This window comes from Bidens hawaiensis, unplaced genomic scaffold, assembly GCF_021521415.1.
Source record: "Bidens hawaiensis isolate Kalapana, Puna unplaced genomic scaffold, B.hawaiensis_p1.1 tig00002866_1, whole genome shotgun sequence".
Classification (NCBI taxonomy): domain Eukaryota; kingdom Viridiplantae; phylum Streptophyta; class Magnoliopsida; order Asterales; family Asteraceae; genus Bidens; species Bidens hawaiensis.
Window position 1 is genome coordinate 1,244,137 of NW_027491154.1, and position 72,089 is coordinate 1,316,225.

The following is a 72,089-nucleotide window of genomic DNA, read 5'->3' on the forward strand; positions in this document are numbered from 1 at the left end:
AAATGCAACCTCCTCTAGGTTTCACACAAAACTCATTTGACACCACATACACATGGTGTTGGAAATTCGGTTAATTAAGTAATCAAAAACAGATCTTTGTCATCAGATCTTTTATAATTCAATTACTTTATTTACTTGTATGAATCAAACTACTCTATGTCACCCAACACGCTACCAGGTTTTGTCATCAAATGAAACAAGTTGTAAAGTAATGATTACTAACACATGCAAATAGTTTAAATAACCAACACATCAAATTGTTTATACAACGTTGTAAATGTCAAAAACAAATCAAAACATGAATAAAACAAACTTTAATGTTTAACCTAAACGAACCGTTCACCCGGAGGATGTTATAAATGTTTTAGCCTTGCATCTTCACCTTGATAAGCTTGATTATGGAGTGGAAGGATGAAACCATGGATGATTTGGTGATTGAGAGGTGTTAAGATGGTGAAGAATTGCCCCAAAGTCGTCCTTGGTGACTAGGGTATGAAGAATAAACGCTTTAGGGTTTAATTGGGTTTTAATATGGAAGAAAAAACAAGAAAAACGATTTTCCATCACATCCTGCCGTAGCTTACGGCATGGCCAACGTAGCTTACGGCCTGGGCGTAAGCTACGGCCTCTGGTCACTGCCTTACGGCTGCTACAGCACCAAAACACCGTTTTCTTCATAAAATATTCATTTAAACTCCGTTTTCTTTCCCGTTTGCGGCCACGTCTTCATATTTCAATTCTCTGTCATATCATATATTATTACTTTCATTTCCAATCTATCATGAATGCTCCAAATTCTCTCCTTTAAGCTTCTTTAAGCTCGATCACCTGTAAACATAAAACCAATCAAAGTACTTGTGTTTGATACATATAAACAAGTAAAACACACAATACAAAACACTTAAAGCACGTTCTTTCATCCTTACACCACATCCGCACACTTACCATTCTCTTGCCCTCAAGCAAACTATCATGAAACACATATACCTCGATCGATGGTTCATCAATTATCAGTATTAATACTAGTGAGGTATAATGTCATACCCAATTCCCAAGAACTGACATTGTCAAGGTTGATAACCCACCAAACAATTTAATGATACGTTTTTTAAAACTATGAAGCCGCCCAAACGAGTGTACTTTGTTTCCGGTTAAGGCACATATGTTCATACCCCTCATAATATAACATTTCTCCTCTCGGTTTAAAATCTGGACCAGCAAAAGATGTGCTAGTATCTCTCTGCCCTCAATACCAAGTATGAACACAATGTAATAAGCTTGGAAGAAAGTCATATATCCACCCATTACACACCGATTGCATAGAGAATAGAACTAAGGGTTTTGCTGTGGCTTAGGTTAGGGTGTGGAAGCGGATTTATTTAGTGACTTATGGTGGATGAAACCCAATTTATTCAAAAAAATAAACAGACAACTCACTGACTATTATTTGCAAACGAAACTGACTCAAAATTGACTCTTTTTAAGCCTTTTTCTTTGATTTTTCACTTTTTCTTTCTTTCTTTCTTTCTTTTTTTCCCTTTTTTTTATTTTTTCACAAATACTAACATCAATATATACAAACAAATGACTCGAGACATACGTGCATTGTGTCTATGCTCGACAAACAACTTATATACAACTCTTGACATACCGAATTTCATCCACAAGGTTAAAACAAAAGGCCAAGGCTAACACGGCTTGTAATGTAGGTTTAAACAAACGAAAGGGAAAAGGCACAAACTTAGCTCCTAAGTGATAATGTAAGGTAGGGAGTTTTTTATTTTTTTGTTTATGTAAAGGCCATTTTAATGTGCGGTTTCTACAGTCCTATTTCTTCATATATGTGGTGGTATTAAGATCTCGAAATGCATGAGACAACCAAGTTCTAGATATCATGGACATACTGTTACTCTCTATAATGACACTCATATGACATGTGTATATACTATATATTATATGTGTATTATATATAAGGCAAATCTTACACACGTACCGGAGGAATTAGGCTGCCGACATGAAACATGTGTACCTGTCCCCATGACTCGTTATCCCCATTTAAACGGTCCATTTTAATTTTCTATTTTTGAAAAACATTTGCATGGGAAGACTTTCGAGAAACTTAAAAATTGACCATGACCAAAGACCTCTACTTGGCATTAATACTAACAATTAACAAGTTACAATTCCGGCTTTTGCGCACAATCAAGGTGCTCTAAGGCACAATTTTAATTTTACCCCCATCCCCACACTTGAAGTTGACATTGTACTCAATGTTTAAAATTTAGCAATAACAATATATTATTGAGGACGAGGTTAAAATTGACTGAGTAAATATGTGATTAATAACAACTTTGAACTAATATAGGGTGCATGATTAGAAGCATGAATTAGTTAACACCTTGGTTAAAATAGACAACAACTTACTAAATAAGGAAACTTTGTTGAATGATAATAACGAAATTGGGTAGAACACTTAGGATGCATGAAACCCTATCAAACTAATTGAATGAATTAAAATTAGAATTGTACTTAATCAAAGTGGGAAGATTGAATTAGATAGAATTATCATAAATTAAAAGTTACTATAATAGGAAACTTTATTAGTTAAACACTTAGAAAATTCATAATTTGATTGGTTAATGAACTACTTGAACTTATACAAAAATTATATGATGATTTGAACCTGGAAATTTAGGTATTAATATGTTAACAAGCTCAACTAGTAACATTATTAAACTTAGAATATGAACTAGAAACTTGAAAATTGGGTTAAACGTGTCTTGTGAAATGATTTGAAAAAACTGAAATTTATGGTGAATTATATGTTATTATATGTGTGTTTAGTTCATAAAATTATTAGTATAGACTTGTGTAAATTATTTGACTCATCGGTAACTTAAACGGTCGAAAAATCGGCTTTTTAAGCAAAACCGACACAACTATTAGGGACTACTTTAGAACAGCCCCTAAAGTGGTCAAATACTCATGTATAACATAAAACTTGGTCCTAAAACGGTTCGTCTCGCGAAAACTGACACGAAAACGTTAAAAAGTTGCTATTTTAAGAAAATATTAACAAAAATGAAAATAATATATCTTCACAAGTAAACTTATAAAACTTGATTAATATATATGTAACAAGTATATTTTTCATAATTTATAAGTTACTTTTAAAAGAAAAACCGAATTAACGCATTTTAAGCATAAAACCGACAAAACCGATAAGAATTATGAAAAATAAAAGATTAATATTTTCTTAAATCTTTCTAGCAACTGAAACTTAAAATATATTATATATTTTAGTTGTTTATTAATTGGCTTTGTTATTTAATAGTTAACGAGAAACCGAAATACGTGTACTCGTTAACATTATAAGAACTTAATCGCTTATGTGCTTATGTGAATACTAGAATAAGACTTATAAAATAAAAATGAGCTTTGTATAAAAACTAAAATCAAGGTTTTATTAACAAAACGTGTTCTAATATAGGACACGAAATTTTTGGAAAAACTACAAGACAGTGAGTATCTCTATTGAACCCCCTCGATTTTTAACTGGAAATGTTTTCAAAACGATATTTAATTGTGTTTTGGGGAAAAGCATATTCTTTATTACATATTGATTTCGTTTTTGTTTTATAAAGGCATTTTATTTTACAAATTGGTGTATAATGCGGGATGAATCTAGTTGGCTAAATAATTGTTAACCGAATTAGTAATGGCACAGAAATATGGGTAGATCTATCGGGGTGACGCCCCCCACTTCCAATCGCGTTGGGTTAAAAGTGGGTATATTTTGAGTATGGTATGTTTCGAGTTATCAACTGAGATAGTCATACGTAATGTTGTATTCTTTGCTCGTCTACAACAACTCAATTTGTTAAAGAAATAAAATGCCTGCTGTTTTGTGATGTAATGACGGTAGATCATTACACACGGATTTGTGATATAATGGCGGTAGACCATTATACACGAAATATTTTGATATAATTCGGGGTGTAGTGATGATTACACACGAATTGATATCGGATTTGATTATTAAATAGATTGTGTTTTCGACTCATATATATATATATATATATATATATATATATATATGGACTATTTTGTTATAAAAAGGAAACTCACCAACACATTGTGTTGATCGATATTTTAATATGCTTTTCAGGTAATAAATGAAGTATTGAAGCTTCGCGAAGAGAGCGGGAAAATAGTGGTGTGTGTTTGAATGAAAAATTTTGACTTTATATTGAACTTGTAATCCGAATAAAAATCATGTAATATGACACGTGTAATAACTCTGATGGTTAAATAAAGTTCAACTTTCATTTTAAATCTATTATTGAATGTGATTGGCTGAAACGGCGTCTGTCACCACCCGAATGACTTGGTCAAAGTCTTTAGCTGTTTAAATTAAGATTATCGGGGTGTGACACCGGTAGCCTGGGTGGACGAGTGAGGTCTCGTGAGGGTTTATAGGAAACTACACCCATAAAGTTTTGAATTCAACTTAATATACACGTACCTGAATACAAGGCCGGGTTGCCTCCCAGTCAGCGCTAAATTTTTGTTAAGGTCATCAGCCAGACCATACCTTATGTGCCATTCATGGTGGTCTCGTAGGGTGCTTGCCTCCTTCCACTCCTAAACTTGTTCCATTCTCATCATTAGTTTTTTCCCAGACCTGATCATAAAATTTGCAAGTTTCTCTGTAATAGTCATACTCCAACGATTTCTTGATCTTTTTTCTTCTTCTCCTTCTTGACTTCTTCTTCACTTTCTCTTCATTTAACATGTCAATCATAAAACATTCTTTCTTTTCTATTTGATTCTCCTTCTCAGAAGATTCACACATGTCAGTTTTATGACCAGATAAATTAGAAAACAACTTTAAACTCATTTTGTTTTTCCCGAACCTCATTCTAACCGTTACTTCGACACAATTAATAATAGCCTTTGTTGTAGCTAAGAATGGCTACCCATAAAAACAGTCGGTTGTGTATTCTTTACGCAATCAAGCACGAGGAAATCCACAGGATAATAGAACTCACCAACTTCTACAATCACATCCTTTACAATCCCCCTAGGACATGTAGGGGTTTGATCAGCCAACACCACTGTGGTTTTAACTTTTTGTAGTGGCCCAAACTCATATTGATCATATAAACTCCCTGGTAAAATACTTACGCAAGCTCCAAGATCCAACAAAGCCCTGTCTAATTTAATATCACCTATTTGTATTGAAATAATGGGTGTTCATGGATCTCTTAAAGTTTCGGGGGAAGGGTACCCATCAGAACGGCGTTCACACTAGCAGTTAAATCAAGTTGTTTAGGAAACTTGTGACGTCGTTTTTGGGTACTTAACTCTTCTAAACACTCAACATGATCAGGACTCTCTTTAATTTGTTCAAGAAATGGTTTATTTATTTTCACTTTTTCAAAACTCTCCCACCTTTCGCCCTTAGGTAGTTCCAGTTTATTTAAATTTTTTTGTGCAAGTAAAGCAATTGGAAATAGAACTTTCACATTCAAATTACTAATTTCAGAAAAAATGTTATTTGAATCATTTTTAGACTTTGTAAAACTTTTAACTTCCTGATCATGTACACTCTCACCCTTTGACTCAGTTATATCATTCACCCCACCCTTAACACATTGTGGTGAATGAGTTTCAACAACAGAAATTTCAGAAAGAGGATGAGTACTTACCTCATTTATGTGGACACTCGTTGTGTTAGAGGATTTGTGAGCTGGATATATCTGAGTATCACTACAAAGCTTACCTTGATCTCTTCGGATGACTGTCACTTCTTCAGTTAATTGTCCAAGCTGCTGTGACAATGTCTTGATTTCCTTATCTCTGATCGCGTTGCCTTTCTGAATACCCATCATTAAATAAGTAATTGTATCCAATTTTTAATTGATGGAGTTATCATTCGACCCATGCTGAATCGCTTGCCTATTCCCTTGATTCTACAAGTGGCTTTGATAGTTACTTTGACTTTCTTCATAGCAATTCTGAATTGGTGTCTCAAAAGCTCTTGCATTCTGATGTGGTGGCTCGAACAATGAGGCATTCTTTGGTACTATAGGCACAAAATGGCTGGCAATTCCTCTAACTGGGGCTCTGTGATTCGCCCTAGGCACTCCATCCATATACTCATCATGACCTTGTTTTCCTTCATAATCATTCTGTTGATCACCTTTGTACCTTTGCCGACCCAACTTGACCCAATCCTGACCTCTTTGATTAAATTGTTGCAATGAAGGTGCAAACTCAATAAACTCTTCGTACCTAAACTGATCATAATGCCCATCTTTGTTGCAATCTCCATCCCAGTTTCCAACTCTCCTATTTACTGTACCAACTCTCCTGTAATCAATACCAAATGACCTTTCCTCTTCATTTACAATATATCTGGCATGTCGGTTTTGAAGTGTTGATTGTCTGTTTTGAGGGATCATTTGTTGTGCTTTTCGGAGGTTGTGTTGTGAAAGTTCAAAATCATCAAACTCATGATATTCAGGTTGATTTTGTGTTTGAGGATGTGGTAGGTCAAAGTTTGAGAATTCTTGTGTGAATGGTGGGTCTGGCGGGCCACCCGGTGAACTTTGATTACTCAAATAACTCATAATCGAACTATACTTATGTTGTCGACACTATAATAAGTTCATGCACAAGCAAAAACAAGCAATACCAAGCGTAATACCGAACTTAAACAAAAAGAAATAAAAAGAAAAATATTTTTAGATTTTTTTATTTATTTTAATCAAACAAGAAACGCAACCCTAAGCGACTAGCTCCCCAGCAACGACGCCATTTTGATAACGTCGTTTTAGTCATTCAAAAACCTTATTAAACTATATAGATAGAGTAAGTAGGATTTCGTATCCACGAGGAGCATGTGGTCAATGTTACAAAATTTGTTTGATTATTTAATCTAATTTTAACCAACTAAGATGGACAAACGATGTCAAGCAGAAATTGAAAGATTGATTTTAAAACAATTTAAGTAAAATGCAACCTCCTCAAGGTTTCAGGTTCTAGGTTTCACACAAAACTCATTTTATTAGTTGGACACCACATAGACATGGTGTTGGAAAGTCGGTTAATTACGTAATCAAAAACAGATCTTTGTCATCAGATCTTTTATAATTCAATTACTTTATTTACTTGTATGAATCAAACTACTCTATATCACCCAACAAGCTACCAGGTTTTGTCATCAACCGAACAAGTTGTAAAGTAATGATTACTAACACATGCAAATAGTTTAAATAACCAACACATCAAATTGTTTATACAACGATGTAAATGTCAAAAACAAATCCAAACATGAATAAAACAAAGTTTAATGTTTAACCTAAACGAACCGTTCACTCGGAGGATGTTACAAATGTTTTAGCCTTGCATCATCACCTTGATAAGCTTGATTATGGAGTGGAAGGATGAAAACATGGATGATTTGGTGATTGAGAGGTGTTAAGATGGTGAAGAATTGCCCCAAAGTCGTCCTTGGTGGCTAGGGTATGAAGAATAATCGCTTTAGGGTTTAATTGGGCTTAAATATGGAAGAAAAAACATGAAAAACAATTTTCCATCACATCCTGCAGTAGCTTACGGCATGGCCACCGTAGCTTATGGCCTGGGCGTAAGCTACGGCTTCTGGTCACTGCCTTACGGCTGCTACAGCACCAAAACACCGTTTTCTTCATAAAATCTTCCTTTCAACTCCGTTTTCCTCCCCGTTTGCGGCCACGTCTTCATATTTCAATTCTCTATCATATCATATATCATTACTTTCATTTCCGATCCATAATTAATGCTCCAAATTCGCTCCTTTAAGCTTCTTAAAGCTTCGATCACCTGTAAACATAAAACCAATCAAAGTACTTTTGTTTAATACATATAAACAAGTAAAACACACAATACAACACTTTAAGCATGTTATTTCATCCTTACATCATTTGATTGGGTATGGTCTGAGTTGCTTTTATTTTATACTTTGTATTATAACGTTTTAGAGATCACGTAATCTCATGTAAACGTTGACTGACTCTTTAAGACAAACACACGTTCATCTTATAGAGTATAAATGTTTTGTCTGATTTGTAAAGGTTAACGTATTCACCTGTACCGTTGTTGTGCATTTGAAACCTTGATTGAATGAGAATGATATTAACATATACATAAATAGGTTTGTATTAATATTTGAATGGTGTATCTTGATTAAGCTATAACCCTTAAGCTTAACCTTGAAATCGTTTATCTTTGTTTGTGAATGGAATACTTTGTTTTTATGTGAAATTTGATATAGCATTCTTTGGTTTAATAGGTTATAACACGTTGGTGAGTTTCTCCAGGTAAGTGAACGGGTCCCTCGGTTGATTGGGATTTGTACGAATTACTTTTCCTTAGGCAAGAAACTCACTACTAGTGATATCACCCTTATAGTTCACTATATGCCCGCCAAAATATATCTTTTGTTAACATTACTTCATTTGGAAGTAACGTTTTATGAAAACTCATTTGTGAATGTTTATAAAATACTTTCAAGGTTAAATGTCATACCCTCGATTGATGTTTAAGCTATAACATAAATAAATTAAACGTAACTCCTACCTTAGCACATATACTTGGAATGATAATACTAAGAAAAAGGTGATGACTTGTCGATGGATCTTGATATACTCGCTTATATGATTGCTAACTTGATTTTAGCTCCTAAACTTGCACAAACTTCGAGTAAACGGAATGTCGGCTTGTCACGGCAATCGGGATCGTTCTCCTAAGTTAACTATGTGAAAGTAGAGTGTGTTTTGGGATGATAATGCCTCATACCCGTCAACCCCTTTTATAGGCGAATTCAGTTACCCATCGCGATACACGATGGGTTTCTCTTTACCCTGTCGCGTATGGCGGCGGCGCAATATACACCGCCTTGTCACGTGGTGACATGTGGCATGTCATATCGTTCCACGTGTTGACACGTGGTTTGTAACACCCCGGCTAAAGCGGAAACGCCTTAGTGTGACGTACAGATTGCTCAAAACACATGTGACACTATTAAGTGACAATATTATCATTAATTAATTTGAACATCAAGTACACAAGTTTGTAACAAGAAATACACTGAAAATACAAGAACAATTAACAACTTGTCCATTTATCAATATAACCTAAGTTCTAGTATCTTCTTGTGTCAACTTCGAGTAGATGTACCTGTAGCATATATATAAAATAATGTCACCTAAATGAATAGTTGGTCAGTTCACACAAGTTTGATATAAGTACATAAAAATCATACAATTCTATGAACAAGTGCAAATGAGCAAGTAAAGTCCTTTCCGGTTGGGATTGTGCACCAACGTACTCAGATAAGCGCAAGTAAGGTCCTTTCTAGTTGGGATTATGCACCAACGTACTTGGATAATGAGGCCCTTTTCCACTCATAAAAATAAATGTCTTGAGCGCAAAGGGGGGCGTATGATCATACTTAATGAAGAAACCATGAGCACGTAATCTTTGAGCAAGTAAGCAAATAAACACACAAGTCCATGAAACGAATTGTAGTTTGCAAATAATGAATAAACGAAATTGTAATGTTGATAGGATATATATGTTACCGCCAAAATGTGTGAAATCGTTAAAAAGGGAGTGTGAGAAACTCACCTTTGAGATTAAAGTCAAACTTGAAATGACAATCGAAAGCGCGTTAAAGAACATGCACGATTGAACTTCACGAACTATAAATAAAGAAAATATAATAATTGAAGAATAACTAATGGGATTGTAAATTTTAAAGAATACTAAATCAAATGTAAAAAAAACTAAGATTAAAAAAAACAAGGAAAAGATAAAAAGGAAGATGAAATACAAAATCAGTTTTTGGACAGGAAACTATTCTGCTTTGTTTAAGGTATTTAAAATATCAAACAATTTTATTATAAATCAAGACTTTTCAGTCTACTAAATTAGAACGTTTTGAACAACTTTCATTTAGAAATGTTTCACAAATTCGTAACCTAAATAGGCCAAAACAGCAGTGTAAATCAGATGGTACGAATCTGTGCACTGTTTATAAAATATTTATTGCGAATTCATACTAATGAATTAAAATGCGTAAAAATAGTTTTTAGAACCGTATTTCAATGAAGTATATCAAATAATTTGGTATTGTACTTTTTCAGTTTGTTATGAACAAGATATGCCTCTTTCGTTGACGGATATATCTAATTTCAAAACTGAAATATTGCAAAAAGCAATATTTTAACGATTTCAAAAAGGATTTTGAAGAAATAGAATTATGGACTTTTTTGGATATGATTATATAACATTTATTAGCATATATCATCAAAAATCCTTAGGTCCGTTGAATAAAAATAACGATTCATAACAGAAAAATAAAGATGTAAGAACGATTCAAGTTTGACCTTCGTGTAATCGATCATCTCATTGTGTTCTTTGTCTCATCCACCGTATACACCATGGTGTATGGATTTTGTGGATTCCTAGACATGATTGCGTTATGGTCATATGACCATTTGATTAACTAGTATGAACAAGAATTAAAATAAATAGAAATAAGATGAAGAAGACTTGAATAATTAAAACCCTACCTTTAAAATGGAAAAAATAATCTCTTGAACATGTCAAAGAGTGGTGCAAGAAAGAAAAGGGTGGAAGTAGGTTCTATTTATACTAAAATAAGGTGGTTATTCTTTAAAAAAATTTTAAACCGGAAAATTGATTAGGAGAGTGCTTTGGGGAAGGAGTTTTGACCAAAATTTAAATGGTAAAGGAAGATATTTTTCATCTTTTTAAAAATAAATAACTTTAGGTAAAAATAAATGTGGCATAACTAGATTTTAAATCGTAAAAATATGAATATATATAAAGAAAATATGAAATTCGAAGTTTCAATTTTAAATCATAATAATAAATGAATATATATAAAGAAAATAATCAAATTTAAACTCGACAATTCATGTATCACCATGACTTTTCGAAGTTTCAATTTTAAATCATATTAATAAATGAATATTTAAAGAAAATAATCAATTTGAAACTCGACAATTCATGTATCACCATGACTTTTCGAAGTTTCAATTTTAAACCGTAATAATAAATAATGAAAACGAGTTGAAATTCGACTAATTCAACACAAAACAATATCAAAATACGTAATCAGATCGAACGAAAAGTTGGTTATACGTGTATCACCACGACTTGACAGTCTTTCATTTAAAACACATTGTAAAACATCGGAATTACACGTCGCAAGAACCACCATGACTTGTGTGACATCCTTAGGAGTGTAACCATATTCCTATTCACAAAGAGGACATGGTCACGTTTGTACTAAAATAAGGAGGTTATTCTTTAAGAATGTTTTAATGGGAAAATTGATTAGAAGAGTGCTTTGGGGAAGGAGGTTTGACCAAAATATAAATGGTGAAGGAAGATATTTTTTATCTTTTTAAAAATAAATAACTTTAGGTAAAAATAAATGTGACAAAAATAAATATGACATAACTAGATTAAAAGGATATACTTTGGTTATGCATCAATAATGTTATTTATGTGATATTTGAATAAAGAAAAATCATGAGTGTTATAATTTAATATATATATATATATATATATATATATATATATATATATAGTAATGATTAATATTATTAAATAACTTTAGGAAAGAAAAACTATTACATACGAAATATGTAACATATGAGTATATGTATAATTAACCGAATCACATCGAAAATTTAAAAATGGGTCGGGTTTTTGGTTTTGAAAATTAGCGAATGTTACATGGTTGGACACGTGTCCCAGTTACATAACGTGGTCATCGCGATATGCGATGATCCTATGAGTTTAGGCCATCGCGTATAGCGAACCGCCCAAACTTTGACTTTTGTGCAAGTCAATAGGGCTACGTGTGGGCTTGATGCTTATCCCATCGCGTATCGCGATGGATAATGTTTTCAGAATTTTCAAGTTTAGTACATATACTTTATAAGTTAGTTATTTTTTGGTTAAATCCTATGAGGGTATTTTACGTGGTGTTACACATGTCACAAGTTTTATCTCGTTACTTATGTGCTTATTTATAAACCGATTCACAATTAGCGTACATGTTAATATTATTCTTGCATATTGTTTATGATTATACGTGAACTTGCTTGCAACGTGTTTACTATTCTTATGGTGGAAGTTATGCAAACGCATACACTTAGTGGTAGGGTCCGACGGGACGTTTCTGTCTAACGTTATGACTTCGGTTGTTCGTAAGGTGGTTCTCATTCCTCTATTACTACGGCCTCGGCTAAAGGAACGGGAGGACGGCATTAATTGATTTCATTTATTTTACGCTTGAATATTTATTGCATACGAAAGTTGAGTCGCGCCTTTTATATATATATATGTATACGCAAAAAGTTATGAAAACTCACAAACTTAGTTGTTCACAAATATATTATTTTCAACGTGCTACAGGTTGAATCGATGGCGTGCTAAGGATGAAGATCATTAGTGTACCTTAGGTTACTTGAATAAAGAACTTATTTATTGTTTTGATGAAGTGTTTTCATGTTATTTTTATTTATGAATAATTGTGTACTTGTTACGTTACGTTACGAAATGAAATAAATATAATTATTGTTGCTTTAATAGTGTTACGAGCTATGAGTGATCTGTACTTTACACCCGGGCGTATTCCGCTTAAAGCTGGGGTGTTACAATTAGAACATATATACATTAATTAATTAATAAATAATAAATGAGTCGAGCTCGAGCTTGAGATTAAAAAAACAACTCGTGAATCAAGGTCAAGCTTTAGAGAAAAAGCTCGAAACTAGCTGGGCTCGAGTCTATTCAAGCTTGGACTCGGCTTGACTCGTACACACCTACTTTCTCCAAAATTTCTTGGACATTTGAGCTTAGGGATGAGCATTTTGTCCCAAATACATGTACTCGTGCCCGTACACGTACTCGTACCCGTACTGATTTAGCCTATTCGGTACGGGTATTGGTGCCCAATTTTGTTGAATTTCGTTACAAGTACAATAGGGTACAAGCAAGGGAATGGTATGGGTACGTTTGGTATTTTGTACATGTTTGGAATATATAGGAGTTTAATTGAGTTTTTTCATATTTAATATATAAAATAAATTCTCCAACCATGTTATTATTGAACAAGTACAAAACGTTTCTTCAATACTAAATAATATAGCATCCAAGACTCGAACCAACAAATAAATCACTTAAAGCGGTGACCGAATATCTTATCATTAAATCAGCAACAATTAGGTACTTGTACTAATTTGGTACCCGTCACGTACCTGTGCAAGTACCGATACCCGGACTAATTCAGGTTGTTTGTTACTCGTACCGGTTTCAAGATCATCGAAGATTTAGAAATAAAAAAACAAGTGGTATAAAAATGAATACTGTATCAAAATACTCTATTTTGGTACGAGTATTGGTACATATTTTTATTGATTTTTGATACTATATATAATCGGGTACATGTATCGGCTACAAATACAGGTACTCAAGCTCATCCCTATTTGAGCTTAAGTTGGGATCTGGATTATGTGTAACAGTTTCAGTTGGACGGTGACACAGGTTGCATCCGCCTCTAAATTTTATATTGTTAATTTAATATTACGTGTAGCTATTTTTCTTATGTGTCTAGCGTGTTGGACTTTTTGGTATAGCATTTATTTTAATGAAATCTTGCCATTAAACATTGTTGTAGCAGTACACGATTTCATGCAAGTTAATGAAAGAAACAATTTTAAATGACTAACGCTTTATTCTTGAGTTTTTTAACCAAGGAAAGAAAAAGAAGGGAGAGGGAAGGATAAGAAAGGGAAGGGAACGGAATGAAATTTTTTTTAATTAGGTGTGTTCTTGAGTTGGAAGGAAATTAAAGGAAAGGAAAGGATAACTATGTTAAAAAATAGTTATCCTTAGTAATCATCATCCCATTTTTTGGAGGATAACTTATTGGGAAAATACATTAATTTAATCCATCCTAACTCCTCATACTCATTTCCTTTTCATCCTAAAAAAAACTCAAGAACACTCATTTTTTAGCTATTCTTAGTTTTCCTTTCATTTTCCTCCTTTAAAAAAACTCAAGAACATAACGTAAATAATGAACGAATTTGAACTCCGGTATAGTTGTTGTCTTTGTAACAAGCAACTTGTGAGCGTGATCATACCATACATAGCCATATAATAAGTTGTTACAACAATTCCGTACATTAAAACAGTCGTACATTAGCTGTGATCAACATTGGAAAGGGATATGTTGGATATGGAAACCAATTACTCTACTTTATCCAGCTACATCAAGCTAACATATCGGTTTTAGAAATTCATTTAATGTCTACCAAAGTTGAAATAAAATAACACTCCGTAACTTCTTTTTAACAACTAATAGTTTTTACTTATTTTATCTCCATGTCTAAAAAGTGATTAGAACTTATCACTATTTGATTAAAGATCAAAATCAGATAAAGAATTAATTTAAAGCTTTTAAATTTTAAAAATATATATATTAACTAGTTTTTACCCCATGTATTACAGGGTTTGTTTTATTATTCGTTTGTAATATTTACATATTTTTTTGGATTTCAATTTAATTTATTGTAGTAAACTAAATAATATACTTTGGGTTTAATATTGAAAGGGTTTCACAAATAAATTAAATGTTATAACCCGGTTTAGAAGCTATTTGGGTTTGGCGAAATCCATGACCCGCTTATTTTTTTTTCTATAAATTTGTTTCTTAATTATAAATAATATTTAAAAAAAAAATCGGATATTAATTTTTAGTGTATCCCTATTTTATAGGGTTTTCATATCAAAATCAAATATTTTGTGAAATTAATTTTTTATTTAATGAGATGTTATAACCCGCTTAAGGGCTATCTGGGTTTGGTGTGACCCATACCCGTGAATTATGGTTAAATACATGAGAAATCTTCATTTACAAATAGAGTAATCTGGTGACTTAAGAGAATATAAGAATGTTTCATTTATATATATACTAGTTTTTATCCCCCGTATTACGGGGGCTGTTTTACATTACCCGTTTTCAATATTATATATTTGTTTGGGTTTAATTTTATTTAGTGTAATGAAATTTATAATATACTTAGAGTTTGATAATAAAAACGTTGCACAAATAACTAAGATGTTATAACCCGGTTTAAAAGTTATCTAGGTTTGGTAAGACCCAAGACCCGCTTATTTTTTTTACTATAAAATTGTTTCTTAATTAAAAATAATATTTTTTAAAAAAAAATCATATAATAATTTTTAGTATATCCTATTTTATAGGATTTTCACATCAATAATTTGGTGAGAATAATTTTTAATTTAATGAGATATAACCCTTTTAAGAAATATATGGGTTTGGTAAGACCCAAACCCGTGAATTCGGGTCAAATGCATGAGAAGCCTCCATTTAAAAATCAACCAAATTTGATGACTCTAAAAATGGGGGGAGCGACTACATCGCGACACGTATGATTTTTATGCTTTCGTTTATATATATTATAGATTTAAGATCGGAGATAACAAGGAATATGTTAAAGACTTAAGATTGAATATAAGGTTCAACAACTTTTGTTATTCTTTCATTTTTTTAAGATAACTAATGAGCGTTAAATAATTCTTTTAACATTGTATTAAAACAGAAAATAAATGTGTAATAAGTTGCGTTGCTTCCTTTTTTAAATTGCAAGGCTCAATGTTTTTAAAAATACACTAATCTTGGAGCCATAAAATTATTATATATAACCGTTAAACTCGGCTAAGTAACGCCACATCTAAATTTCATTATGTTTATAAAAATCAAACTTAGATGTTTTCAAAACAAGTGTTTTAAGGTTGATTTTAAAACCTTCTGGGAAGCGCCACATGCCACCTCATCATCTTTTGTTTGCAAACTTTATCATATTTTGTTTGCAAACTTCCACCATGGGCATGGAGCGCCTTAGGGCGCTACCCTGTTAATGGACAATGGGGCTAGTTCAATAGGTAGGGGTCACAATTTCAATTCAATCAATCACATTTACTCTCTCGTATTTTTATTAGACAGAATTATAGAAATTGTTTTTTATGTTTACCACAAATTTCACTGATGGTCATTTATCTTTCAAATTGATGATTATTGTCCTTTACGTTTAAAAATGTTACACTTTTTGTCCTTTAGGTCTAACCCCGTTAAAAAATCTCGTTAAGTTGTGTCATGTGCTGCTCACGTGGGGGTATTACTGTAATTTTACCCTATTAAAAAAACATTTTAGTTTTATCCTAAACCCTTCTTCTTCATAATACCCATTCTTCTAACCTACCTGCAACTAAACACCTGAGATTCACGTACTTGCAACTAATACCCCTATGAATTCATCCACTGCCACCATAGCTTCACATCCGGCAAGCCACCACCACCGTCTTCTCCGGTAAGCCACCGACACTGCCACCGGAATCACCATACACCATTTTCTCTCTCTCTCTCTCTCTCTCTCTCTCACACACACACACACACACACAAATCCACCAACACTACCACCACCACCACTGTCGTCCGACCAAAATGAAACCCAAATCAAAATTCATTAGCATATTCCGGGAAATCGGAACCTAACATAAGCCACCACCTCCTACCCCATCGCCACAACCCTTTTAACTCCAGACGCTTAAGTTTGAACAAAGGAAGGCAACCATAGTTAAATCGAAGGCCGTTCATTGTCTTCCGGTCAAATCGAAACCCTAATCGAAACCCGTTCATCGTCTTCGGGCCAAATTGAAACCATACTCAAAGTCTGTTCATCGTCTTCCGGCCAAATCGGGACCATAATCGAAGTAAATTCATTCTATTCCGCCCAAATCGGACTCCGTTCATCTTATTTCGGCCAAATCGGAACCCTGATCAAAGCTCGTTCATAGTCTTTCAATCAAATCGAAGACAGAAAGATGCAACTGAGTAAGAAAGAGAGTGAATCTCCGTTCTTGTAGAGCTTCCAATGGCTATGGTAGCGGTCGTTATGCTGAAGCTTCTAGAATTACAGCCCATACATAGTATTATGGTGGAGCTATGGTGACATGGGGGAGGAGATAATGGTGGTTTCAGGTCGCGGTGGTAGTCGCCGGAGGTTGGATGGTGTTGGTGGTGTAGGGACGGGGTGGTGATGTTAAACGAGAGAGAGAGAGAGAGATATTATGTTTTGTTATTTTTGTTTATTAATGATAATTAAAGTATTTTTATTTTGTAGTTGAAATGACAGATTTACCCTCATGTGTAATGCAGATTACTTATTTTAACGAGATTTTTTAACAGGGTTAGGCCTAAAGGACAAAAGGTGTAACATTTTTAAACGTAAAGGACAATAATCATCAACTTGAAAGATAAAGGACCGTCAGTGAAATTTGAGGTAAACATAAATGTAATTCTATCTTTTTATTAAAAAAGGATTGAATAGTAATTGTGTTTTAGTTAAATCATTACGTGTTAATGAGTGAAATGTTAGTTAGAACTTCATGCCTACTTCACATGTTTTTTAGATTTTAGTCACGGGTGAAGGGAAATCGGCTTATCTGAAACTACGCAAGAACCGGACTGATAATAAGCCGAAACATAACCGATATCCACCTTTTATGACCAATTCTTTTATTGACTGAACGAAGAGAGTAGTTTAGAAAATGATCGCTATATATAATATTACACAAATCATACAAAGATAGAGAAGCGACACATCAATTAAAAAATTACACACAAATACAATGATTTTCTTGTCACGCATTTCATTGAATTGCTATGCATTAAACACTTTAAATATGTGAAATTCAATTAGCTGGTGATTGTAGCAACGATTAAGAAAATCATCAGATTTATTACTTATGGGTTGCATCTTCGGTCTCGGTACTTCAACCTATACCCGAATAGTAGAGATCATGTTTAACCAATGACTGAAATAAACCTTTGTGTCCGGTCTTCAATTCTTTATATTCCACATCACCGGGTTCGGTCAGGATTGGGTCAGCCATACCAAAACGCCCAACACTCTTGCTTAGTTAACCATTACACATCCTATAAAGTTGTATCAAGGTGTTGAATTTTATTGAATACATCTAATAATTAACATCATTGAATGTGAACGTCAACATTGAGAGGTAAAGCCGTAGAGGCCTATCAAGTAGCAAGTAGCAAAGGGTGGAGAGTTATTTATCACTTGTAAATATGTAGGGAAAGGGCATAATCGCCATTTCACATACCCATGATCAAAATCACCAATAAAGTGGAAAAATATGAAGAAAATAATGCGTTGTAGGGCAGGTATAAGATTAGACAGCTTTGTAGACATAAAAGATCTACCTCTCTCTCTCAACACACACACATTCTCTTTCTCTTTCTCTCTCTCTCACACACTACACACGCATTCACGTATGGAGATGAATCAGTGGTACAAGTTTTGCTTTTTGGTTGAGAGCTGAACACGATACCTCCTTTTCTTTTCATCTTTCTCTTCTGCTGCTGGTGATCATCATCTTTTCTATATTTGCCTTGCTTCCAGTTTAACCTTAACCTCTTCTTCTACTTCTATTATTATTATTATTATTATTATTATTATTATTATTATTATTATGTTCTTCAGTTCATTAATCCTTCATGGGTTTGTTTTCTTTTGCTAATTTGGGTCAATCTTTTCTATAAAGATTCAAGTTTTCATTGTCAATATTGAATCTTTATGTTTCTTGAATTTGGGTTCAATTTGAAGCTTGCTTTTATGTCCATGATTTTATGATCTCTTGATAAAGATTTTTGGGGTTTTTTCCTCCAGTGATTTGTACTGTTTCAATCATAAACTTACTGTTGTTTTCGATGATTTACACTGTTTCTTCTACCGTGCATCAAAATATCCAAATATCTGCCTTTAATTTCTATCTAATTCTTTATTATCTTTTATTATCTCCTCAATCCTCATCACATCCAATTGAAATTGAAATCACATCTTGATTCTTTAAACAAATCTTGGTTAAAGTTATTGCCTTTGTTTGTTTTGTATGGGATTCTTGAAACAAGTTCACATCTTGAATCTTGAACCTTCAACCCACCCCCAAATCTTGATCTGAGTTCAAGATTTTGTTTGTTATGTTTAAGGATGATGTTAATGCTAATGGGTTTTGGTTATGAAGGTTTAGTTTTTAGATTTGGGTAGTTTATTTTGTCTGGTTAAAAACATGAACACTCACATAAAATGACAGATTTTGAACTTCTTTTTCATCTTAAAGTTCAGTCTTTCACTTATGGATTCTGGATCTTTCTCAACTATTCTGGTTCTTGTTCTGGTTCTTTCCTTGTTCAATCAGTCTTGCATAAATAAATAAATTAAAAACAGTTTTTTTTTTGTTTCTTCAAGATCACATAAAATATGGTCTTATCTACATCTTCTAGAATCTACTACTAGTGTACCTTTGGTAGTCAAAGCACACCTATCTCTAATCTTATTCATGATCTTTACATGTTTTGCAATTTGCAGGCTACCTCTATCTACATGATGACAAAAACTGTTTCTAAAACTTGGAGTTATCTGATGATCATCTCTCACTAAGGATGCTTTTAATTATCAGGTAATTTGGATGCTTAGTTTGAAGTTTTAGAGAGAGAAAGAAAGATCAGTTCTTGTGACTGTTGTACACAGCACAAGAAGACAGAAGATAAACTGTAGCAGATGATATCCATTGATTAACATCCACCACCAGATCCTTCATCATCTGATAATCAAATTCATCATCTTCAACAACAGCTCTCTCATGAAGCTTTTGCTTCTGTTTCTGACATAGATCTGCTGCTAAAGCCTTCTGATAGGAATCTTGATGACACCAACAACAACAGCCCACTTCCCAATTTCTCAATAAGGTGAAGAACAGATTGATTATATTTTATTATTAATAGTATCAAGACATCTTTTTTACTGTATCAAATCTTTGTTGATTGGTGATTTGTGTGATTCAGGCTTTCTTTGACCAGTAGCCCAGATTTCTTGAAAACATATTGATTTTATTCCAATCAAGATGGGATTTTTTGTTTGACAATTTTGCCCAATCTATTCTAATAAATTAAATTTCTTTCTTGCCCATCTCTAGTTATAGGGTCAATATATTTTTGGATCATCCACTTTTATAGATGTGTGATTTTATGTCCTACCATGGTAAACTTTATTTTGGTTTTCATGATTTTGTTTCTTATAGCCTGCATATGATATAGGGGTTCATTCATTATTTTTTAATTGGTTTAATCTTGTCATATATTGTTGGATTATAGTTAATATATTTAGTTATTTTGTTGAAAACCCTTTGCAGAGATTATGTTTTTAAGTCAAGATGCAAGGATATAGCATGTAATTGGCCGTTTTCGGATAAAAGTTTGCAGCTTTGCTTGAATTATGGTGTGAAAGATCTGTTGCCACCTTTCCAGTCTCTTGATTCAGTGAGGAATTATTCATCTGTTAGCGTATGCGCGGTCGAAAATCATTCACCAAATGAAGAAACTATAAGCAATTTTGATAGTAAAAGAAAAGATAATTCTTTAGCTCAAACAAAGTCAAATAGTCAACCCATAGTTAAGAAGTACTCCAAGTTGGTTACGAAACTGAATTCGGGTGTTGAACTGATTGAAGAGACGGTGGCTTCCAAAGTTTGGCCGGTTTGCAAGACATTTTCGTCGTCTTCAAACACAACGTTAAACGCGCACATTGACAGCTGTCTATCCGAGGAATCCGGTATGAAACAGGCGGAAGATCTTAAGTTGAAAACCATTAAACAATATAGGATTAAGCCTAGGAAAACAAGGTTAATGGTGGATGTCTATAAAACGGCTCGTCATTGTACAATTGAAGAGCTTGATAGAAGGAACGGTACAAACTGGGCCACTAATTCGAGTTTTCCTGATCAAGAGATTGAGTTTCAAGCAGAAGAAAAGGAAAATGATCAGCCACAAGAACCGGTTTTTACTCCTGAGGTTGCTGATCATGAAGGTGCTGTTTATATTGACAAAAATGGCAAAAAAGTTAGGATCTTGTCAATGCCAAAACTCAATAAAGTGTTGATCAAGAAGAAGAAGAAAAAAAAGAAAGCTTACATGCAGAAAAATTTCAAGAAAATTCTCAAGCTTAGTCCTAACAGCAAAAAGTTGAGCAAAAAAGTAAGATTCTTTACTCTTATAAGTCATAATCTTTTTTACATCTAATTCAATGTAAAGTTAGTTGAAATATGACAATTAGATTGTTAATAAACAGGTGGAAAGTGTCCAAAAAGAAAATGTTGCCATTAAAGAAAGTGCAAATCCCATAAAAGCTCAAGTTAATAAGCAGATGGATGATTTAGCCATCACTAGGACACCATGGGCTTGGTCTAAGAGAACAGGTGGTGCAAAGAATCGGGTCCCGGTGCATAAGAGACTAAAAGAAGACACACGTGTGGATGATAGTTCCGATAGTTCTATAAGGTCAAAGGGGACCAGGTTCTCAAATGTGAAAAGGAGTTTATCGGTGCCAGCAAACCGGAAACTTGATCAAGAACCGAAGCTAATTAATTTGAAAAGTAAGTTTTCTGCTCTACAGAAATCTCAAGATTCTTTAAAACCAAGATCAATGACAGAAGAAGATACAAGCAATGAAATGTCTTTTGAGATGACGAATGCTCGAGAAGTCAAAAAGAAGAAATCCATCACTTCCAAGAGTTCAAATGATGATGATTCTTTATCCGGAGGACTTGATATTACTTCAGAATCTGCTAGAACTGAAGATTGCGTTGGTATTGAGCCAAGTTTTACGGGCTTGAAGAACTCATTTGATAATGAGTTTTCAAAGATGATAAGTCAACTGGATAATAAGTTTGACTCGCAGCAGCGCACTCTAGATGACATTATTATGGATCATAACAATGAAAAGCAAGGAGATTACTATGATGAGGTGGATCCAATACCTATTCCCGGGCCACCCGGGTCCTTCCTGCCACCTAGCCCGGGTGCAGATATGGGTTCTGAAGAAGGCCCGCAAGACAATTCGTCATTGACCACAATGAGCCGGGTTCAATCAAGTGAAGACCGCCATGGTTATGAGATCATGAACCAAGACTTCATTTCAGGATCATCAATTTCAACCGTCTCAAGTCCTGCATTTGATAAGAATTCCGCGAATAATAATATTATTATTAATAATAATACAAGTGATTCAAGATCAGTTGATGCAATCTTTAAAGAAAAGAGTGTGACTCCTTGCTGCTGCTCTAGAAAGGAAGGGGCTTTCTTTAACAATGTTACTTCATATCCCCATGAACCTAATATTTCAAAGGAGCGAGTTACTGAGTCGAACGGGTTAAGAAGACCCGAGTCATTCCCTCTGGCCAACAACCTAACACTACCACCACCCGGGATGATCAAATCGCCTGCTGTAAGTCCTACTACACTTAGGCTGATGGGGAAAAACTTGACTGTGGTCAACACAGATGACCAACAAGTCAAACCTTCGTTCTCGAGTCCCATGGATCAATATTAACCTATTCAGAAATTTCCAAATGAAAACCATGGTTCATTCTTTTACGATTATCCTCAGAATCAAAATGGCAGCTCCATGAGTCAGTGTTTTAATCTCTACCCACTGAATAACTCGAGAAGTCAGTCTGATATTTTAAGATCTGCAAACATGAATAATACTGCTACTGCCAGTGCCACCAAGGAGATAATCGTCATTGATGATTCATCAGACAACGAACGCAATGATCATCGTCATCATATATTTAAGGAACCACCCATGATAAGAAACCATACATTTGGTTTTGCTAATCAATATGGGAATGGTAGCATGCAAACTTCATCACATTTGCAGGAGGCTGTGAATGATGGAAATCATCGCGGCGGGTGGGTTTCTACCGCATACTATCCTCGTAACTTTTCTTGACAAACAAGTCATAAACAAAGAGAGAATTGATCAAGGTGGATCTAGTTTGAAGTTTACAGATGAGTTTTACATCTTTATATGGTTTTGTTTCTTTTTATTTATTTCTTGTTTGTTTGTTAGTTCAAAAGATAGTGCATGCATGTGAATTGACTACAAGACTTTGACTAGTTTTCATGTTTTAATTCCATGCAAGACCAGCCTTACTAATTGTAAAACTTATATGATATGAAGTAAGGAATAGTACGTAGTAGTTATCTTTGAAATTAATTAATTCTTAGTGTCTTTTTATGTATTTGAGAAAATTTTTGAACCATTGATTATAAATTATAATCAATGGCTAAGATGAATTTGGTGGTTACGTGAACTCCAATTAACCATTATTGACTTTTAGACTTTAGTTGGTCTATATATTAAATGACGTTGAGTTTTGAAAGTCACCAACTTTCTAAATATGGATACGTTGGCATTTAATTTTGTACCATATATAGAAGTAATTTTGCTAAAATCAGACAAGACTGGGATGAATTATTTGAAATATATTTTTAAAATTTTATTTGTGAGAAAGAGTTTAAACTTGTGATATTGTATCATCAACATAATATGATAGAACGGCCTTTGTATGACTGAGTGAGTACTACTGGCTACCATTGATTTGTGTACCATAAAAAGAATATTATTGATTTATAATATAAAAAATGATAAGAGGGTCCTTGTATTTGGTAGACGGAAATTCGAGTGGATTGAATACTTTTTGGTGGTTTCTTCCTTTATGATATTCTCCAGCGTCCCGAGTCTCCCACCACCTTTTTATAATGAGAAAAGAAATTGATATATAATAATTATTCACATATACTTTAATACTTATATCAAAAGGAAGTTTTGTAAAACTAGCTAATATTCAGATTTGTTGATCATTTATGCAGTTCTTTTTGTCTAGAAACAGAAAATAAATACATAAGACAAATATTATACATTTCTAAATAGAGTGTGTTCACTAGTTTTCTACAATAACCTCTTGATGGCCACTTGTTTGGCATAATATTTTCGTTGATTAGCAAAGTATTAATGGGTGTTATAAGTTTTCTGATAAAGAGTTCTTATAATTATCACGAAAACTAATAAATATGTATTGTGTTCCACACTTCAAAACTTGAACCTTACGTGGGAAATGAGAAAAGATTTTAAACTTTACTTTATAAAATATTTTGTATTTGTAAGGAAAGTTAAGATAATATCTATATCTATAATATATATAAACGAAGACATAAAAATCATAGGTGTCGCGATGTGGTCGCTCTCCCTTTTTTGGAGTCACCAGATTTGCTTGATTTTTAAATGGAGGCTTCTCATGTATTTGACCCGAATTCATGGGTATGGGTCTTACCAAACCCAGATATTCCTTAAACGGGTTATAACATCTCATTAAATTAAAAATTATCCTCACCAAATTATTTATATAAAAATCCTATAAATTAGGATATGATAAAAAATAATATCTTATTTATTTTAAAATATATATATATATATTATTTAAATTAAAAAACCATTTTGATAGTAAAAAAGATAAACGGGTCTTGGTTCTCATTAAACCATAACTATATTATTAACTTTCATAAATATTATTTATAATTAAAAAACCAATTTCATAGTAAAAAAAATAAACGGGTCTTGGGTTTTATCAAAACCATATAGCTTTTAAACCGAGTTATAACATCTCATTTATTTGTGAAACAATTTATCATCAAACCAAAAGTATATTATTAACTTTATACAATAAAAAAATATATAAATTAACAAAATAAATAAATATTAGAACAAACAATATAAAACAACCCCCGTAATACGAGGGATAAAAACTAGTCTATAATATATATAAATGAGTGTCGCGATGTGGTCGCTCCCCCTTTTTTTGGAGTCACCATATTTGCTTGATTTTTAAATGGAGGCTTCTCATGCATTTGACCCGAATTCATGGGTATGGGTATTACCAAACCCAGATATTCCTTAAACGGGTTATAACATCTCATTAAATTAAAAATTATTCTCACCAAATTATTGATGTAAAAATCCTATAAAATAGGATATACTAAAATTTAATATCTTATTTAATTTAACAAAGATATATATATATATATATATATATATATATATATATATTGACCCGAATTCATGGGTATGGGTATTACCAAACCCAGATATTCCTTAAACGGGTTATAACATCTCATTAAATTAAAAATTATTCTCACCAAATTATTGATGTAAAAATCCTATAAAATAGGATATACTAAAATTTAATATCTTATTTAATTTAACAAAGATATATATATATATATATATATATATATATATATATATATGGTTGATATCATTTAAGAACTCTAAAAAAGTTAATAACTCTTAGGAACCCTACATAACCAAACTTTTTTTTAATTTTATTTATATATTAACATTGTCTAAGAGTAGTTTTATCATATTTTATATAAAAAAATTTGATTACATATATTAATCACAAGTTTACATATGTGTAAAATTTATGTACTAACAAATTTACATAGGTGTAAAACAAAACAAAGATATGTATAAAAACTAATTTTTAAAATTGTAATCTTAAATTTAGATATAACAAAATAATAAAACTAAACTCAAATAAAATCAACATACAAAAATTTTTATAAAAAACATTAGTTTTTTAGGGTTCTTTCGAGTTCTTAAATAATTTAACAGTTCTGTAATGATACTTATCTTTTATATATATATATATATATATATATATATATATATATTATTTAAATTAAAAAACCAATTTTATAGTAAAAAAATAAACGGGCCTTAGGTCTCATCAAACCATAAGTATATTATTAACTTTCATAAATATTATTTATAATTAAAAAACTAATTTTATAGTAAAAAAAAATAAACGGGTCGTGGGTCTCATCAAAATCATATAGCTTTTAAACCGGGTTATAACATCTCATTTATTTGTGAAACAATTTATCATTAAACCATAAGTTTATAATTAACTTTAATAAAATAAAAAAATATAAATTCAAAAAATAAATAAATATTAGAACAAACAATATAAAACAACCCCCCGTAATACGGGGGATAAAAACTAGTAGTTTAATATACGCTTAAATTGTACATAGAACTAAATAAAAGGCCACTATTTTGAAAAACGTTAAGAATTAAAACAATAATGAATTATCTAACATAAATCTCAAATATTCTATTAATGTGATCCTCATCCGCCTGATGAACATTATGCATAAATATTTACCATCTTGTTTTGTATAAGATATCAGTAAAGATTACGGAAATTCATATAATAGCATACCGGTATATCCTTATCTATAGTGTTTGTGTACCACATAATCCCCAAATTCAAAAAGGGGGGATATAACGATGGGTTGTAGACCTAGTGTTATAACAAAGAGTACGTTATGGGATGAAACATTGAAACCACGTACTAAGAAAATGGTTTGTGTTGTATAATGATTCACAAGGACTTGAGTCTTCACATTATCTAAAAAGAGATCATTCTTCTAGTTTGTGGTGTCCATGATCTGGCGGAGTACGTTGTTCTTCGTCCTCCCAAATCGGATTTCGAGCGATACACCAAATCGTTAGAAGGGGTCCCGATGTCAGAGTCTCAGGAACCGGCCACTCTTTGACAATCAAGTCTGCAAGGTTCATTGTAGATCTAGTGCATATATATATATATATGAATATTATACGTATTTGTGTGAGACAAATGAGTAAGGTGAGAAATAAGAGAGAAAAGGTTGTTGGAGGAGGCAGATGCAAAGGAATTTGTGTGTTAAAGCATAAAAAGAGTGAATAGGTAATGCAAAATTTAACTTTCACTTTTGTAAAACTTTTGTTTATTATAAGAACATATATTTCTCAGTGAATCTATGTAAACAAAAATAATGATTTACTTTAATGTGAAGGAAAGTTAACAACTAATCCAATTATTTATCATGTTAATTAACTCACCACTCATTGATTATCAAGAAAACGATTACTTTAACAATCATTCACTAAGAAAGCTGTGATGACCTTTTCGCGTCTCACATATACTGGTCACTACTCAGTCTTCTCACTAACAATGATAGTGATCCACTTACAAACAAATCTTCTCTTGTTGATGAATGACATCTCTTTAACTCGCAAAAATTAGAACGGAAGGTAAAATAATAACTAAAAACGGGGTCTACTACCCAACAAGTAAACCACGCATCCACTCGACCAATGACATATGGTTTGTTTTGTGGAGACGTACACTTGATTGGTCCATGACAATGTTACTTCCCCTATACAATTAAAGCCATAAGCAATACTCCCTTTTATAGATACTTGTAGTCCAGCCATCATTGGCTAATCAGCAAGCTGAGCTAGCCGCTAGGCAGAACTAGAGTCTATAAAGAAGTCGATTTGTGCGTAGAATGAATGTGTGAAACGGAGATGAAAGTACTCGCTAATCCCTTGGTAACTTTAGCCGGTGATATTTATTGTTTTTGGGATGGAGATAGGCTGTTTTCTTTGAGAGTAAATCTCCGGTTTTCCTGTCTTTCAAAAGCCAAACCTAAACATATACACGGTTTATAAATTACATGTTTAAGAAAATAACGTAACTAACATACCTGATAACTTGAAAGCTCCGTCTTAATAAACGCATCTGTTGATCAGTGGACCAACATTTGAGGATGGTCTCGGCTTCTCATAAACGACTCGGATGGACCAACTTGGACATTACTAGATTAATTTGCAAGTGATCAAACAACTTCACGGTCTTGTTATTATTTGACCCGGTAGCCAAAACCTGCCCACTTTGTAATTTCTGGATTTTCAACTGCTTCAGCCACATGGTTAATATTGCACTGTGTCAAGCAATTTATTTCCTGGAATATAGTAATCAGAAACATATAGTATTGTATTATATGTGAGAGTTCTACTTGCAAGTAACTAATATTTAAATACCTAAAAGATTTTAATAAGATAAAAGATGAAATATTTGTGTACCACAATCAACCACATCATTTATTCCCATAGGTGGCACAAGGACCAAAAAAAATAGTCATGTCTCAAATGCCATAAGTTACTGCATCTTAAAAATAGTTATAACAAAAGAAAGAATTGCTAACAGATTAAATTTTTTGATCTTTTGATGGGTTTAATGCACGGTAGAACAAACAGTATAAATCATCAAAAAGAACAGTAAGTTTATGATTGAAATAATACAAATGACTGGAGAAACGTTGTATTTTATTTTGATGCGCTACCCAGACTGGGACGGGTACTGAACTAGTTGTTGTGAGATAATGCAGTACTGCAGTAGAAACTAGTTGTGATTAATAGAATCCGGTTTCTCACTATAAGCATATGTTAAAACCAGTTTGCTTTTAAAATCGGGTTATATATATAGCATACACCTTCACGATTTTGTAATAGTGAAGATGATGAAAGAAAACTTAATCTTTATAGTTTATGGAAAAACTGATCTAATGAACAATGTACAAAAGATTATCAAGATTTATACTTTACACCGTAATCGAATTAACTTAGACAAAGTTTCTTGAGCAGCCAAAGTTTGAGCATGATTATGCCCAAGCATCACTGTCCTGATACCAATACAAGTTCTACAAAGCTCTTCACCATGATCAAAGTATCCACCTCTCAACAACAGTTTAGCTCTAGTCTCCAACAATGTTGCCTTTAACAGTGTTACATCTTGCCATACATACTCATCCAATTTCAGGTTCAAGTTTGACTTTTTCTTCTTTCTCCAGTATAAAGATCCATGACCCGGATCCTCAACCTGAGACACAAATGAGTTCTCAACTTCTTCGAGCGCGTTTGTGCTGATTTTCAACAGCTCTAATGCTGAATTGCATCTGGAAAATGTTGTGAATGCGGTTATGGATAACGGGAGCGCGGTTTTTTTGATGAATTGGATCATTTGAAGAGGGTTAAGTTGGACTAATGGCGGGGTGGATTTGAACCCAAATACTAGAAAAGCAGAAGCCCAAAGATGGTTCGAGTTCATTGTTATGTTTCCTATCTTTCTTGTGGCTTGGATGGCTGCTCGTGCTGCGACTAACCCGCCTTTTTGTTTGGCGAAAACTTGGGTTATGGGGTGAAACATGATGCAGCATCCGGGTTTCGTGTTTGTTCGTTTTGCGAGTCCTAGGTTGACCAGCACAAGAGCCGAATGCTGGTATGTTTTGCATGATTGGCTGTTTGTGAGACCAGAACAAGAAAAGAGAGTCAAGTTTGCATTTTTGGCCCATTTCTTGAGCTTGTTTGTCGGTGGGCTCGTGAAGCTAGCTGCTGCAGCTAGTAAGTTTGATGAAACAGGCGACTGAGCAAACCACACACCCGTTAAAAGCATCCTCAACGCGAGGTGGTTTTTGGTTTCGTTTAAAAGATTAACACAAAAGATCAAAACTTTGAGGATAAAACGACTGTTTACCCAAAACGGTTCATCAAACCAAGATGTAGTTTCGTCTATGAGGATTTGGTCAATGGCTTGAAATAGATCCGAGGGCAGTATGGTAATTTCACATAGCAAAGAACCGATCACCCATAACCCGAAACTCGATCTACCTAATTCCTCATCAAATTTCTTTAGAACTTCAACTTCTTGATCCGGGTAGGCTTTCTTTCGTCTTCCGGTGATTAACATCATCGCATCAGATGATGGTAACGGTTGAAGCCGCATTGTTTTAAAGCTCATTACTTTATGAAGCCTAGTTGTTATAATGACATGAGTCGACCCGGTGTTTCTTGGTATCAAATCATGTAAATCCTTCCCTTCCCACCAATCCTTTTCTGTTTCAAGATTATCTATGATTAACAAATATGGCATATCGCGAAACAAAGCTTGTTTTATCCTCTTGAACGCTTCGGTTTCTTGTTCATCAAAGCTCCTGATTCTACCTCTTTCTTTCTCACCATCTGCACTCAAATCTAATCCAAGATTCAAAGATGAATTAAGTAAATTCTGCCTTAAATACTTACCTTCACCACCTACCCAAATAACCATCTTGTATCTCTGCAAATATCTGTAAGCAAACTCCAATGCCAACTCCGTCTTCCCCATCCCCGGTTCGCCATTAACGCACACAACACTATTCGGTTTCTTGTATTTAGACCCTTTTAACACTTCCTCATTATGTTCTTCAAGATCCCCGGATCCGAAAAAAAGCGCTTCCATTTCCGCAATTTCTTTCTCCCTTCCAACAAAAAATCTATTTTTACAAAATGGGATTTCATCAAGATTTTCGATTTCTTTATCCACAACACTCTTTCTCCCAAATTTACCCCTCAAGATCCCAACAGCTTTCATCGCACAACTTCTCCAATTTCCCTCATTTGCTTCCAGTTTAAACTCATGAGATTTAATCAACAACTCCATAGCTTCTTTGCAATCTTTACCATCTGCAATCTTATCAAGAATATCAGTAACTTCACTCAAACTAGTGTCAAACAACACTGGGATCAGATTCTTCTTTTGACCAAAAAACCTAATTTCCTCATTAGTTAAATAATTAAAAAGACTGTACTTTGTGACCACCACAACTCCAAATGTGACAGAACATATGACTCTGTCAGCAACCTCATGGCTTTGTGAATCTGCATAGTTTGATCTGTCTGCAAGAAAGCAAGAAACACCTTGAATCTCAAGTTCTGACTTGACCCATTTGCAGAACCTAATCAAGTTTTGATTTTGACCATGAAACCCTATGTAAACATCACATGTTCTTAACTTGGGACAAGTGTTCAAGACAGAATCTTTTGCAGCCAAGAATGAAAAATCAAAACTTGGAGATGTGTCAGGAGACTGGTGGGATGAATAATATACTGAAGATGATGGTGAAATGGGAGTTGGAGAGTTGTTTCTTGAATTTGGAATCTTGATGGTGAGGTTTACCATGGAATCAACGGTTGAGATCAGTTTAGATAGTTGTTCTTCATTCATGTTTACATAACAATGTAACATTCAGTTGACATGATGAGTATAATTGTATGAAGAAAGATGTTTAAAAGTTTACATGTGAACAATGCATCATTGTGGTCCCTTTTGACTGTTTATTGATCTGAAAGAAAAGAAATCAACAGCTTCTTGGCATCATATACATGTAATGTATATCAGGTGATAAGAACTAAGAAGTAAAGAAGGTGAGAGTATTGGAGTACAATCTGACCTGCTGGATGTACAAGTCAAACTTGGCATTTGGTGTTCATGTATATCAGTTTTGAATCATTTCAGATCTCTCTCTCTCTCTCTTTGAACATCGAGCATTGAGTATGTGGGGATAGATCCAAAAAGGGTGTTAGTTTTAATATAGAATATGGATTTAAAAGTGGCCTGAAAAAAATGTTGAAGAGTGTGTAAAATGGTTTTGAATACATGTGGAACATAGATTATTCATGTAGAATATTATTTTCTTGTGTTGAGACTGAGACCATTTTTTTGTTTTATGTGTTGGTCCTTGATCCTTGTATATTTCAAATCGGACACTGATCCTTAAAACTGTTAAAACCGGCTAAAGAGGCCTATCGTCAACGCGGTTTCAATGGATTATGAACACATACGTTATTATTACTATATGAACAAATGTAGTCTTATTGTGAAGTGAAAGTAATTAAGATTGGATTGGGTCTGGCTTTCTTTTCCATTGAATGCCATAGTCATCAAGATTGGTGTTAAATGCATGTAACAGGAAACTAGGAAAGTACTTGAAAATAGCCTGCTGAGCTGGACTGCTGGTTATGGGGCTAAATATATTAATGACAAAGTGAGTTTTTATGAATTATTACATTTATTGTATACTAAAGGTAGACATTATGTTATCCTGGAATGTTTACTATATAAGTTCAATTGCTTTAGAAATCTTGTTATGCCATAAGTTACTCTTTATATATTAACAAATACAATAATTAGAATATTAGATTTATCATTCACAAGGGCAAAATGTGGTCTTCTCATCTAACATGGGAGTCACTATTCTTGGTATAACTCCAGCATTCCAGCTGTGTGTTTTGAACTTGAATAATTCATCATCAAACTTTCTCTTGCACCATTAAAAGGTAATGTGGTATTTATAGAACTTTATATAAAGATGGTTTGTTACTTTGTTTTAAAATTAATCAACCAAGTTGTTTTAGAAATAACATATTTTTTGTATATAATGTATAAAACCATTTTCAATAAGTTATATATTGAAATCTAGACAAGAAATAAAACAAACTGTTTAATCAGTTTGTTTTTTTTAATAACATTAGATACGTTACTTATTATTGGAGAAAAACTTAAAAATTATGTTAAATAAAATTAAAAAGGGAAAAAAATAAGTTATATATCACGTAACATCTCAAGTACTATATCTCCACATGGCCTTTCGCCTTTGAAAGCGTCCTTCCTTCCCGGCGTTCGAGCATCCATCCACCTAGATATATAACTATTGATAGGAATATCTTTGAGCGTGTTCACAACGTTTTCTTTTCTAATGACAAGCATAAATTCGTAGGGTGGTCATGACTATCTATGCAAGCGGTTAGTCTTCGCATCAATTTTCAAGCTAAGTTACATTGAAAACATCAAGGAAACCAGTTCAATACACATTTATAAGTTCATTGTGGACTTATTTGAAATCAGGAGCGGATCCAGTGTTTGGCCAGGGGGAGCGTTTGCACTCACTAAAATCTATAGTTTTCTTTATATATTTGTAATATATTAGGTCCAAAGACCCAAGTGACCCATCTAAAAAAATTTTAGTGACCCATCAAAAAAAATTAGTGACCCATTCATGATTTTTTCAGTGCCCCAAACTTAACTTTTTAAATTTTAAGACCAAATGTAATTTTGTTATGAATAATAAGAATTAAGCTCATATAAGTTTAATTACAACCACTTTAATTGAAAATTTGAAATTAGTGGGAGACGAACAAATTAGGTTGATGACGGCTTCACATGTGGCATCTCATGTTAGATTTATTTTATAAATTGTGATTCCAAATTTTTGATTTTATTCTAATATAAAACAAACATTCATGATTCATGGTTCATCACTTGTTAATTTATTTCTTTCGTATCTGAATTCTACAACTACAAGGCGGTAACCGATTTCGATCTTTTGTTTAAAAAAAATAATGCCCTTTTCTTGAAATTCAAAAGACGAACAAATTACGGTGATCTTTGTTGTCTTATGGTGAATGATTATTTGGTTTCTAGCTTTCTAATTTATTCATTTTATGAGTGTACCGTTTATTATTGTTATTTTTTTAGTGTTCTACACTATTTAACTTTGTAATCCATTTTATTTGTACAGTAAGAGCTTTTAGCTATGACAACTATGAAAAGGTTTTTGTTATTGAAACGACAAACACCATCTGCCGGACCCAGTTTAGTTGATCTAGATAATCTTCCTTGGGATCATGTCGATAGAAAAAGAATTTTAAATTGTCACCCTAATCAAAGAGACAAGATACAGATAAAGTATTGGCTTAATGGACCTTGTCAACCAGGTGGACATGGTCATGCCTTTCCATATAGAAAGATAGGGACTACAGAATGACATTTCAGCACGGGTTGGTATGATAAATACGGTAATTGGTTAGAGTATAGTGTAATTTGTTGTGTTGAAAAAGAAGCACTTTTAAGTATTACGAATGAAGCTGTAATTGATCGTTTTTCATAAAATAAAATCACGTAGGGTCAATTGTAATATGTATTTTGTTTATCTTTAATGAAATTTTGTTTACATTTCTATAGGTAGTTTGTTTAATGTAATTTTTTAGTCGACCCGTTTCGATTTGACCCGACCCATTTTGGTTTGACTTGTTTTAGTTTAAATTGACGAGTTCTAGGTTGAACTTTTTTTGCATCCACTGACTAAATTTTCTAGATCCACCACTATTTGAAATAATGATAAGAGGCAACCATGTCCTTGTAGTAAGTTGCAGTCATGTTCTTTCATTAATGATATGATTGTGCATATCTGGAAAGAAGATACTCTCACCACTTTAAAAACCTTTTCATGTTTTTGGTATTTATTATAAAGACATATTCATGTGAAATTGTAATTCCAAACAATTACAAATAACCACTTTAAAGGATATAAGCGAATATTTATTTTAAACCAAACGTTTGTATAGCTATCAAAGTACTTCAGAAAGTGGAAATTAATATAAGAGAAGGATGCATTCCGACAAATTTCGGTTGCCATAACAAATAAGATACCGTCAAGGCATCAACACTTGTTAGGTTAGGTTTGATTCGAAACAATTTAAAAAATTGTTGGGGAAAATCTCACTTTTACCACTTACGCGAAATATATTACAATAAAATGTATAAAATACAAATAAGTATTGGATCCACCTTAGGTATCAAACTTACATAGATCAAAGAGTATCTATGCAGAAAGTGAACACAAAACAATAGTCATGTATTATTGAAACTTAAAAGTAACATGTGAAACGTGTTTTCCTTAAAGTAGATTTACGCTACTTATGTATGTCTCATGTGATATAACAACCGAAGCATTAGTTGTGTTTACGGGGATGGTCTAATAAGTCCAAGAATAACAACGGAGTTTTTCACATTGAATATTTTATGGAACTTTAACAAGTATGAAAACTGAATAGAGAGAGCTAATCTCTCATGAAATATACCGAAGTAAAAAAAAGTGATTTCTCATCACGATTTTCATCGATCTTCTCTTTATTATTTGTCTATAAATGTTCCAAAATGTTCATTTTATTGTCATAGAAAAAAATGCAATTAAGTGTAGATTTCACTTTCATTAAAGCGATTATTGTAGACACAATATTTGACTATATTAAAGGGGTTAATGTACTTAAACGTAACTGGTCAAACTTAATTAGCTAACAACACTAGCGCTTAGGGTGACTAACGGTTGCGCTCTATGCCTCTATCAGACAACACAAGCGATTACTCGATGAGGCGGCTCGCCCAAGTTGTCTAAACAACATTGAAACGAGTGACTAGTGCATCACGTGAAAAGGATATCTCGTCAAAGCAAAACCTTGCTTGCAAGAGGCACGATTTGAGTATGATGTTTGCGCATACACTATGTGAGTTCACAAATATAATACAACAATAAACTCCAACTAATATATTATATATAATATAGTTTATAGTTTTAAGAAGGAAAAACAACCTTTATAAACTATTCATCACATATTTTATAAATACATATGACTATTTGTGTCAAGCATATGCTCTCACTAACACTGCGTTCTCGAGTTTTTAATTAAAAGAAAGGAAAGTATAAGATTGGATAGGATGAGAGAAGAAAAGAAAGTACATGCATATAATGCATTCTCAAGTTTAATGAAAAATGAAAGAAAGTGGATGAAAAGAAATGGTTAATTACATTCTTTAGTTTAAATAAAAGGAAAGGAAAAGAAAAAAATGTGTAGTTTTACAAATATAGTCTTTTTAAAACAATTATTAGATGTAGATAGAAGAGTAAAGTGGTAATTTTAAATATTTATCCTTTCCTTTCTTTCCAAATCATGCCAAATTGGCAAGAAAACTTTGGGACTTAAAACACCCAAGTTTTTCTATCATTTCTTTTATAAAAAAAAAACTCAAGAATGAAGATTCAAACTAAAATCTTATCATTTCCTTTCTTATTCCATGGAAAAAAAACTCGATATAGACAGACAAAACATGAAAGTCTGGATACAATCTCGATGATTGAATCCTACAAAGGCTAGTGGTGTTACATGTAAACATTGATGTATGAAAACATTCTTAGCCGACTAATGGTCGTTGCATATTGATTGAACAATGGTGGTAGCTTGTTTGTACATCACAAGGGTAGGCGCAATCTAGTTGACTATATGCATCCTACAAATCGCGAAAACCAACGAATGTCCCTTCATATATTGCATACATTAAACAATGAATCACATTAATTCGTCGACCCCCATCCTCTTTAACTCCCCTGGAAGGAAGATTGTGATCTTAATGTCTACTACATTGACATTCTCGCTATGTTACTTTTGCTCTCTTTAGATAATATGATAATTAGTCTTACGTTAGAGACTTAGGTAGCATTTGGTATATGCATGAATGACTGGGGGATGGAATGACTCATTACGTAGGAATGAAAAAAAGTGGTGATTGGTTGCTCAATGGAGTGGAATCATCCATTACATATGGAATCTCATTCCATCAAAACATTCCTTCTCACCCCCCCCCCCCTTTCTATTTTTCTTCACTCCATTCCACTCATCATACTTTCTCAACACCACCACCACTTGACCGCCAATGTTGCCATCGTCACCACCTTCGCCATCACCACCTTACCACCAGCGCTACCATCGCATCACTGCCACGTGACCATAATCGCCACCACCACTGTCGTTGTCTAACCGCCACCATCGTTGCCAACGCCCTATGATCGCTATCACTACCAATGCTACCACCACCACAACCACCGCCCCTTCCGCTTGACCGCCGCCATCACCATTTTCATCATCGGAGCTACCACCACCACGGTCGCCATTTCAGTTTTTTTAATATATATATATATATATATATATATATATATATATATATATATATATATATATATATTGAGATAGGAATGTTTTTATTATTTCTAGTTTATTCTTACAATTTTTTAGATACCAAACAACATAAAGTAATTATTCATTTCATTTTCATATGTTAACCAAACAAGACAAATGAATGATAATGATCCATTTCATTCAATTTCTTCTCCCATTCCATTCCATTTTCATCTCATTACTTTCAACCCAACATACCCTTAGGGTGCGTTCGTTTCACGGAATGTAATGAAATTGGAATTTGCATATGATTGGAATATGAAGGAATGGGATATGGAATATGAACATTTCAATAGGAATTGGAATTAGGGGGAATTGAAATCTAAATACATTCTTAATGTGTTCGTTTGACAAATTGATAAGAATCAAATATTTTTTTTGTTTTTTTTTATTTTTTTTATTTTTTTTAACAATGATAACGGCAAAAACATTTTAGTTTTTTTAGATTTTTTTAATTTATATTTTGTGTTATGATCAAAAACCCCTCAAAAAATATTCAAAAATAATAATAAAAAATTCATAACTCAAAATATAAATTGAAAACAAAAAAAGTAATAAAACTAAAATGTTTTATTCGTTGTCCTCGTTAAAAAAACTCGAGATAAGATTCCAATAAATTTCTTTGAATTCCTCTACATTTTGGAAGGATTTGAAATCCTTGTATTTAAAGGAACTTGAAGAAATTGAATTTCAATTCCAATTCCAATTCTTAGAACCGAACACATCAAAATGAAATTAAGATTCCAATTCCAACGAAACGAACACGCCATGTCATGGGATTTTAATTCAAATTCCTTTGAATTCCCACGAATTTTTTGAAACGAACACACCCTTAAAGTTTAACCACGAGACAAAATATGCGTACTCTTTCTTGAATGTTGAGGCATTTAACCTTAAATACAAAAAAAAAAAAAAAAAAAAAAAAAAAACTAAATCATGTACGGCTCAAACACAAAGGTATATTATTATGCAAAATTGTATCGGTGACTTTCTTGTATGTTAGACCACCAAGCTCTATAAATTTGGAGAGTCTCATTGTATAACTTTTGTCAGACTAGTTGTCTTAATTGGGCTCACGTTGTCTTTCAGAGTTTGGCTTGAGCGTTCCCTAGGAAACCATACCGTCGGATGTCACTTGATAGTCATTATGTCACCATAAGAGCAGAACTCTCTGGCGTAACACACGGTTAGACGAAAACCCAGGTGGGATCGGGGTTCAAATTGATAATCTTTACACAATGTCTAGCTCAAATCCCTTACTGCCAATATCCGTTAAATTAACACCAGTTAGAAAATTTAGGTATCCACGAATAGGGGTGTTCATTGAATCGAATAACGAATTTTTAAGTTAATCAAATCGAATAATTCGAATAATTTATTATTTTTGCTGGTATTCGTATTCGATTCGTATTCGTTTAAAAGTTGGATTATTTGATTCGTATTCGTATTTGTATTACATCCCATATTCGAAATTCGATTCTATTTGTATTTGAAACTCGAATTCGAATCGAATTCAAATAAATTTGAATTGATTCAAGTTAACATATGTCAAAAATTTCAAAAATCATAATCGTCATTGTAAATCACATAAATACAAGTTTAAAGTAGCTACAATACTGTAACATCACGGAAATTTTGGGCCAAAAATGTCAAGTTTTCAAAGTCTATGGATCAATTCTGCCAAATTCCAAACTCCAAGGTTAAAAATGAAAATTCTGATTTCTTGTCCTCTCGCGATACACGACGAGACAAAAGACAAGCCCATCGCGTATCGCGATGGGGCTTGGTCAAAAGTTCTGGAAGGAGTCAATAGCGATACGCTATGTGTGTGGAGCCTACGTCATCGCGTATCGCGATGACGTGGCCTGACACGTGTGCCACGTGGCACTCGGTGGCACCGTCTGCCGCCACGTGTCACCACGTGGCAACACATCCGCCACGTGTCACCACGCGGCATAACGCCTGCCACGTGTCGCCACGCGGCATGACGCCTGCCACGTGGCAGGTCTACCCTGTGACTCAACAAGCCTACGTCGAGCTACGCGACGGGCTAGCCAAGGAACCCATCGCGTACCGCGATGGGATCCAAAATCAGGTCTATAAATAGCAGGTCCGGGCTTTCACTTTTCACACACTAAATCACACATACATCTCTCTCTAACATCTCTCTACACCTCGAAGTTCGTGCCCTCGATCCACCTCGATAACCGTGCCCGATTTTTCGTTTTCCGTGACAACGTTACCTCGAAGTTTGTGCCACCGTCCACCCGCATACGACCAAGGAAGGCGTTTGTTCTCGAAAGGCATGCCATTAATTTTCGAAGATTGGTGTCATCGTTGACGTGCCAAGTTGATCGAGAAAGTGAAGCGGCGTTGGAGTGCTGCTCAAGTTTCTAGGGTTTCTAAACGCCAACAATGGTTAGGCGTAACGACAAAAGAATATAATAAAATATTATATTAAAGGCTTAAGCTTTAAGTCGAGGTTATACTCGATACCTCGATAAAAAGAGAAATAAACATAACAAAGAAAAGAACAAAAGAATGAATTGTAAATATGTATATATGTGTGTAAGTATATATGTATATTCTTTGTTATGAAATTATTATTTAAGTAATAATGAGTATTCTTAAATAATAAAAGAAAAAGAATACGTTTCTTAGAGAAGAAGAAACGTCGGGTTTTTATATATAAACTAAAGGTTTATAATTACTTTTAAACTAAAGGTTTTCAAGTAAAAGAGATTTATGAACTAAAGGTTTATCGAGGTAAAGTTTATAAAATAAGACTAAAGGTCTTACGCCGGATTGTATATCCGACTAACAAATGGTTATACCCGTACTATAGGTGCGAGATAGTAAGGGAAAGACCCTCGGACGGTGTTGAAGCCGATCCCAAAGCGAAAAGGTGAATACTCCCCCAAACTTTTATAACTTATTTTCAAACGAGTCAAACGTATTATATGAAAATTGTTTACAAGGAACTATGTGTTCCTAAAACCGTTATAAATAAGAGTATAAGCCTAGCCCTCAGGCTGTGGTATACGTTTGTCTGGATCCTTACATATGTGGTAGTACGCGGTGGGCACATCGCACCACGCCTGGTCGTAGGACGCTTTCCTATAGGAAGCACGACCATGTGTATACTTACGGGTACTTAACTAAGTCGAACGCTGCGGTGTTTGCTGAGGTGACCTAGTGTAGAGACTCAAGTTTATAAACGTGTTGTTTTAACTTTGTTATTCCTAAGCTATGATGGGCCGAGGCAGGCGTAGCCTCGAGGGGTAATAAAGCAAAGGAAATTATTTTAGTGTCAGCGTGTTCACCAGCATTCGTTGCTGACGTATTTTCTTACATTTTGCAGGTGAACAAAGATAGCGCTTGGAGTGACGAAGTGCTATGAATATCCGATGGCTTGGATTTTTTTGTATAAACTTAAATTATTAAAATGGTGGTTTGTAAATAATATCTAATGCTTTTGTTATAACTTAAACGGGTATTTTATAATCCCGTCTTTTGAATATGTAAACTTTACATTTTGATCCTTAAAAGTTATAAAGTCTTCCGCTTACAAATATAACTCTGATTATTTACAATTGTGGTACCAACTGTTGGGTCGCACTCCTAGGCCCTAGAAGGGTGTGTGACAAATACCACATGAAAATAAGTTCAAAATTAAGTATTGGCAAAATTAAGAAATATCAGTATGGGTTATTGGGATTTATTACTATGTGACATTTATTATTTAAGGATTTGACCCAAATTAATAAATTAAATATATATATTATAATGTTATATAAATTGAATTCGAATTTCGAATCAAATCGAATAAAAATTCATGAATTCGTATTCGATTACTATACTTGAATACGAATTGAATCGAATTCGAACATTTTGAAATCGAATTCAAATCTTCATATACGAGTTTGAATCGGATCAAATTTCAAATGTTTCGAATTCGAATCAAATTTTGAACACCCGATGAACCCAGACAAGTGAAGGATTCAAAGTTTTATTTGTTAGTTGTTACATGTGCACTTATAAAAGAAAAAAGAAACATATAATCCAACTCAATATTCAAAGAATGAGAAATAAGCCATAAGTCCCCACGTCACGTGACTTCCAGCGTGACGGTTATGACTAGAGGTGCACAAACCGGTTTTTTTAAAAAAACCGGTTCGGTTATTAACCGGACCGGTTTTTTTGGCCCGGAAAAAAACCGGTTCGGTTAATAACCGGACCGGTTAATAACCGGTTTTTTGCTGTCAAAACCCTAACCGGTCTAACCGGTTAGGACCGGTTTAGAAACCGGTTAGAACCGGTTAATAAACCGGTTTTTTTATTAACCGGTTTTTTTAAAAATTTCGCGGTTTCAAATACGAATATTTGTTTTTTATATTTTGTACTTAATGAAGACCATTATTTTTTCACAGTATAAACAAACCGGTAACTAGTAGTTACTAACTACAAGGCAAAACGGTAACTACAAGGCAAAACGGACTGACCGCGGCCATTCTTTGCTTTCGTTGTTAGGGTTCTTTGCTTGGAAGATGAGTATGAGTGTGTGTTGGTGAATGTGTTTTCAACAAACCAAAGATTAAAAACACATAACTTTCATTTATAGTTTTTACATTAAAAATACAAACATTAAAACGTTATCGCATATTCGTAACTCAAAAATACAAACATTAAATCATTAACACTGAAGAAATCTCTGCCAAGAACTGTTGTTCATGATTTAACTCAAAAATACAAACATTAAATCGTGAACTAGCAGATGCTCCTGTTGTTCCCAATCGCAGTTTGTTCATGATTTGCCTCCATGTTTGCTGTTCTTTAACTAAATTAGAAAAATCCAAATCAACAAGTAAATAAGATCACATATTAGGAAAAAGAATGCTTAGACACGATTACATGAACAACTTGCTGTTTCTTACTCATGATTTGCCTCCATGTTTGCTGTTTCTTTAACTAATTTTCTTCGCTACCCGATCCCGAGCTATTTCTTAGGTAATCGTCGTACGCGGCTTCTTCATCGGTCATTGGTTGAGTGTGTCCTTCATTGACCTCGTCTTCATACAAGCCCGCTTCATACTCCATTTCCCCCTCGAGTGAGCGTTGATGTTGTGCCCTATCTAAAGAGTCCAAGTAATCCTTGTAGCAAATCGACATCTCTATAGCTGGTGCAGTGAGTCGAGTCCTCCTAATCGATATAACCCTGCCAGAAACAGAAAAAGCAGACTCCGAAGCTACCGTGGAAGCTTGGACCGTTAGTAAATCTTTGGCCATGGCGGCGAGGATCGGAAACTCATCCTCCTTACCTCTCCACCAAGCCAGCAAATCAAGACTTCTAAATTCATCCGGAGTCATGTGTTTCACAAAGTTGGTACCACCATACCTTCCAAGTTCACTGCTTGGGGTGTTTACCTTTTGACGTTTACCGGCGTCTTCCCAAATCATGTAGTACATCCCCATTTCAAGGTCGGTTTGGGATTGGGATTGGGCAACAGCTCTTAACGAGTCATGAATTTGGGAAGACGACCCGTATTTTGTAAGGTAGACATCATACATGTTTGACAAGGTGGTGTTGAAAGCATTCTTTAAAGTTTGGTTATAATAGGGGTTTTGATCGTCGTTTAACCCTAGCTCATCACAAATTTTTTCTATTAAAGCTTCAACACCACCAACATTGATGCAAGGGTTTAACGCAGCAGCACATGTCAAAACAGCGGGTAGTTCTTGAAAATATTTTCTAAATTTTTCTTTCATTTTTACACCCATATCAAAATAAGGTGCACCCCTACAATGAAGTTCACTCAACTTTGTGCACATGACAGCAATTTTTGGTAAAGCAATGGGGCTTGTTGGATAGTAAACCCCGGATAAACTAGTTGTGCAAGATTTAAAAATTTGAAGGACCTCCGTAACGATCTCAATCAATAACCAGTTTCTAGGATCGTACGGTGCACATTTACCCCTACTTGACAAAATTTGATGAAACGCAATTAATGATTCTTTTTGTTGGATGGCTTTCTCAAACATATTACAAGTCGAGTTCCATCTTGTTGGACAATCCCAATTTGGCCCCAACCATTGACAATTAGCTTCTACACAAAATTTTTTGTATCTTGAAAATGTTTTATTGTTGCTAAAAACATCTCGTAACATTATTTTAAAATTGTTTCTTTGCGTTTCGTTCACGTTTAACCCATCTTGCACGGCCAAGTTGATAATATGTGCAATGCATTGGCTATGAAAAAACGCTCCATCACAAATAGGTTTATACTTTAATTTTAAATTGCCAACCGCGGCCGTATTGTTGGACGCGTTATCAAACGAAATTGAAAAGATTTTATGTTCAATCTTGTATTGTCGAATGACTTTATCCAAGATTTGAAAAATATTTCTACCCGTGTGCGGGTAATCAAACAATTGAAACGCAACGGTTCGTTTCATCATTTGCCACGACTCGGGGTCAACCCAATGAGCCGTCACACAAATGTATGAGTCGGGCGAACCATGAGGTACCGACCACACATCCGTTGTTAAGTTTACACCAGTTTGTAAGTTTGAAAAGTATGAAATTAGTTCGGATTTAGCCTTTTTCCATGCTTTAAGACAATCTCTTCTAAGGGTCGAACGACTTACGTGTTGGTAGCGTGGTTGAACATAGTTTCGCATCATCTCCGTGAATTGAGGGTTGTCGAAGTGGTAGAAAGGAAGTGTTTGTTGAATCACAAAGTTTGAAAACTGTTGACGTACCGCTTCAACGTCGTACGTAAACACCGCTCATTGATTCGTCATCTCCGGCTGCGAACTACTTCCCGATTCGTCCTTCAAGGCCTTGCAAAAGGGCCTTTGTACATGCGCTTTTAAAGTGGAGTTTGCATCTTTGCCATAAAACTTCAAACAATGTTTGCATCGAGCTTTTTGGCTACCGTTAGACATTTCGCATAGGTCGAAATGTTGCCAAACATCATGGTTTCGTTTCGTGGGGATGACCCGAACGACCGTTTCTCCCGTGTTCGAGGCACCCATGTTGACGGATGAAGCAGCACTTTGGGAGGCCATGATAATCGACTACGAAATAAGAGTGGTATACTCGAGTATGAAATAAACGACTACGAAATAAGAGCGTATGGAGTGGTAATGTGGTATAATTGAGCGTGAGATAACAAAATAATCGCGTATGAAATAAACGTTTAGAGCGTTTGGAGTTGTATAATCGAGTGCGATCTAACCAATACCCAACCTAAACTATATATAGATGTTTGTGGGGGTAAAATGGTAAAAAAAAAAAAAACGGTCCAAAAACAAAAAAAACGGGCATATAGCCGTTATACAACGTTCAAAAACCGGTTTTTAACCGGTTATGGAGAAACCGGTTAACCGGTTTTTCCACAACGGTCAAAAACCGGTTTTTTTATAAACCGGTTAACCGGTTTTTCCATAACCGGTTAATAAAAAAAACCGGTTTTTCCATTAACCGGTTCGTTAACCGGTTTTGGATCTAGAACTTGTAACCGAAAGACGAACCGGCGGTTTGTAAACCGGTCAAACCGTTTTTAAAAAACCGGTTTTCGTAAAAACCGGTTTCCGGTTTAAACCGGTAAACCGGTTGCCCAACCGGTTTTTTTGGCCATCTCTAGTTATGACCTCTGCGTTGGCCCACTACCGATACCATCGCTGTAACCACTCCATTTTATATTATCCATTTCTTTATATTTATTATTTACATTAACTGCCACTATTTTCATTTTTCATTTTTTATTTTTTATTTTTTATTTTCTTCCCAGTCTTCCAACAATATTTTCATGGCTACAATAATATTAATCCACTCCCAATTTAGGGTTCATCCACTTTCCCCAAATTAACTTAACGCTCATTATGGAATCCAAGGTACTCTTAATTCACACTTCATCTCTACTAGGGTTTCTCTAATTTTGTTCCATGTAATTTTGTATAGTAGAATTGTTTAGTTGTTATATATGTATGTATGTATGTATATTACTACAATCAATCAATGGATGATAATAAGGAGTCTATCTCGTCTGGAGAATCGAGAGATCTCGGAGAAAGTGGAACTAAACTATTATTAAAATTCAATGGCGCGAATCGTGTTGTTGAAGATGTTAGTAATAATAATATTAATATTAATAATGGAACCGTTATTGTTGTTTCACCTTCTGTAACTGTTGAGACGTCATCATCTACGTCATCAGTTGCTCCTGCTGTTGGTATTAGTAATAATAAAAGGCAGGGGTTGAGGAAATGGAAGAGGATACCTAGAGAACTTGCTATGAAAACAACTAATCTTATTAATAATAAAGAAAATGGTGATTGGAATGTTTCGCCGGTTCGTGAAATGGTGGTGAATGGTAATGGTGATGGTGATTCGGATTTAAGTAGCAGGTCTTCGACTGCTTTGGCGAGTCCTCCGAGAAGTAGGATTGGATCGGGGAAGAAGCCGCGGGGTTTTAATATGCAGGAGGAGGAAAGTTTGAACTCGAACTCAAATTCGGCAGTGGTGTTTGTGCAGGGTAGTAACAGTTTAGCAAGCAGAAGTAGACAGAGTGAACCGAGTGCGAAATATGATGAAAAGTCAAGTGATGATAAAGATTTAAATGAAGAAGCACAAGTTGCATTTGTAAAAAGTGATGTTGAGTCCGATGACGCTCTTGTGGAGTCTATCAAAGGACTCCATTTTGCTCAAGAGGAATTCGAGAAAGGTAGATTGTTTGACCTCGGTGTGTTTTTTATTAACTTTTTATGCATATGATGTAACTTTTATGATCTGCAGAAGTTCTGAAATGGAGGGATGTTGGGAAAGATGATCCATTACTCATTAACGACCCGTTGCGTGAAATTCTTGAACTTAAGGATGCCAAGATTTCGGAACTGGAACTGGCTTTAAGTTCTGAAGGCTTTAAGACTGAGATGGAAGATTGCTTAATGAAAATGATCCAAGCTGATGTGGAAAATGTGGTAATTACTGCAACCACTAGAAGATTAATTGAAGGGCCGTTGCGTGAAATTCAACTTAAGTTACAAGAAAAGAACGTGTTATCGGAAGACGTGCAGACGAAGAAGCAGGACGACAAGTTGGAGATGAAAGAAAGTGTAAAGAAACTGCCAAGCAGAGTTTGTAGATTTACTTTATGTTTTGTGATCCAGTTTATATTATTGTTTGTGACCCTTTACCTGAAATCGTCGCCTCAAATTGTTGAGGTTGTACCCACTTAATTAAGTTACTCATAAGTATTGCCCTGTTGTAACATTCATCATAATATTGTATTCCTTTTTTTAATAAGAATTGTAGGCAGTCATTTTCTTGAATCAAAAATTGTGTTTCTCTTGTCACTTTGGTTACAAATTTACAATAGTCAATTTGATGTAGGAAAAGATAATATAAGCCACCTACTCTACCGGCTGCTAGCTGCCACTGGTTAACCTATATTGATACGTTTCTAAAACAACTTATTTTAACTGAGTCCATTTTGCTAGCCGCCACTGGTAAACCGAGGTCCTGAACATTTACGGTTGGGTCAGTTTAGGGTTTATTGGGTATTCTGTGTCGGTTTTGCATGTATCGGCCCAGGGTCGATAACAACAGAAGTTAGTCTGGATGAGCTCGTCATAGTTGTCTATTCCATTACATGTATCCAATAATGTTAAATTGATTCATACCGTTATATATATGCATGTCCCTGTTAAGCAAAGCGAACTTGTTAAGATGCTTTTGTCGGTTAGAGAACACGATCGGATGATGATGAGATACAATCAAAACAAACCCAAATATTCAATAATGATGACGATGACAGAATTTGTGATGATGAAGCACTGATGGCTAACCATTGGATATGGGCCCGAAACAGAATTGCATAAAAGTCAAGGACCGAGTACTGGACCAATTGTAGGTATTTCGAGTTGGTCTTGAGTTGGTTCATTGTATTTTTCGGGTCGGCCCGAGAGTCGCTCATCCTTGAAATGAACCAAATTGATACATTTTTAAAATGACCTGATTGACCCAACCTATTTTGCTCATAACCGGTTTTGACCCGAATCCAATCTGACTAGAATCCATTTTGACCCTTAAGTTTACATGACATGCCAGTCTTGCCATGCTTACTTTTGTGTGATTGCAATAGTCAAAATTTGAGGTAGAAAGTGAAAGTATTATTAATTTATTTAAGTTTTAACTATTGTTTGGGCTAAATTCTGAAGACTGGTAAAGTTGATTTGCCATTTCTTGAAAAGAATGGATTTAGAAGCTGACCTTGAGTGTCGTTTCTGTATGGGTGGCTGCTAAGCCATCAGCTATTTTCTTGATTTTGAATTGGTCACAAAGTCAAGAAATGAGACCTGACAAACTTCAGGACCACTTCGATATTTCCAACCCCCCTCACTTGTCCTTCCTTGAGCCCTTTGTGTTCAATGTGAAAACTAGATTGCATGTATGGAACGGACCATTGGACACAATATGCGTCTTGGACCGGTTAATCAAAAGTATTGAAAAACATCATCTTATAGAAATTGTGTAAATTTGAAAAACGTCCAACGTCAATAGTCGGTAGTGCCTCGTGGTGTACAAAATTACATGACTTCAAGTGGTTTCATATCTAAACGTTTACGAAAGCAAATATTTGTTTAAACTTGAATTTGAGTATTATAGCATTATACTATTGTTAAAAAAAAACTATATTTTGAAAGTGTTCTATATTAGGCGCATCAAAAACTAGTTACACAGTGTGTCTAAATCGATACAAAGATGCGCCGGCTCATGCAATGGTGCGTGATTTCTCGAACTTATGATTTTGAGGCTTTTAGAATTTATATTATACAAGAGTTGACCAAACACATATATCGACTAATCGACGTTTATTTAACTTGTTATGCACTATATGTAACTCCCATTATGTGTCTATATACATTAGGCGTACTTCTCACGTACATGACCTTTTACAAGTGCTTTAAGTATGTGGATTGTGGAATGGGACTATCCCAAAAATCTCTTCAAATTGATAATGGGTATATGCTTTAATATTTTTATAGACGGTATGGATAGTGGAGACTTTTGTAATCCCCATGTCATCATACTATTAAAAATCTAAAAAGGTAACCTAAGATTCTTGTTTAACAAACAAGTCTTCACTGTTCACCCAATCAACCTTCTATTTACACATCATTTCACACGTCTATCTTGCATTAATAATAAAAAGGGAGGTATTAAGGATCTATCAAATTACTTGTACGCTTTGGCTGCTTCTTGTGGGGTTTCAAAGCAGGCCAAAGCCAACGTGGCCCGCCCTTAACGCCGGCTATATCATGCCGTGTAGTTAAAGAGGTCTGGGTAACACAATAATGAGCACTAAAAGGGGGCAAATGGTTGTGCCACCCCAAATGACCAGTCATATTTATTTTCTTTTTGTTTTGTTTTTTTCTTTATTTAATATCTAGTTAAACCATCACGGCATGTGATTTAACGGGTGAGTTAGTTAAAGTCTCACAGCCACGTGACAGTGATATGACGCTTTAATTAACTAAACTAAAACAACTAGCCTTAATGAGTTTTGATATCATCATCGGTTTGAGGATTAAAAGATGAAATAACACATTTTTGAGTCTTAGAATAAAATAATCATTTTCATAAACAAGCATACATCATCATTGGTCATGTTTCATATCTCTAATTCGTGACTTATGACTTACGACTTGAAACACGATTCTTTGTATGAAAAAGCATGAGAAGGGCATTATGGTAATTTGCTCTGCCCCACAAAATGAGTTTCATGTGTTGACTTTTTCTCAATCAAGACTTGTTCCGATATCACCTCCACCTTTTGTGTTAGGTACCTCACAACTTCTAACTAGATTTCCTACTCACATTCACCAATTATTTATTACATAACTTTTCACAATAATATTTAAACTTGAGCTGTTTTATCATCTTCCTAGCCTTGCAATATTTATATAAATATGATCAAAATATCATAATCATTTTACGCAAAGAAGGTGGAAGAGAGAGCGAAAATGGTGTTGGTTTCCGAGGTCAAGGCGTGCACAAGGATCTTCATGGACAGAAAGAAACATATGGACGTGTTGAAAATGAGGAATGAGACAGTTGCCTGATATGCGCTTTCGTGTCAGTTGCCATGTCCTTCTCTCTCCCTTCTAGGGTGTATTTAGCCTCTCCCTCCTCCGCTCCCATAGAACTCGTACGCCATCATCTTTATACATGGGCACTCTACGCTCGGGCTGTCCTTCCATCGCTTCTCTTCCAATACGCGTAAGACAAGGACGGTCCTTGTGGAGCCATTGGATATGGTCTTACACAAAATCTTTGCAAAATGTTGTAATCAAAATCACAGAAACCTCAGTAATTGATTGATTTGATTCAACAAAATCACAGTTCATAAACTCAAAAGATATTCCTAGTACATATGCATTTAGGAACCATGCTTACATCACACCCTCATCATCATCATCCAAACAAACAAACAAACAAAAAAAGGGCATTTTAGAACTTTCCAATCACCCATGCATCATCAGCAATTCACCATCAACTTTACCAAGAACAAAATTCAACACAAAAGCTAACAGTTTATGAACTAAACAAACATCACTAAAACAACTACTAATTAACTACTAACTAACCCATGTTTGAGTTATATGAAGAAGAAGCATACCCATTCCCATTAACTCCATTAACACTTGCATATTGATCATCATCTTCTTCTTCCATCATCATCATTGGAGGCATCTCATTCAGATCAAAATCAAGAACTTTTCGGCCGCTTTCGGCGGATGTAATCTGACTAGACAAAGCTTGTGCACTTTCACTAGCTATCACCCCACCCCAGTGACACCTCTTGTGACCACCTAAAGCCTGTCCTGTTGCAAAAACCTTGTCGCAAACCTTGCATTGATGCACTTGATCATGTTCTTGAATATGATGATCAGTTGCTGAAGTAATTAACTTGTATTTGTTGTGACTTGACCTATGTCCACCAAGTGCTTGATGAGTTGCAAACCCTTTATTACAACTAGTGCATTTGTACTTATTATTGACAGCTAGTTCTTCCGTTACCGGTGCTAACGGAAGTGTAACGGCGTTACGGTCAACATCCAAATCCATCATCAGCTTCATCTTCTTCTTCTTTCTCTTTACCTTATGCAACTGACTGTCTATTTCTTCCGTAACGGAATCACCGCCGGCGTTAGCAAAGCTTAACAAATCCTCAACTGCTTCCAACAAAACGACGTCGTTGTTGTCGTTTTGATGATCAGCTGGTTTCAACAACGACTTACGACCTCTACGCTCCGTCACCGGCCACCGGCGTAGATACTTGGTCAAATCCACCACCACCTCATCATCACGACGGCGTACGACGGCTGCCGGAGTGTTCAGTGGCGGTAGAATGCCACGCCAAAGACGCTCAGGGTGACACCTCATGTGACCGAAGAGTGATTTCATGGTAAGAAAAGTTTTACCGCATTGAGAACAAGTGGGTTTACCTTCATGATTCACACAGTTCATGTAATAACTGGGTTTGCCAGATGGTTTTGTGAAATTAGGGTTTTTATAATTTGTTGTTCTGGGTTGAGATTGAAGATGAATCCTCATGTGACCACCTAATGCTTTGCCTGAAGTAAACTGTTTATCACACTCCAAACAAACCCTTTTTGGTTGATCATCTTTCTTCATGGCTGTAGCTGTAAGGTTATTCGGATTAATATTCTTGAGATTTAACTCCATGGATATCAAAATCAAGAACTGATGGTTAGCTTGAAGAGATGATGAAAACCCTAATCTAATTACTAATATTCAGCTGGAAGAAAGAATTGGGGTTTTGAAGTAGCTAGTAGTTGATTGATATTGACAACGAACTGCTGCTTTGAAGGTGTTGAGGCAATTGACCATCACGTTCGACTTCGGTTTGCCTCTTGTTCCGCTTTATTAGCTACTCTCTCCTTCTCTCTCACATACACACAGTTACACAAACACAACACTTGTTTCTTTCTCTCTCTATATTTTGGAGAATGAGAATATATTATATGTATATCTACTATATATACATGCTTATTAATTAGATTTTATTTTATAATTAATGGCTTGACCTCCAAGTGTCTCCAACTCCAACACACCAAAGGATGGATGGATGGATGGATGGATGGATGGATGCTTGTTTTCTTATTTTCACTTTACACCCTTCAAACTTCAAATTCCACAACTCACTCCCTCTGGTAGAGTTGGACAAACCGGTTTGGGTTGAAACTGGTTCGATTTGATCAACAAAAGTTAAAACCGGTTTATGATCGGTTTTAGTTAGGGTTGAAACTGGTTGTTGACTAGGTTTTGGTTCGGTTAACCGGTTTTAGTGGAGAAAATTACAAACCGGTTTCCGAACCTAGGGTTTCCGTCGGTCTCAAACCGGTTTCTACCTAATAGGTTTTAAAGCGGTTTGATTTTTGGTTTGGTAGGTTTATGGCCTCTACCCTGTAGTAGTTTAACTTCTTTTTTTTAGTGTTCAATATGATTACTGACGAGTCATTGATCTACCCGATTATCTCCATTTCACCATCAGAAGGCCTCTAGTAATTTAGCTTTTATCTTTTAAATGTTTTCCTTTTTAAAAAGTTGGAATGATTCGTCCTTTTGCAAATGCACTATTTGACTAGTTGTAATTTAGTAAGAAAACTATAGCTGATAAAATATATGATATTGTGATTTTATTAAGAGAAAGTAGATAGTGGCGTGTATTGTTATAATAAAATTTTACTTATTCTGGTTTAAAATCGTAACAGGATTGAAGAAACACTAAGTGACCCGGGGCAGATTACGGATAATCTGGGGGTTAAGTAATGTTTCCCACGAGTATGAGGTCCAGCAGAGAAGGTTGTTCTTCAGGTGACCTGCAAAACAGACACCGTAAGCTCGTCACTGAGAAGGGGGGGGGGGGTTCCTCCTTGTGACCACCCTCCGGCGTGAGAATCAGACTAGATTGCTCTGAATATAAGTGTATATTTAGAGATTGCTAGATAAGATAATGAGATATCAGATGATGTCCTTACCATTCCAAGGTGTTGGAGTATTTATAGCCGAAGGTAGGTTTCCTAGAAGGTACAGCCAGCTGAATAGTATTCCTGTTCCACCAACAGTGGACTACGCACAGGCCATGCTGGTAGGTGGATAGGCTACGGCCGACAGTAATAAGGTCGGCTGTACACTGTTCCTTTACTGCCGGCTGCGCACTGTTCCACCAACTGTAGGCTGCGCACGTCCCATCGTAAGGGTTGGTGAGTAGGCAGCGGCTAATAGTGACAAACAGTACTAGAGGGTGCTCCTCCTTGTACTGTTGTCGGTGAGCTGTCACCCTGTGATTGGTTCATGGGCTGTTCTGGTCAAATCGTCTGTTCTGCCCATACCTTAGTAGGTATAGTACAAAAGATCTTCCAGAAGCATACGGACTGGCTCATTTAGGCGGGAGTATTCCCGCCTTGCTCATTCCTTCATGTGACTACTGAAGTAGCTAGTGCCTTGTGCGTGTAGCCTTGCTGTTAGTGCGGGTAGCCTTCCCTGATGGCTTGTATCCGCAACTGCGGGAACCGGCGGGGTACTTCACCATTGGGAGGCTTTCCCTGCGGGTACAGCTGGCGTACTGCGCGTAAGGTTCTCTGAGCATGGTGGGTCCTGCGGGAGCAGTTGGTCATTGCGCAGACGTCCCTGTTCAAGGTGAGTCTTGCGGGTCCAACTGGGCTCTGCTGGGACCTACCTATTCAAGTCCCCCCAGTCCAATGTTCTTCTCATGAATTATTAATAAGTGAGGTGAACCTTTGGACTTAGCAAGGGGTTTTGAAAAGGGTTTAGTTTTTAGGTTTTCCGTGGTGATTCTTCCCGCGGTTTTCCTGATGTCACGCAGAAATTCCCGACTTTTCTGCTTGATCTTAGGGTATGAAGCGGGTAGGTTTGTAACCTTCTTGCAAGTCAGGAGCGTTGAGTCCCACTTGTGTGGATTCTCCATGGGGTTTTGGCAGTTTTCAACATAGTGATCAATTATGCTAAAACCACCAATTCCATCTTGGAGTTTCAAACAATATAGTTCTCGACGTTCCCGTCATGCGGGGATGTTATTCCCGTTTCCGCAAGCATGGCCCAGAAGATCCTTCTTGGTTTGAATTCCCTGCAGAGTGCTAAGTATGTGAAGGGTTTTACCTTGACACTGTACCCGCACTCGTCTTACGGTTACTTTATTTCCAAGGTATTCCTGGTGTCAATTCCCTGCGGGTGCTAAGTATGTGAAGGGTTTTGCCTTGACACTGTACCCGCACCCGTCTTATGGTTACTTGGTTGCCAAGGTAAGGGGTATTTTCCCGCCTACTTTTGAATCTTTTTTGAATTTTTTTGAAATTCGAAGAGTTGGTGAGAGGATAAGAACAGTCCAAACCTCTGAAACGTCGTGCGACGGTTTCTTCTGACTGTGTCAGGACGTGCAGGAAGTTATGGTGACGTGACAGTACATGGTCATTCCAGACGCCTTTTCAGGCGCGTGGGCGCGATTTTTCGGGCGCGTGGCCGCGAAATTAATGGTACGCGTCCTTTCATCAGCTGTTGCCAGCTTGCTTTTTGCCACGTGTCATAGTTTCATTGCACCTTCGATTTCTCTCTCTTCCGCATTAATTTCATCGCATTAATTGCGATTAGTATATAAAGGGGGAGAGGGTTCTTTGCAATTCACACTTTCACTTCTCTCTTCATCTTTAACGATTTCCGGCGAATACTCACCTTTTCAGTCGAGCATTCTCTTGAAATCGTTTTCTTCTTTCATCGGCAAGATGTCTTCTCACGATGTCGAAGCTACAGCCGATGACAAGAGTACTGCTGGCGAGTGCCAGTGTGCTCTGCCTGTCGATCTGTATCAGTACGTCGTCAGGAAGTTCATGCTCGAGTCTCTCGAGCCTGAGTTTCCTGAACCCCATCAGACGGTGTACGATGCCCCCAGAGGCAAGATCGGGGTATATGCTGCATTCTTTGTTTATGGGAATCTTAGGTTCCCATTGACAAAGTTTGTGTACCGTGTCCTGGAGAGGCACGGTGTGCACCTGACCGAGGTGCACCCGATGGCGATTGCCAAGATTCAGGCACTTCGAGTGGGTGTGCCGGATTCTGGGCATTGAGCCCTATGTTGACCGCCCGATGACCTTCTACTCTTGGAGGTGCATCCAGGGGTGGTATACCCTGATAACCCGAATCAAGGGTTTGAAGATTTGCGCAACCGAGCGCAGTCTTCGTTCGTGGAAGAGGGAGTTCTTCTACCTCTCTGCTCGCGCCATCCCCCTTGCCATGAAATTTAAAAATGGGCAAGCTCTCCCAAGCCTTCACGCCTCCAACTACCAGGAGGCGGAATGGTTCTCGAAGATATCCCGGGTCCAATCTCCGGTTTACCGGTTTGCGGAGTCCGGGATGGTGATGCTCGGGATGAGCCGGGTGTGGAAGGATGCGGATGCGCGAAAGATCCCGATCGTCCTCGAATACGGTTCGAACTCGTTCCTTATGGTATGCTCTGTTTCTTTTTGTTGATTTAGAATCTCTTCTAACTTTTTTCCTGTTTATTTCAGAGGGGAACGACTTGCAGTCGCTCCTGCATCCGCGGGAGGCTGACAGTCCCGCTCGGATGGGTACTCGCGCTCTAGACGAGAACGAGTTGCCCATCCTAGAACAAACGGCGGATCGGTTCGTGGAGGTCTACCCGCTAGGCCACGAGATCTTGAGCGCCAGGCGGCCAGGTAAGGCGCTATTCGACCCTCGACCCCTCAATGTTGAAACCTCTGCTGGAATTCCTCTAATCTTATGTTCTGATGAGGAATCCGCAGATGGTCCTCCGTTGGTGCGGAAGAAGAAGGCTGCCGGCGGGAAGGGGAAGGAGAAGGTGGCCTCCACTGCCGATCTGGTGCCTCGGTCTGACTCCGAGGCCGAGAGCGAAGAGGTGGCGGGGAACCCCGGTGGTGAGAAGACCACCGCTCCGGAGGCTGCGACGACTGTCACCTCCGGAGAGCCCCGGATGACGACGGTGAGCGGCGCAAAGAGGCCGGCTCCATCGGGTTCATCCCCGCCTGTCCGTACTTTCAGGCTCAAGAAAAACCGTGAGTACAAACTTCCTTTATCTTTAACTTCATAGTTTTTCCATCATTAATACTTATCTTCTTTGTGCAGGCGTGGATGTTGACGCATTCCAGGGTGGAGCGCAGAGGAGTACCTCCCCGCCAATGACGGTAGGCTTGGTCAGCCTACCTGAGGCGACGACCCAGGCGCCTGCGCCTGCTTCCGCTGGTTCAGTTGCTCACTCCTTTGAGCCGACTGTTCCAGCTGTGATGACGTCACCGCCGGCTGTGAGTGCTATTTTTACAGCATCTTTCACTGAGCCGGCGGTTACTTTTGCTGCGGATTCTGCAACGGCGACCGCGGCGGACTTCACCATGCCTCCTCCGTCATCGGCATCGACGGCCGATCCTTCAGGTATGCATGGGGCTTCTCGCCAACCTCTGCCTCCTTCCCGTCTACCTGACCTCTTGGACGGATTTCCCTTGGGTTCAGGTGACGGGTTTGGCGGCTATCGGCCTGTTATCGACCCTACAGGTGCGTAGGGTTCTCTTGGCCTATTATTATATATTATTATTATTATTATTATTATTATTATTCTTTTTATATATCATCTTTTCCTAACTGCTTTTTGCGTTTTGCAGTGTCGGATTCCAATGAAGTGTATGTTCCACGCTGGAACATCCGCCGAGGAACAACCCTTCGCACACCTGTGGAGTGCGTGGAGTGGGCTCGTCACGCTGCTCCCAGTGGTGCGTTGGGGGAAGCCATGGCTAGCTACCAGGAGGGTAGGCTAAGCAATGAGCTTCGGGTTCTCCTGGCCCGGATGCAGCCGCGCGTCGAGCTGCTTTGTCGTGAAAATGACAAGTTAAAAGCAGCTCGCCTTCAGGAAGTAGCTCAGGCGCGGGCTGTCCGGGAGGAGAATAGGAGGCTTTCCGCCGCGGCGGCGGAGAAGGAGAAGGCGTTCAAGGCCCTTGAAGTTGAGGTTTAGGCCCGTCTCGAGGCTCGCTCCAAGGCTGCCCAAGCTGTTAATGAACAGCTTCGGCTGGCTAAGGAAACTGCTAGGAACGCAACTGAAAGGGCCACCAAGGCTGAAGCTGTTGCTGAGCCTCTACGCGTGGAGAATGAAGAGCTTAAAGCCAAATTAGAGGCTCTCCAGCAGGCTCATGATGCCTTGGCGATGGAGGACGCGAAGAAGCTCCAAGAGATCCTGGACCAGAGGGGCGTGCTTGACCACACTGAGCGGAAGCTAAAGGGCGTCGAAGAGGCTGCTGCAAAGGAAGTGTTGCTTGCCAACCTTAATAAAAGTGAAGCCGAACGCGCCTGTACCCAAGCTCAAGCCGCCCTCCAAGAAGCTCTGGTTGCCAAGGAATGGCTTCTTCGAGAAGCGTTGTCTCAGGTAAGCTTTTCATGTCTTTACGCTTTTCTTTGTAAATAGAAAAGGTTCTGTTACTTGTATTTTTTCTTTGTAGGTTGTGCATCGGGTCTTCTCAGAGACGTCTTATGACGATGCTATGAGCGCAGCCCTCAACGCTTCTCATGAGGATGGGGAAAAGGCCGGCTTCCTGCTTGGTCTAGGGTTCGTTGAGAAAGGCATCCCGCCTTCCAACTTCCCTTTGTATGATGTGGATACTGAAGCTGTTTATGACCAAGCAGTGAACCAGTATGCCGCCTTCCCGCATCCGGTGGTGGAGAAGGTGAACGAAGTCGCTGCTGCTGATGATGGGCTAGCTATCCTTAAAGCTTTCCTTGAACCACCACGCTCTACTGATGGAGCGGGTCCAAGTGGAAGTGGTCCTGAAGCTTAATTCTGAAGATCCCTTTCCACCATTAGCGTAGATTTTTGCTTTTGTATAGCTATCTTTGTAATATTTGAATTTGATGGAATAAAGATTGTGTTAGTTCTTTGCCTTGTTTATTTTACGCATGTTTTGATCTAACTTAGCAATTTCTTTAGTACTTAGATAAGTTAACTTTTTAACGTGGTAAATTATAAGTTTGTTTCGCTTCCTCTTTAATGATTGTGCGGGTATGACCGTCACTTACACTTAGTAAGATGGCTTAACTTTACTTATATCTGACCTGCGTGGAAGTTTTCCTCATCTTTTCCTTTGAAATTTTCTAAGTGTTCAGAATAAGTTAACCTTTGAACGTGGTAGATGATAGGTAAGTTTTGCTTCATTGTTTGTGATTGTGCGGGTAAGACCGTCACTTGCACTTACAAGGATGGCTAAACTTTCCTTACGTCTGACCTGCGTGTAGGTTTTCCTTAAAACTTGAAATTTTTACCGTTGTGTTTATGCGGGTTTTGCCGCCTTCCACACGTAACGACTTACTTCTTCCCCGATTTATGCGGTGAATACCGGCACATCAGTGTGGGAAGTTCATAAGTATAAAGGTAAGGCTATTAACACATTGTGAAAGGAGAATCATTTCCATTAGAAGTGGCTCTAGGCCTTTTCTTTACAAGTTTGGAATTGATCTACATATAACATTTTCGTAATTGAGCTCCATTCCATGTTCTTGGGATGGGAGTGCCATCGAGCCTTTCGAGCCGGTATGCGCCCTTTCCCAGAACTTCTTTGATAAGGTATGGCCCTTCCCAGACCGGGGCCAGCTTTCCTGGGCGTTCTTGGTTCGAAGCCTCGTTGTTACGCAGTATGTAGTCTCCTACATTGAAGTTGCAGAGTTTTACCCGCGTGTTGTAGTACTTTTGCATTTGTCGCTTGTAGTTCTCTTCACGCACTGCGGCTAAGTCTCTGCGTTCCTCGGTGAGCATAAGATCTAACCGTCTTTCCGCATCATTGTCTTCTGGCTGAATCAAGACCCTTGGTGAAGGTAAACCAATTTCGACCGGGACCATAGCTTCAGTGCCATAAGTGATGCTGAACGGGGTTTCTCCCGTACTGGCCTTTTTCAGCGTTCTGTTTGCCCAAAGGACGTGCGGAAGCTCGTCCACCCAGCCGGATCTGTGTTCCAAGAGTCTTTTCTTTATGCCTTCAACGATGCTCTTATTTGCTCTTTCTACCTCACCATTACCTTGCGGGTGTGCCACTGAGGTAAAGGTGTGGGTGATTTGAAGTTCTTTCAGCCACTGTTGTAGCTTCTTGTCAGCAAAGTTGGTGCCGTTATCGCTCACCAAATTCTGTGGAAGTCCAAAACGACAAATAATAAATTCCCAAATAAATTTTTTGATATGTTTCGCGGTTGTTTGGGCTAAGGGTTTTGCTTCTATCCACTTGGTGAAGTAGTCGATGGCTACCACTAGGAACTGAACATTTCCTGCTGCTGTAGGAAATGGGCCTGTCACATCGATGGCCCACTTCTGAAATGGCCATGAAGAGGTGACTGGAACAAGTTCATTCTTCGGGCGGTGCGTGTTGGGTGCGTAAAGCTGGCAAGACCTGCATTTTCTGATGTATGCCAGCGCATCCGTATGCATCCCCGGCCAAAAGTATCCCGCGTTGTTTAGCTTAGCTACAACAGCGCGGGGACCTGCGTGTACTCCACAGATGCCTTCGTGTACTTCCCGTAGGAGGTAGTCAGCATCTTGGTTGTCCACGCATCTTAAGAGTGGGCCAAGAAAGTTACGCCTGTAAAGGATGTCATCGATGAGTTGATAATTCAGTGCTTTACAGCGTAGTTTTCTTGCCTGTGTTTTTGACTCTGGTAGTGTACCTGCCGCAAGGTATTTTATTATTGGTGTCATCCATGTTTCTGTGCCGGTTTGGATGACACAAATTTCCTTGTGCGGGACCGAAGGTGTCTCGAGGAGTTCAATGCGGATATCCTTTCCTAAGTGGGTGAAGGCTAATGATGCAAGCTTGCTTAACGCATCCGCAGATTTGTTTTCACTTCGCTTGACGTGTATGACTTTGCAGTCGTTGAAATCGCGCATAAGGGATTTTGCTTGTGCGAGGTACAGGGCCATTGTGTCGTTCACGGCCGTGTACGTCCCGTTGATTTGATTGGCTACTAACATGGAATCCACGTGGGCTTCCAAGTTTTTCACTCCCATCTTACGCGCAATTCTCAGCCCAGCCAAGAATGCCTCATACTCGGCTTCGTTATTCGTACTTGGAAAGTCCAGTCGAATAGCGTAAGTGTATTCTTGGCCTGCTGGGTTGGTTAGTTTCAGCCCTGCGCCTGAACCCTCGTTACTGGCTGCTCCATCAGTGTAGAGTCGCCAGACATCATTGATGTCTTGTGCTGGAGAGGGTTGAGCCTCTTCCTGGCACTCTTTTTCCCGCGATGCAGGCACTTCTGCAATAAAGTCGGCCAAAACCTGGCCTTTTATGGCTGGTCTTGGCTTATACTTTATCGCGTACTCCCCCAACTCAATTGCCCATTTGGCTAGGCGTCCCGATAACTCGGGTTTGCCTAGAACGTTTGCAAGTTTGAAGTTGGAGAGAATGGTGATTGGGTGACCCTGGAAATATCGTCTTAACCTGCGTGAAGCGTGTATAAGTGCTAAGACTAATTTTTCGAGGGTAGAGTACCGGGTTTCTACGTCTGTTAGGATACGACTGACATAATAGATTGGCATCTGGATGCCATTTCGCTCTACTAGCAGGACTGCCCCGGTTGCTCTATCTGTTGCAGAAAGGTATAGGATTAACTCCTCTCCCGCTTTTGGTGCTGTGAGCGTTGGGAGTTCGATCAAGCGTGACCGAATCTCCTGAAAAGCTGCTTCCGCTTCTGGTGTCCAGCGGAAGTGCGTTTTCTTTAAACAGTTTCTCAATGTTGACACGAAGGGAAACGACTTATCCGCGTGGTTTGCCAAAAAGCGAATAAGTGCCACTAGTCGTCCATTCAGTGTCTGAGCCTGTTTGATGGTAGTAGGTGATTCCATCTTGATAATGGCTTCGACCTTTTCAGGGTTCGCTCTGAAGCCATCTTTAGTGACGATGACCCCCAAGAACTTCCCTTCTTCCATTCCAAAGGCACACTTGCTCGGGTTGAGCTTCATGTTTATCTTCCTGAGCGTGTTGAAAGTTTCTTCGATGTCTTTCAACATCGCTTCTGGGTCAGGGCTTTTGATGACCAAGTCATCCATGTAGACTTCCAAGTTCCTCCCAATTTGGGCATGAAACTGGTTGTCCATCAGGCGTTGGTATGTGGACCCGGCATTCTTAAGTCCGAATGGCATCATTTGATAACAAAATGTGCCATCGGGCGTCCGAAAAGCGGTTTTGTCCTGATCATCATCGGCCATGTGGATTTGATGGTACCCCTTATACGCGTCCAGGAAGCATTTAAGGCGGAACGGTGCCAACGAATCCACCTTAAGATCAATTTCAGGTAACGGATAACAATCTTTGGGGCATGATTTTATTAAGAGAAAGTAGATAGTGGCGTGTATTGTTATAATAAAATTTTACTTATTCTGGTTTAAAATCGTAACAGGATACATTACCTCTTTAAGCTCTTTCAACTAATAAAATGACCACAAAACACACGTAATAATGACTTTGCTATAACTTGTAATGTACACATAAGTCAATTTCAGATAGTATAGGGGTTTAATATTCTTTTATGGAATTTATTTGTATTTTGTGAGGATTAATTTAGTTGCCCCACAAAACTAATTAAATATTTTTCAGTTTTTGTTATATAATAATACTTATTAATTCCCGATATTGTTATTTTAAAAGTTTTATTATAGGAAAACTGCAATTTATAAATTTCATGTCGAATGATATATTAAGCATTAAATAAAAAGTTATAAAATAATTTATGTTTGAAAACAAAAAATTAATTAGCTATGCCAACATGTGTAAATTGTAATTTGTAGACAATTTTTTTTTTGAATTTTTCTATACTCTTAAGTGAAAATGATGTATAGTTGACGAAGGAGTTGATATATAGTTTCCTGAAGTTTCTCTTGTTGTAATTGACGCAAGGTTGTCTTCAAAGTGTTTCCTAACTTCGGTCAAGATTTTTATAGTTTTGAACTTAAAATTCCAATAAATTCGAATTCAAGTTTATCTTCAAGATCAATAATCAAAATAAGTGAACAACTAACTATATATATCGAAACTAACATTTTTTTAACTAATATGATATATGGTTAAAGGAAATGTTATATTCTTTTACACGGGTTAGAATAAATAATTTTTTTAAATAATAACATAATGTGAAATACAAAAAAAATGCATCACATATATAAAGATATATTATACAGTAAAAAAAATTACACATTACGCAATTTAGAAATAAAAAATTGTTAAAAATTCATAAATCATAAATTATTTCTTTGTTATTTTCTATATCAAAACTTAGTTGTAAATGACAACTTTTTTAAGCCAACTCGTGAATCAAAAATCATTCTAATCTTAAACTGCTTTGACATGAACAATGTTTGATACTTTAATCGGTTAAAGAAACCCACCCGTTTCGTATTGGTTACTTATAAAAATCTAATATTAATAACTAATGCAACACATTTTATATTAAACAAATTAACATATTTATGATTGTATTAATTCTTTTAAATTAGGATAGAATTATTAAAAATTAAAAATGAAATATTAAAAAGAGAAATGTAGTTAATATCAGAGAGATGAGGGAAACTTTTGTAATGATCAACATAGTTAACATGAGAGAGATGAGGGAAAACTATCGGACTAAAACCGCATATTTCGACAAACCAAATGGACGAAAACCGCAGTTTACTTAATAATAATATATTGAAAAGAAAAAAAAAGAATAAAATATAAAACTATTAATAAGAAAAAGAAATATATATTTAACATGAGAGAAATGGGAAAATTTTGTAAGACTCATGTAGAACACGAGTTAGAATAAATAAATTTGTTTAGATAATAACACAATGTAAATATGTTCAAAAAGATATAAAGATATAATATATGGTAAAATAAATTACATATTACACAATACGTAAATAAAAAGTTGTTGAACATTCATAAATATATATCTCTAAATATTTTTTTGTATACAGTATTTGTAATTTTAACCTAAATATCAAAATTAGTAGTTTCGTTTTGTTTTTTATTTCAACTTTAGATAATGAAACACATCACTTACCATGCGTTAATACATGTTGTTTTTCAAAAACAAATCAAACAATCTATATTGATTGACTTTAGCTTTTATTAATCTTAACTGCAAAACAAACATAAAGTTAAAATTTCTTTATTTGAAATTAATTATTTTATTTAAATCAACGTGAAAGTTTGTTACTTATAAAAGCTTAATATTAATAACTAATACAACATATTTATATAAAATTAAATAATATATCTATGTTTGTATTAAAATTTTAAATTAAAAAATAATTATTAAAAAGAGAAAATAATTGATTAAGAAGGAAAAAAAAGTTAAATATAAAACTATTAATAAAAAAGGAAATGTATTTAATAAGAGAGAGAGGTGGTAAAATTTTGTAAGAAACTATCTTATGTGATGACATGTGGAATTAAGAACTTTTATTTATTATATAGTATAGATAATACAATTTAGTACCCACACACACACTTGTATAGCCTTTTTTTTCTCTCTTTTTTCAGTTTAGCCCCAAATTTATTTTTTCTAGGATATACGAATTGATATTGACCACAATCTGAGGTTAGCCAAAATGAATCGTGTTCAGTGTTCACCTTTATTTCTTAAAAATAAGGAAAATTGGTTTTAAATAAGCTCAACTATACCCTATTGGTAAATAATAGTCTCAACTTCAAACTTGGCTGGCGGCGGTCCCAACTAAAGGGGTATTTATTTTTAATAGGCCACGACTAACGGATGTTAACTATGTTAGTCTGATGTTTATGTGGCACGCTTAGTTGTCAAAAACTTGATTATGTGGCATCTTACGTGGCACATTCTCTTCATTTTATTACTCTCTCTCTCTCATTTGCCATTGACCGACTTTCTTCATGGAATCCGGCCATCATAGACGTCGGCCACCACTATTGTCGTTAATCTGTCATCACCATGTCCTCACGATGAAGTTTCATGTCCATTTTAGATCTAAGCTTCCGATGGTGGAGATTTTCATTAGAACCCTGGAAACAGTCACCAATTGGAACCCAAAATTCATGTTAGTTGATTACAGTTTGCAATTAAAATCTTAGGGCTTTTATTTGGTTGATAAAAACGAGTTAAATGATATGTATTTATTACCTCAAATGGTGTTCGAATTTTTAGCATGCAACACCTTGTCGGAGTTCAAACGCGATAACGATTTCTGATTTTCTGGTTTAAACAACCCGCAGGAAAAAACAATTTTGATTTTATCGGTTCTAGCAACAAACTGGAGTTGGTGTTGATTTGTTTATTCGCCGGAAAAACGTGGATACGGGTAGGGATATTATGTGGCAGGGAGGAGCCAGAACACCTGCAAACCGACATCAAAGACATGTTAAAAGAAGTGCCAGAATGGGGACGGCGGCGGTAGTGGCTGTTAGTGGCAATGGTACGGTGGTGTTGTGATAGCTCCTGGAGAGTAAAAGGGGAGGAAGAAGATGCATATGTATACATACATATTATATATTACTTTCATTGCCAAGTAAGCTGACACGTAATCATGTTTTTGACAACTAAGCGTGCCACGTAAGCATCAGACTAACGAAGTTAACATCCGTTAGTCGCGGCCTGTTAAAAATAAATACCCCTTTAGTTGGGACCGCCGCCAGTCAAGTTTGAAGTTGGAATTATTATTTACCAATATGACATAGTTGGGATTATTTAAAACCAGTTTTCCTAAAAATGATAAATACATTGCTACATTCAAAGTTACACTGTTACATTCAAAGTTATGCTGAAATATATAATGTATATTCAAAATCAAAGCTCATATAATATGAAAAGTATAGAGTCGGCATTGTGCCTCGTCGGTATCCGCTTGAAATCCACGAAACATGTATCTGAACCGCTAGTAATGTCCTCTACGTAACCACTCGATTGTGGAAGCATTTCGGGCACCACCGCCACTCTGAAGTATGTTACAAAGATTCGTAAATGGATATAAGTTTAAAAGCCCGTCTACATTCCTCCATGTATTTTTTCCCAGTGACTCGTTTTGCATGTCGAGATCCTTCTGTCCACTTTTGTGGTTGCTGTACACTACATCCGTCTCATTAAAAGTGGCCATATTTTCTTTTTTATTTGTCTCGTTAAAAATGTCCACTTTCAGAATTTATTATTCAATTTTCAAATTTACCCTTAAACACATGCAACTAATATTAATAAACAATATTGATGGACTCAATTTCTAAGGGCATTATCTTCATTTGGTAAACAAAAAAATAATCATTTAATCTACCTTAAACTCTGTATTTTTTAAATCCATGACATTTTTAATGGAACGAAGAGAGTATATTATTGTCAATACCACATAACTTGGACACCCTACTTCACATTTCTTGGTATATTGATTTGAGGGTATGTTAAGATTGATACGTTTATACACCCATAATGACTTGAAACTTCTCCAAGACTCGGGTCTACAATACGACCTGGATTTTGCGCATCACCGGTGATAGGGTTCATTTTTCTCAAAATGGTTGAAAAAATATTACGATCATTCGTTCATTCTTGTAGAAAAAATTCTTTTTATTATAAGGCGTGTAGTGGACGTCACCCACTACCACCTCCCCTAGTTTTGGGCGTCACACACCATTACGTGGAGATGGAGAGGGGCGTCAAAGGGGAAAGCGTCATCATTTCAATGACGGATAGAGATGTGAATTAGTAGTTGGGTGGGTCAACATCCAATTTCAACCGATTATAATATCTAGGTCACACACACACACACACATATATGTATATATATACTAGTAGGTACCCGCGCGATGCGGCGGCAACAATTGGTAAACATTTTCAAACTCAAACAGATAGAACATAGGTCAGTCTGGGTCATAAGCAAGTACGGTGGAACAAGTGGATGGGTTTCATGGGTACAAGTTATTAGCTGGCTAAAATTATTATGTATGCATTTAAACGGGTATACCCATAATGTAGACATGTTTGTAATACAAAACATGATACTAACAATTTATAAATACAAGAAAAACCTTTATACATTCATAAACAGTTTCCTCTAAATCATCATTGTAAGAAACACAATGTCCTGTAAAACAACTTTGTAAGAGTAACAAAATAGAAAAATTCAAGAAACTAACATAAAGAAAGATTTGGAAGTTGATCTTTTGGTGGATGCAACAAGTGTAGTGTCGGTTCATAAGCTTTTGCTCATCCACCACCTTTGTCCATCAAATTCCTTGAGAAATTACCGTTTTACCCTTTAAATCTGCAATAAAAAGGTGAATTTCAGACCCAAAATCAAAACTTTAATGCACATAAACAACTTGTATAAATGATATTGAAATTTGATCAGTGGATCAAGTTGTTCCTAATGTTAATTTCACTTCCCTAAACGCAATTGCATACATACACATAAGAAATAAAATAGTAGAGCCTTATTTTCTGTAAAACTAAAACGAATAATGTGACCTTTGAGAGGAGCACATACCTTTACGAGTCACAAGAAAACGGGCCAGCCCAGAAGTATGCGACATCCAATTCATTTAAACGAGAAAAAAGTGAACCGACCAGTAAAAAATCAAACCAACTTTTATAATTGAATCAAACCCATAAAAACTGGAAACCCGTCTTTTCTTATTGGCGCATCTTTATTATCACATGTTTCAATATAGAATGTGTTTTGTAATTTTGATTCAAATAGGAGAAATCTAACTGTTTAGCCAAGCGAGTCGATAAAAATGTTTTAACCAATCGGACCGATCAAAACTTTTTAGCAAAATGGGAAGGAGTCCACCATCATGAACCACTTACGTGTGCCGATGTCAAGTTTGACTTCCATAATTCAAGACCAGCACTATGTTTGAACTATAAAAAACACAATATGGTTTACCTTGTGAAAATTGAGTGTGCCATGGGTTTTGAATAAGCCAGCCTTAGAATCATCTTCAGAGGGAACATATGCAACAAACTCTTTTTGACTACTCTACTGTCAACTCTATTGCATGAACCCATCTTAAATTACCTAAACAATTTGCATATCTGAATGCACATTAATATATCATACTAATATTCAAACTTATGTTATTTTAAAAATTATAAGTAAAATAATCATAAAAAGTAATTATAAAAGTATTTAAAGTAGCTATGAAAAAATAAATGTGCCAACCCAAAACTATGAAAAATACTCAAAATCCGAGCATGAGCTTTAAAAATGAAATTTACTTATAGTTAATATCCATTAGATAATAGTGCTAAAATATGCATTGTATTAATTGTCAGTGCTTTGTTAACTTATATGATTTAGAATACATATTTTAATTACCTTTTTGGCTCGAGGTAAATGATCCAAACCCAAACCGCTATCTTTTAGAAATAACATGTTTTGACCTGAACCAAACCAATACCTTTTCAAAATGGTCCGTTTTGACCCAAATCAAACCAATGCCTTTTAAAAATGGCATGTTTTGACCCGAACCAACCCGATATATTTTCAAAATAACCCATTTTGACCCGAACTAAACCGATATCTTTTTAAAATGGCCCTTTTTACCCGAACCAAACCGATAACCTTTTGAAATGGCTCATTTTAACCCGAACCAAATTGATACCTTTTTTAAAATGAACATTTTGTATACATGTTACGAAGTTAAACCAAACTTTGACTATGACATTAATAATGACCAGAATGTACTATAACATAAAAAATATAATATACAAAAAAAAAAGATAATATATTAAAGCAAATGACCGGTAAATCCATAACCGATCTTGATTCAAAATAACATTTCAGCCCCTTTATTAATTTGAAATTCCATAATTGCCCCTGAACCAAATCTTTGAAATCATACCTAGTACACTATATCATTTATAGAAACCTAAAAATCAAGTTCATTGTGTCATGCACATATGAAAGTTGAATTATACCTAGTAACAAGTATGTTGACCCGAACTAAACCGATATCTTTTTAAAATGGCCCTTTTTACCCGAACCAAACCGATAACCTTTTGAAATGGCTCATTTTAACCCGAACCAAATTGATACCTTTTTTTAAAATGGACATTTTGTATACATGTTACGAAGTTAAACCAAACTTTGACTATGACATTAATAATGACCAGATTGTACTATAACATAAAAAATATAATATACAAAAAAAAGATAATATATTAAAGCAAATGACCGGTAAATCCATAACCGATCTTGATTCAAAATAACATTTCAGCCCCTTTATTAATTTGAAATTCCATAATTGCCCCTGAACCAAATCTTTGAAATCATACCTAGTACACTATATCATTTATAGAAACCTAAAAATCAAGTTCATTGTGTCATGCACATATGAAAGTTGAATTATACCTAGTAACAAGTATGTTAACACATTAAATAGGATGTTTTAATAAAACTATATGTGTTCAAAGAAAATTAGGCCTGGCCCGGTTTCATTTTAACTCTTACTTCTTCAACATGCTGCTTGATGTGTCTTCATAATCAATACCCTTGAGAACTTGCCTCATTCTTCCACCATGCCTTACTCATATACGATAAATCTCATAACCCTAAAATCAACACAGTTTTAGGGTAAAAAAATGATTTAAGAAGAAAATGATCAGTAACATTTTAACTCTGGAAGCACTCGTCTACCATTAGCTAGGAATGTTAATTTTAACATACCTGAAACTATTATTGTATTAAACACGGAACTATTATTACACACATGTTTTTATTATACAGGCCTATAATATGCTAATTTTTCCATATTTGTATATAGTAGTTTTGACCCATTCTAAGGTGTAACTGTACCATATATGACATTTATTTCATTGGGTTATCTCCTAACATATAATCTACGTGCCAAATCAACCAAAGTGCAGTTCGATCAAATTACCACGCAAAGATGTCTACCCAGTGTCAATTCTAAATGTTGCAAATTTATTTTTCAAGATCTAGTAAAGAAAATAACCTTATCGTTTTGGAGTCTTCAAAATCAGCCATAGCACTACAAACAATGTAATGAAATCTCATTTTGTGTGGTATTCCATTCTTAGGTGCTCTATGTGGATTTGGTTAGATCCGGAGACAATACGGCGAGTTTTGTGTTCGGTAGAGGACACGTTAATGAATTTGGAGAATATACTATTTTGGTTCGGTTTTGTTTTGTATTTGATTTTGGTTTGGATTTAGTTATTTGGTTTTCGTTTTGGTTAGGTTTTGACTTTTTCTGTTTTGTTTTCGTTTCGGTTTCAGATTTTTTTGTTTTTATTTTTTATGTTGTTTCAGGTCGTTTTTTTATTTTGGTTTCGTTTGAGTTCGATTTCAATTTTTTGGTTACTGTTTCTAGTTTCAGTTTTGATTTTTTTTGTTTCATTTTAGTTCAGTTCGATTTCAGTTTATTTTGTTTTTTGTTTCAGTTTTGACTTTTGGTTTAGTTTTACATAGGCTTTAAATGTTCTTTTGGTTTTTGGTCAGTTTATGAAGTTTGACATGCAGAGTTAAAACCAATTTATGACACAAACACATTAATCCAACCCAAAAAAATCCAAACCCAAAATACTATACCAAAACAAAAACCAACGGTTTAGTTTTATGTTTTTTGTAAAAACCGAACTAACGGTTCGGTTTTGGTTTTGTATATAATAAAAACCAAAAAAATTGAACCGGACCAAATTCCTAAATTTTTATTTTTTATTTAGGACCAAAAAACGAAACCCAAAAAACCGAAACCGAACGGTTTCAAAATATCCAAAAACCGAAATTTTGGTTTTCGGTTTGGTTTTAGCTCAAAACCACACTTAACCGCACCACACACACCCCTAAATTTCTACCCTTGTTACCAAAAGCTAGAAATATCAAACAGAGTGCCATATCACCAGCTTCCTCCTCATCTTTTTGCAAATTCTAACCATCCTACCATACATTATCGTCACCAAACAAAAAAGATAAAACTTTATTCGTTTTTTTTTCAAAAAATGCCACAAAAGTTGGATTAACTCAGTAAAAGACATAAAATAATTATAGTTGAATTCTACTTTGTGTATACTGTATACAAAAATTTCTCAAATTTCCTAAAACTAAGAAGAATTATAAACAAATTGTAAACCAAAAATACCTTTGTTGGTGGAGAATGGGCTAGTTTTATATAAACATGCCTCCGGACAGTGGCTGTCTTTCATTCGACCCACAAGCAACTTCAATCGGCCCCTTAAACACTGATTGTACCTTAAATAACAAAGGTTTAGATAATATCAGTTGATTGATTTTTGTAACAATATTATTTTCTTTAAAAGATAGTATAAGTCGATTGATTTTTGTAACCATATGATTTTTGTAAATCATATTTATATGGAACTTATTATTTGGATTATAAACATGAACTCAAACCAAAATTACTATTAAAAAGCCAACATCTATATATTAATCTTCATTTCTATATAGCTTAAAAAGAGTAGAGAACAACAATTCCCAGAAAAATAAAGCATAAAATTCAGTGAAGTTAACGTTTTACCTTTCTACAAGTAGACATAGGATCATCTGAAATCTAATACATAAAAGCCTCAAGAGACCACCTACACGCAACTGCGCAAGAACATAAAAGCCTCACATTCCACTCCATATACTTTCTTCAGCAAACAAAATACAAGCTCTTGTTGCTTTCATGAGTTACCCATGCCTTCTCAACCAATAATTTGAGCTCTATGTAGATATTACCACCAACATGAAAAAAATGACAAATAAATCTGTAAGTCCCGAATCTGGATCACTACAATTATGATATCAATAAACAAGTATTGGTGCGGAAATCCAACACTTGGTGACTCGAGAACACACGCAAACACATACACGTAACACGGGGATTGCTTCAAAACACACGTATGTCTATTATACGTCGGGTGCTTAAGCACAAATACACCTCCTCTAGATTAACTCTTAGACGGCCAAAAACACAAGTAAACGAACAACCTAACCCTATACAATGCATGTTCTATATATAGGAACCAGCACAACTGGCCCAACATCTAACCAAAAGCCCACCGAGATCCCAAGGGATCTTTGTTTACATAATTAGACCGTAGCCCAAGCCCATAATACAAGCTAAACCCAAACACAAATAGACTAAGTACAAACCACTCTAATCTAGGCCCAACAATCTCCCCCTTGGTTTGTAGCTTGGTCTTCAATCATGCTCCATGTAGTCAATATCAGCATCTTTCAACGCGCCAGCCCAAAACTTGCACCTGATAATCGAGGCCGCCATGCTAGTGTATTCTTTTGCAGCCGATTCAAAGATCGGGTCAGCTATTATATGGAACGAGCTGAGAGTCTTGATATCCCTTTCTCCAAACTTTAACAAATCCCTTGGATCAACAAATCTGTATTGCCCTTTGCCCTTCTCTAGTTTGACAACAACAGTGGCAGTTTTACTATCATACATCCAAAACCTCATGTTGTCCAATGTGCCATCTAGAAGCTTCAGGTACAGGAATATGAGTGGCCTTGTTTGTAGCAGGCCACATGACGTTGACCATTGTTTTCCCTATCTTTGGATCTTTGACCCCATTTGCTTTCTTCAGAAATGACTCTTCGGTTGTCATTTTTGGAAAACCTCTATCAACTTGACTTCTCAGAAAATTCCAAAAATCTATACCACGTTTATCATTAGTTGGGTTGGTGAAGGGATAATTTATCAGGTCACTAAGATCCACTTTAGTCAACGATCCAAAATCTTTCATCTTCTTATAGTACTCAATGGCCCCAGACTTCCTCTTAATCCACCACATGTTCTTTTCAGCATCGAAACCCCATGACACAACTCCCGAACGATCACCATATTTATCTGAGAAGCCTTTAGGAAAAGTGACAATGAATCTGTCTGGATGATCTGATGATTGGACATTTTGATTTGAGTTTTTCATCACCATCAACCTTTTCTGTTGGTGCATAATGTCAGTAGTTCATAGTCTAGTGTCTGTAATCCAGTCTGTAATGTTAATTGTGGTTTGTTTATGTTTAAGCGAAGTTACTGACAAGTTCGCTTATCAGGCGAACTTGTTAGTCAAGCGAAGTTAGCAACAACTTCGCCTGAACATATCAGGCGAAGTTGTCGTGTATTTATACACTAGGTTACGGCTTGTTTAGAGTTAGAGAAGAAAATCGTATACGCGTGTGTGAGTCGAGAGACGTGAGAACCAGAGAGTATTGAGTCTGTATTCAGTGATTATATCACGTGTTTCGGTTATAATTTAACGTGTGTTCATTCGTATCGTGTGTTTGTTTGATTCGTGTTCTACGCTCGTAACAACCTACGCAGGGATTCCGCACCTGTGTAGATTGAGATATCCCGTGCAGATCCATCCCGGGAACCTACAATTGGTATCAGAGCGATTGCTCGATTGTGTGGTTCGGGATATTCACGCGGGTGTAGAAATCGTCCCGTTTTGACTATTCGCGGGACGTGTTTTCTGTGTTTTTGTGTCATTCTTACCTCCTACCATCGTATTCAACCCTTTACACCGTCAAAAACCTCGAAAAACCCAGAAATCAGATCTGCAGAAACTTCGTGTTCATCAGGCGAAGTTGCCGTCACTGTTCGTAGGGTTTCGGCGAAGATATAAGGTTAAGCGAAGTTATCCACAACTTCGTCTACCTTCTCAAGTTCGCCTAACTCAAGCGAAGTTCTCTACAACTCCCCCTACCTCCTAAGTTCGCTTACCTCAAGCGAAGTTAAGAATCAGCGAAGTTCCTCAGCGAAGTTAAGACTTAAGCGAAGTTATCCGTAACTTCGCCTACAGTACTTTTCAGAAGAATTTTTTTTTGTTTTTCGGGTTTCTTAGTTTTTGAGAAAGATGTCGTCAATTAACATCTCAGAGTTAGTTAAGATGGAAGTAGAAGCAGGGTCAGCTACTAAGGCCCCAAAGTTGCTTAAAGGAACCGACTTCGTTGCTTGGAAGGATCGGTTCGAACAATATGTCAAGTACCAGGATGCGAAAATGTGGGTATGCATCCAGGATGGTTATATTCCACCAACTATGGAGTACGAAGGTCGTGATCAGATCAAAAAGTACAGCAAAATGGAAGAAGAAGAGAAAAAGATGTACGAGGCCGAGAGCAAGGCTCATGCTGCTATCACTATGGCTCTTCCACAAGAGATCCTTCATACTTTTAGAAAGTACAAGACAGCAAGAGAGCTTTGGGAAGCTCTTGAGAACCGGTTTGAAGGAAATGTGGGAATCCGTGCTTCGAATATCAAATTGCTCAAAACTCAATTCTCGGTCTTCAAGTATCTGAAAAACGAATCACTTGATGATATCATCACCAGATATTATCATCTGATGACTGAACTCAGCAACTATTCAATTGCATACAAAGAAGATGAGATTGTTGAGAAGCTTCTTGATGCTCTCCCACC

At 35.9% G+C, this 72,089-nt stretch overlaps 4 protein-coding genes and 2 long non-coding RNA genes across 7 annotated transcripts; 3 read left to right on the forward strand and 3 right to left on the reverse strand.

The window, feature by feature from the left end:
• Positions 1-18,437: 18,437 nt before the first annotated feature.
• LOC143621514 (uncharacterized) lies at positions 18,438-19,690 on the reverse strand. The gene is made up of 2 exons (XR_013151535.1): positions 19,568-19,690; positions 18,438-18,550 (listed from the first exon to the last, which is right to left on the reverse strand). It is a non-coding gene; the product is annotated as an uncharacterized LOC143621514 (long non-coding RNA).
• On the forward strand, positions 18,810-23,075 carry LOC143621512 (uncharacterized). 2 transcript variants are annotated; one of them, XM_077092920.1, is made up of 3 exons: positions 18,810-19,942; positions 20,386-21,226; positions 21,306-23,075. In XM_077092920.1, exons 2-3 carry the CDS (start codon positions 20,807-20,809, stop codon positions 22,578-22,580), a joined length of 1,695 nt encoding a protein of 564 aa, XP_076949035.1. In that variant the 5' UTR covers positions 18,810-19,942; positions 20,386-20,806; the 3' UTR covers positions 22,581-23,075. The 2 variants fall into 2 exon arrangements, with proteins under 2 accessions (XP_076949035.1, XP_076949036.1); XM_077092921.1 differs by having other exon boundaries at positions 21,321-23,075.
• A 5,346-nt stretch (positions 23,076-28,421) lies between these two features.
• On the reverse strand, positions 28,422-30,962 carry LOC143621515 (uncharacterized). Its single transcript, XM_077092922.1, has one exon. The coding sequence runs from the start codon at positions 30,916-30,918 to the stop codon at positions 28,516-28,518; it is 2,403 nt and encodes an 800-aa protein (XP_076949037.1). The 5' UTR covers positions 30,919-30,962; the 3' UTR covers positions 28,422-28,515.
• Positions 30,963-44,607: 13,645 nt separating this feature from the next.
• On the forward strand, positions 44,608-46,180 carry LOC143621404 (uncharacterized). The gene is made up of 2 exons (XM_077092837.1): positions 44,608-45,313; positions 45,385-46,180. Exons 1-2 carry the CDS (start codon positions 44,608-44,610, stop codon positions 45,825-45,827), a joined length of 1,149 nt encoding a protein of 382 aa, XP_076948952.1. The 3' UTR covers positions 45,828-46,180.
• Positions 46,181-48,754: 2,574 nt separating this feature from the next.
• Positions 48,755-50,305, reverse strand: LOC143621461 (zinc finger protein ZAT9-like). The gene has a single exon (XM_077092881.1). It carries the CDS (start codon positions 50,287-50,289, stop codon positions 49,234-49,236), a length of 1,056 nt encoding a protein of 351 aa, XP_076948996.1. The 5' UTR covers positions 50,290-50,305; the 3' UTR covers positions 48,755-49,233.
• Positions 50,306-67,824: 17,519 nt separating this feature from the next.
• Positions 67,825-68,628, forward strand: LOC143621462 (uncharacterized). The gene is made up of 2 exons (XR_013151524.1): positions 67,825-68,044; positions 68,113-68,628. It is a non-coding gene; the product is annotated as an uncharacterized LOC143621462 (long non-coding RNA).
• Positions 68,629-72,089: the final 3,461 nt, after the last annotated feature.

What these genes read in the sequence shown, in the direction of transcription:
- LOC143621404 (XM_077092837.1), top strand. Translation starts at nt 44,608, where the DNA reads ATGGATGATAATAAGGAGTCTATCTCGTCTGGAGAATCGAGAGATCTC. An exon ending in TCAAGAGGAATTCGAGAAAG is followed by an intron (nt 45,314 to 45,384) that starts GTAGATTGTTTG and finishes TATGATCTGCAG; the next exon opens with AAGTTCTGAAATGGAGGGAT.
- LOC143621515 (XM_077092922.1), bottom strand. Translation starts at nt 30,918, where the DNA reads ATGGTAAACCTCACCATCAAGATTCCAAATTCAAGAAACAACTCTCCA.
- LOC143621461 (XM_077092881.1), bottom strand. Translation starts at nt 50,289, where the DNA reads ATGAAGAAAGATGATCAACCAAAAAGGGTTTGTTTGGAGTGTGATAAA.
- LOC143621512 (XM_077092920.1), top strand. Translation starts at nt 20,807, where the DNA reads ATGAAACAGGCGGAAGATCTTAAGTTGAAAACCATTAAACAATATAGG. An exon ending in GCAAAAAGTTGAGCAAAAAA is followed by an intron (nt 21,227 to 21,305) that starts GTAAGATTCTTT and finishes TATGACAATTAG; the next exon opens with ATTGTTAATAAACAGGTGGA.